The following is a 57,175-nucleotide window of genomic DNA, read 5'->3' as shown; positions in this document are numbered from 1 at the left end:
CACATAAAACAACTTACACTTATAACAGCCTATTTTAAGTTGATAACAACTCAAGTTTGAATGCATTCTAAAGCTCTACATTTTACTCTCCACATTTTAAGTTTCGATGTCACCATTTACATCTTTCTTTATCTTGTATATCCCTTAACAAACTATTTTAGTTATAGTTATTTTTACTACTTTTGTCTTTTAACCCTTATGCTAGCTTTATAAGTGATTATTCTACTACCTTTACTACATATTTACTTTTACCAGTTAGATTTATACTTTCATATGTTTTCTTGTCACTAATTAATGCCCTTCGTATCAGCCTAAGTAGTCCTTTTAACACTTCTTAGAAGGCTAGTCTAGTGGTGATGAACTCTGTTAGCTTTTGCTTATCTGGAAAATTCTTTATTCCTCCTTCAATTCTGAATGACAACTTTGCTGGTTAGAGTATTCTTGGTTGACAGCAAATATTTTAAAACTTTTTATTTTGAAATAATTATAGACTCACAGATCTTTGCAAAGACAGTACAGAGAGATCCTGTGTACCCATTCATGTAGTTTCCTTAAATGGCTATATCTTAAGAAACTATAGTACAATATCAAGACCAGGAAACTGGTATTGGTACAATGTGTTTATAGTTCTATACATATGTTTTATCACATTTGTAGATTTGTGTAACTACCACCACAAGTTACTTGCACTTTTTATACTTGATGTCCCTCTCTGTATCCCATGATATGAAGGACCTTGTGTGTTTGATTTTGAGAAGGAATAGAGGTAGGAGATCACTATGATATGGGGTCATTAAGGGCTTTCTCTGAGCTCAGGTAAATATACTTAATTACAGAATGCAGAAAACACAAGAAAAACTGGGGATGGAAGCAAGAAAAACTTCACTATCCATATGTGACCAAAATTCAACAATATAAATGAAAACCATTACTGTTTTGTAATGCAACTCTCCTCTTCTCTTTTCTTTCTAATCCTTGTCCTTGAAGTTGTATGAAGCAGATGACTTTCACTCCATGTTTCATTGAGAAAAACTTTACAAAGAAATGTGGGCAGAATGTGAGTTCAGATGCACAGGAGGCAGTAAGGGCTGAATACAAAGGTGACCGGGAAAGAAGGAAGATGAGGTACTGCAATCAATATTGGGGACTTCTAGGCTTAGGGAAGGGGCTGAGGAAGCCAGCAGGGAAGGCATTTTCTGCAGGGTCACTGAACCAGGAGCAAACCAGATCCTGAGAAAGCATTCTTTTGGTAGAATAAGAGCCAAGTTGGAAAACTTTTCACGCTACGAAGAAGCTAGGATAGAAGGTTCCTCCTTGAGGGTCGCCACCTTCACTTCAGCTCAGGAGCCCTGCAGAAGACAGAGGAGAGTGTTGCTTCCAGACCTAACCCTACAAGCAGCTTCTTTTCCCCTCTCTCAGGGCCTCATGATAAAGCTCTGCAGTCAGGAGAAAAAATTCTTTTCTCACCCTGAGCCAACGCTACTTTAGAGAGCAGGGCATTTATTAAGTGGAGAGAAGAAGCTTTACTGCAAACTGCCTGATCAGAATTCAATGTCATTCCCATTATTTCTTCTCTTGTCTTGTCATCTCTACCATCTGTTCCAGGAGACCCAAACCTATCTCTAAAAGATTAAAGAACATTACCTGTTGGCTGAAGTCCACCATGCCCTGAGAAAGAGAAGAGAACATATAACTTAAAAGATATGGAGGCAAGTCTGCCCCCAAATACAATGTCCCCAGCCGCTGGCTCACTACCTGAGATTTCGCTAACACCACAACACACATGATATGATACCAGGGTGGAGAGGAGAGCAGAAACTGAGTGTATGACCCATGAAGTTTCTGCCACACAAATCCAGTGTAACTTCATCAGCCTTAATGGCTCTTCCTGCATTTGCCCCTGGATCTCAACCCAAGATCTCCATGCATATTGACCCTTTTCTTACTTGTACAGCCATAACCTCTTATGTTTCAACATAGTAACCATGGTCGATTGAGTTCTGGGTTTCCAGGAAATTTGAGGTTGATCAGTTACAGAAGGTCTTTATACAGGGTCACTGGTACACAGAGAACTAACTTGAGCAAAGCCATGATTCTTCCCCAAAAGGCCTGTGGGGAGTTTCAGCTGCCGGCAGAGTCCTCACCTTTCTGGTTCCTGCGGTGGATGAACAGCCCCACCCCAAGGAAGAGCAGCCCCAGCACGAAGCCCCCGACTCCACTCAGCATCTTGCTCTGCGCAGACTCAGACGGGGCCCCTGAGAAAAGAAGCTAGTTTTAGTGATTTTTACCCCAAATCCGACTTCTCTAATTGAGACTCTGGGATTGAGAGCTTTGAGAATGGGAGAAGGCTGCCCTGGGAGAACTGCAATAATTGGCCATTTCTGGAAAAGAGATTCAAAAATCACTCTGGGTAACTGCAAAGTTCAAGCATTAAACTCATTTAAATATCACAAGCTCAACATCTGAAGGAAAAGGAGCCTGGACTGCATGAGGCAGACAAGCTTGTCGAGGGTGACAGAGTTTATAAAAGATGAGCCAAGATTGGACTTCCCTTGTGTCAGGAAGGTCCCTACATTGTAGAGGATGTGCCTCTTCTCAGATCACAATGAAGAGCTCAGAGCAACAGTGCCAGGAGCACAAGCCCAGCCTGAGGCAGGGGACTGGTACCCAGGGCCAAGGGGGAACCATGAACTATGATATCACAGGAAGGCTCAAAACAGGGAGAATCTCTTTTTTACAAGCCAGGCATAATTGCTTCCCCAGGGGGTATAGGTATTTGTAGAAACTATCAGAAGATATCTATAAACTATCAGAGAATTCTATCACAGGATATCATAGTGCTACCCCCAATATCTTATGCTGAAGGAAAGGAGAACACGGAGTGAATGAAAATATGGTGTAGGGAGAGGACAAACCTGACACTCAGGGATAAGGAAAGTCCCCTCTTTGGTGGGCAAGGAATTTATGGGGTCAGAAAGCTTCTCACTCCATTCCACTGTGACAGGGCTTGTCCGGCTTGGGTGCTCCACTTGGCAGGTGTAGACCTCTCCACTCTGAGGAACTGTCTCAAGCATCACCAGGGTCTGGAAGGTCCAATCTCCATTACGGATCAGACCTGTGGAGATGACTCCAGCCTCCTCTTCCTGGCCATTCCGGAGCCACCTGACTTCGATGTGGCCTGGATAGAAACCATTCACAGAGCAGACCAGGAGGTTGTGGTGCTGCCGGGGCTGGGTCTTTGCAGGATACACAGTCACTGTAGGTTCAACTAGGAGAGAGAAGGTGCAGGGAATAAGTGAGGAAGACAGAGTAAGTCTCCTTGGTTGGCTGCCTTTCTGCCTCTGTCCAAACCCAAGCCTCCCTCAAAGCTGCCATGTGGCTGAACAGGAGCCAGAGTTGTGAGTCCTGAATTTAACGCTTATGGGCCCATTGGATTCAAGAGGTGTTGAGGAAAATTGTGGATTTTTTTTCATATCTTGAAATAGTTATTCATTGTTGAAGTATTTACAAAGCTTTGTAAGACCATAGGGTGTATTAATTAAAAGCATGATTTCTGGAGCTCGGCTGCCTGGGTTCAAATCTAGGCTCTTCTTCTCCTTACTGGTTGATCATAGGAAAGTTTTTAAATTCCTCTATGCCTCAGTTGTCTCACCCATAAAGTGGGGGTAATAATGCTAACTTATCTCTTGGGGTTATAGGAGGAACAATGGACCTAAAATATATAAAACCATGGCTGGCAGCCTTCAATTTTGTTAGCTATTTACTCTTGTTGTTTATGGTAAATAAAATATGATTCACAGTAGTAGGATAAATTGGGGAACAGTGGTACGATAGATGGAGATAGGGGATGAAATCCTAAGAGGGTACCTCGATGCACTCACAGCTTAGAGCACTACAGAAATGGTTCTATCCTGGGACCAAGCAGCAACAGACAGAGGTGATCTCTAAATCTATGAGTTGAATCCTAAGAAAAACATGAGTTCTGAAGGAGAGGGGAAGAGCAAGGAAAGCCATTCACTTAAAAAGTTATTTTTACACTCAGTTGATCAATCTCTCTTCTTTGCAAAAAAGCCATATCTATTATTAGAATTGTTATAATTTATAATTATCTCTCTTTCTAAACTGACATTTGAGGTCAGGGTAGGATCTGGGACCCATTAATACTGTGCTTAGCATCTGAGACAACCTCTGACACTACCAGGCCCTCAACAAATAAGATTATTTTCAAGAAAGGGGAAACTGGGGGGTGCAACATTTTTACAGTACTACAAAACAGAAAATTTAAGATTGATGGTATATCATTAGCAAAAATTTTTCAGCATACTTCATTAAGCAAAAATGTTTAAATTCTTAACATAAAAAATAATAATCAAAATATAATATAAACGACAAACTGGAGAAGATGTTGACTCAAATATCAGCAAAGTGTTAATAATCCTACTGCATGGAGAACCCACAAAATCACTGAGAAAACACTAGGACCCTGATATGACAGATAATAGATAATGCTTGGAGCAACAATTACAACTGGCCAATAAATGTGTGAAAACATATAATAACCTTATAAATAAAAGAAATATAAATTTAAAAAAAGATATAAATTTCCAACTGAGTGGCAATATTGGAAAAACCTAACAAAGTGGAATGTGAAGTAAATTGTGCTACAATTATACAAAGGAACAACCTGTAACTACTTAAATACTATTAGCATTATAAAAATAGTCACATCAGTATGTTAATTAAAATTATTATTCAAAAAACTATTTTCACCATCATTTCAACTACGCAAATATATATACACTAAAAAAAAGTAGCAGGAAATTGAGACCTAAAAGAAGCCTCAGAAAGGTCAGAGGTGCCCGGGAGTTTCCTCCTCCCACCCGGTCCGTCCATATTGGTCTCGCCCACAGATTTCACTGTCGTTGAAATGCTTATGCACAGCAACACTTACTTTAGGAGTTTCAGGATGAGGAAGAGTGTGTGCCAAGATCAGTCTGTGAGCAACCCTTCACATTCTCCCAAACCTTTTACAGTCCTGCTCTCTCCTCCCCTGACCTTCACCCCAACCACAGACACCACCTTCAATTTCCCTCCCTCCCTGCCTGCCCTCTCACCCCAACCAACATTTCCCCCCTCTCCAGCCCCCTGCGCTGCCGCTGCCCGCCCCCACAGCCACCCTCCTGCACCCACCACCTCACACCTGCCCCCTCTCTCCCACCTCTCAGACCCCAGGCCCACTCCCCCCACCACACACACACATTCTCTCTGTCCCACCTCAGCTCACAGTACACCCCTCACACACACACGCTGTCCCCCCACAATCACACACTGACAAACCACACACCCTCTCCACAACCGGCTCTCACACGGTCCCTTGTAACTTGTACTCGCTCACAGTCCTACACACTCACCGGGACTGAGTCTCTCCGTCTCTGTCTCTGTCTCGGTTTCTCTCTCTCTGTCTCTCTCTTTCTCTCTCTCTCTCTCTCACACACACATACACTCCCCCGCGCTCACCTCGCCGCGGCACCAGGAAGCTCTCGCTGACGCCGTAGTTGTGCCTGCACACCGTGTCCACCTCCGCCCGCTTCTGCTCCAGGATGTCCTGCTGCCCGTTCCAGTACTCGGCGCTCCGCCGCCCCAGCTCGGTCAGCGCCCGGTACTCGCCCAGGTCGCTGTCGAAGCGCACGTACTCCTTCCCGTTATAGAAGAGTCTGTGCAAGTATAGCACCCGCTGAGTCCCGTTGGAGAAATGACACTCGAAGGTACTATACTCCAGGAAATGTGCAGTGGGGACAGGAAGGATCCGGTCACCCGGGCGGGTTCCCGAGAAGAGATGGATGGCGACGCCCACCAGTGAGGAGCGTCCAGGCACGCGAGGGGGCACTAAGGCACCCCTGACTGGCTCCACAGGCACCACGCACGAACTACCAGCACTGCACAGGGTCATCTTTCATCTGCCCGCGGAGGAGGGAGACCTGGCCGGACGGGGAAAATCTCTCTGGTCCGGAGCCATTCAGGATCCACTGGGCTTCCGTGCTTGGCTGCAGACCTCTAAACAGCAGCTGGAGCTGGACAAGGATTTGTCTCCACCACCACCGGACGCCTCCACCTGAAAGACGCTCACCGCTCCCTCCTCTCATCCCACAGCTCTTCAGCTGTTCCTTAAACTCTTCCCACCTCATTCGCTCTGTAAATACTTTATTAGTGCTGTCCCCTGGAAATCCAAAGAAGGGAAAAACAGACATCTTCCCTCCACTCGTGAAGCTTAAAATTTAGTGAAAATGATGGACAAAACTCAACCGCGCAAGAATTTTTATGGAGTGAGAAATGTCAAAACAAAGGTGTGGAGTTTTAGGACAGAGAATAACAGGATGATCTCAATTACCTCAGGGCGCCAGAGAAGTGGTCTCTGAGAGTAACATTTAAGATGTGACAGGAAAAGTTAAGGTGATGTGAGCTAGAGAAGAGTGGGTGTGTGTATATGTTTGGGGAAAAGGGAGGCACATTTCAGGTAAAGGTAACACCACGTGGAGAAGCTTGAAAGAATTGATGAATTTCCTCAAGAAACCAGAAGAAACCAGTTCACTGAAGCAGAGACAGTGAGAGGAAGGAAGGTAAAAGGCTAGACTGGAGAAATCAAGTGGAGCGGAGGACTTACAAGCCTTGTAGGTGATGTTAGGATTTTGAATTTATACCAACTGTAGTGGGAAACTCCTGAAGAGTTTTAAAGAGATTAAAACCATAATCTCAATACAGACCTACACTCCTTTTTCTGCTTTTCTAAATCCAGATAGCTCAGGAAACCAGATTTTTAAAAAAATTTGGTGTCAGAACTCATTTGGAGTCTCTGACCTGATGAGGTATGGGGTCAAATGTGTCTCTCAGCTCTTATTGGTTGTACGTGCTTCTGTAGCTTCAATGTGCTGACATGCACATATGTATAAATATCCACATACATATCATATAAATGCACACATTTTTGAGGTTTTTGTCTTTACATTTAATTGAACTGTGAAAATGTCAAAAAAGAGTTAAAGAATAACCCTGGGGTTAAAAGTGAGATGAACGAATGGAAGCTTCTGATAGCATCAGTAGTATGGAAAGCAGAATTACTTCAGAAATTTGAGGCACTTTACTGAAAAATATTTGCAGCGGTCACCACTATTTGTGATTTAAAAAGGCAAGTTGTTGAAAGTTAACAGAGATGTCATAACCAAGAAATCTTGAACATTTTCATGAAATTTTGAAAAACATTGCAAAAGGCGAAAAATAAAAACGAAGATCTTGAGCTTGCCTTGATTGAATGGATTCAACAAGAAGTGATGGATGTGTGCAACTGTCTAGTTTTTTTGGTAATGAAAGAAGCTAAAAGAAACCATGAAGAACTGAATTGGAGGGTGTGTGCTTAAAGCGTGAGTGTAGAACTTTTAGAAGAAGCACAGCATAAAGTAGAGTTTCCAACCTCGGCACTGTAACATTTTGGACCAGATGATTCTTTGTGGTTGGGGGTGGTGAGGGCTGTTTTGTAAATAATAAGCTGTCTACCAGCATTCCTGGCCTCTACCCACAAGTTGTCACCAGAAACTCCCAGTGTGACAACCAAAAAGGGCTCCAGATATTGCCAAATGTTCTGGGGTGAGAAGGAGCAGGGAGGAGGGTGGTGAGCTGTCTCTGGCCGGAACCACTGGTGTAAACCACCTGAAAAAACTGTGGTGAAGAAGCCACTGCTAATAATGGGGCAGCTGAGAATTAAACTGACAAATTTGCGAATATTACCTCTGTTGAAAATCTAGGTCCTACGTTAAAGTTATGCTTTTTAGGAATCTGGTCCCAATGCAGAGCTGTTTTTCCAACAAAATAAATTTTTTCATGACCACAGTTTACTAATTTCTTTGCGTTGCCAATCAGTCACTCTGATACTGCAATTTATAGTAAGAAATATGTATTTGGTCTTTGTCCCCTTTTCTGGCACAGAGCTACTAAAACTTAGGGAATTTATAAGTGATGAGAGCGATAAAGGTGTCTTTTGTTATGTTAATGAGATAACTTATGGATTCCACCTTGGGATGGGGCCTGGGTGCCAGGAGATTCAACCATGCGATTGGAGGGTTGGAAATTTCAGTATCACCTTCTTGACCTCCAGGGAGGGGAGAGGATTGGAGGTTGAGTTCAATCACCAATGGCCAATGATTCGATCAATCATGTCTATGTATTGAAACCCTCATGAAAGCCCAAAAAGACGGGTTTCAGAAGGGTTCTTGGTTCATGAACATGTGAAGATTTGTGGGAGAATGCTGCACTTAGAGAGCATGGAAGCTCTGTACCCCTTCCCCATACCTTGTCTTGTACATCTCTTCCATCTAGCTGTTCCTGAGTTATATCCTTTTATAATAAACCAGTAATCTAGTAAGTAAAATGTTTTTCTGAGGTCTGTGAACTGCTCTAGCAAATTAATCAAACCCAAGGAGGGGGTCACGGGAACCTCCATTCTATAGCCCTTTGGTCAGAAGCACAGGTGACAACTTGAACTTACCATTGGCATCTGAAGTGGGAGGGGGCTGTCGTGTAGGACTGAGTCCTTAACCTGTGGGATCTGATGCTATCTCCATGTAGCTAGTGTCAGAATTGAGTTGAATTGTAGGACACCCAGCTGGCGTGGGATAATTGCTTGGTGGTGTGGAAAAACTCCCTACACATTGGAATTGGTACCAGAACACTTTAGCCACCAAGTTATACAATTTATCCTTCACATCATCTTCTTTCATAGTTTCTCTGTAGCTGGTCCACTACTTATCTATGGTACTATAGTATAGCCACAACCTATTATGTCTGTTCAATGTCCCAACTAATTCATTTTCTAACTTTCAGTCTCCTACTCCCAATAATACCAGTAGGCATCAAATTACCAGCCTTGGCCAGATGTAGAAATCTCATTTCTGTAGTCAATCTCCTCAGAAGAGGAAAAGCTGCGAAAGAGATGACATTGTCATATAGACAGTTTGCAAAAAATTAGCAGGTCCCCAGACTTTGAGTAGAGATCTTAACAAAGCTCCTTTTGCCCCGTAGAAATGATGGAAGATAGGAGTGCACTCTGGATCATACCAGATTTGTCTCACTATTCAGAAATTCTCTAAGTACCTTCTTGACTCATGAGAAAGTCAAAAAATAAAAATGTGTGAAGTTTTTGCTCACTGTAGCTTTTATGGTTAGCACTGTTAATTCATGCTCATGTGCCCAACTTAAGGTTACTAGATTTAGCACATAAAACTACAGGATGCCCAGTTAAATTTGGATTTCAGATAAATTATTATTGTTGTTTATCTGAAACTCAGATTTATCTGTTAATCCTGAATTTTGTTTGGCAACCCTAGCCCAACTGGCTAACAAAATCTCAGAAGGAGTGTGTTTAATGCTTCTTTGTATTCTTCAACACATGATCATGATGGCCTGCGGATAGTATGAATCCATGTGGGACTTTAAAAATAATAAATTCAAAATGAATCTAAATTTCTCCTACATATTGGAAGTAGCAGGCCTTACATCACTCTCCTACCCAAAGACACAAACTGGCACACACGTCGTCAGAAATTTTATCAATTTTACCCAATTGAGCCATTATTCACTAATGGTGATTAGAAGCCCAAGCTCTAGGATCAGGAAGCCTGAATTTGAAGTCAAACTCTTCCAATGGGTCAATTTTCAACAGCCTTTTTCTTTATCTCTAAAATGAATTTAATAATTGCACATTCCTCACAGGATTATTATTAATTGTGAAATTAAATAGTGACTCTTCCTAGTGCTGATGACATAATAAGTACTTAATAAATACATTACCATTTGAATTTTTATAAATCCTATGAATGCAACCTCATAAGGTCTTTCTATTCCTTAACTTCCTAAAGCAAATAATACCTTCATCATGATTTGGCAATTGTCTTCTATTAATTTTATCACTAACTACCATTTTGAGCACATAAGTGCAGAAACATTGGTTTACGTGTAACAATGGAGTATACATGAACCTAATAAAAAAGGAATATGTTGACGTGGAAGAGAGGGACTTTGTATATACTCAGATTTAGACTATATAATCTGTGTTCTAGTACTAACTATGTGACATTGTGTTACTGAAACTCTTTGAATTTTACATTCCATATATATATTTTCATTGCTACAGATATGATAAGATAGCAATGAAAATTACATACCGAAATTTATAAGCCTGGTACATAGTAACTGCAAAATGTTATGATGCTCCATGCTGATAGTGACCAGACTTGTTTTGTTCATCACTCCATCCTTATCACCTAGGGTAATAACTGGTGTTTTCTAGGTTACTAATAAATATTGGATATATGAATTAATGGCTTTTTGCACATCCATCACATCTGCCTACAAAGCACCATGGTGCTGCCTTGCTAATGACTGAACATCTCTGGTTCTCAAGTTCTCCAAGCTTGTCTTCAGGCTCCTTTATTGTTATATTTTAGGTCCTGCTGACTCCTTGATCCCAGCACAGTCTTTCTCTGGGGTTGGCTACCCAGAAGAGTCATCTCCTTCACTTCTTCAGCTCCCATTTTCTCTTCTAACTGTCAAATCTAGTTTCTATTTTGTATACTGCGCTGACTGTAAATGTCAGGTCCACCAGACCCAGTGTTCATTTCTCTATCATGTTCTCTCTTCAACCGTCTCTTAGTGGTACTCACCATAACCGACCAAGCCACCTCCTGGAAAAGAATCTACTTGCCTTCATTTCCATGCATCACATTCTCTTGATTTTCATCGATATCACTCTACCTCCATCTCATTCCCCTTTGCTGACTTATTGGCCCTTGGCTCTCTGGGCATGGCCCTTGCCATCTTCTTATCTTCTACATACCACATTCTCTCTATGTAGCCTCCTCTGTTTTCCTGGAATTTAACACAGTACGTGTGTCAGTGACACCAACATGTATACCTCTAGCTCTAGGTCCCCTGAACTCCAGTCTCATATATTCAACTGACACCTTAGACCTCCACATAAAAGTCAATGATTATTTCAAACTTAAGCAAAGCCTTTACTCCTAACCACCCACTTCAAATTATTTCCACACACAGTCTTCCCTATCATAATAAACAGTACCACCATCCGCCTAGTTACTGTGAAAGACGAAATCCTTAGTAATAAGCTCAATTTTTCTATCCCCCAACCCCTAACTTTAATTCATTAACAAGTCATACAAGACTCCATACCAAATCTGTTCACTTTATCTTGACCACTGTCTTTGTCACTACCACACTAAAGGAAGCCATAGCATGTCTGCCGTGGAGAATTCTGCCCTGCTCCTAAATGGTCTCCCTGGCTCTACTTTCGAATCTCTACAATGCAATCTCCATATGGTAGCTAGGATTATGTTTAAGAAATAAATATAAATTGACTTTCTTTGTAACCCTTCAGTAGCTTCACATTTCTCTTTAAATAAAATTCAAATTTCTTACCCTGGTCATCAGGGCCTATTATGATCTGGCCCCTGACTTCTCAAACCTCATCGTCTGCCACTTCCCAACTTGCTCACTCTGCTTCAGCTACTCTAGCCTTCTCTCTGTCCCTCAAACACAGCAAACATCTTCCCACACTTCAGCCTTTCCCCTGTTCCCTCTCCCGGAACACTTGTCCCTTAGATCCTTCACGTGACTGGCTTCTTCTCACCATTCATGTCTCATCTAAATATCACTTTCTCAGGGAGAGCTCCCCAGCCACTTGAACTGAAGTCAGGTGAATCCATTCTGTCTGTTCCATAACTCTGATGTGTTTTTATTCAGAGCACTTATTTCTTTCTGAATTTTTTTCTTTGTTAAATGCTTATGGGGGTGCCTTTCTTCCCTGTCAGTAGGTAAGTTCCATGGTAATAGAGGACTTTTCTATCTTGTTCAAGTAGAATTCTCTGAGCCTAGAACATAGCCTGGTATATAATTGTTCCTCAGAAAAATATCTGTGGCTAAATGAATAAACCTGGGCTTCTGGAAATTGATCATTGTGGGGATCCTGGAAAGCAAGAATGGGCTCAAGTTCCAACACTCTTTTATTCTGATGACACATTATATCCCTCTCCTTCCTGTGAGAAGTTCAGACAAATTTCCTATTTTCCATCTACCAGTTGGAGGAACATTCAAAGGTAAGGAACAGGTGATTTTAAAAAAGAGGAAAATTTTCGTTAAGTATCATCTTTTTCAGTGGGTCTGTTACAGTGCTGAGGGTCTGTGTAAACTTTGGGAATTTTCAATAATGGTGATGACATAGCTGGGGAAATAATAGGGAAGCACTGTAAGTAGAGGTAGACAAACATGGTTAATTAAGGCAAACAGAAGGCATGATAAATGAACCTATGACATTTGGGGCTAAGACTCCAGGAGGGCAATGAGTTCTCTTGACTTGTTTACTGACTTTCAGCCCTATGGGATATAAATAAGTTTTGTACTCTCTCTGTAATCCTGTTCAGTTGTATGCTTTGAACTATATGAAATTGCTGATATTTGACTATTTTTGGCCTATGAAAATAGAATTTCATACAATTTATTCTGTACTAGTTGAATCCTTTCTTGTGGACTCAGGCCAGAGAAAGGGGAAATGTAGGAGAAACTGATAGCATAGAAAAGTTCAAAATAGATTTATAATGAACACTAACCCATGCCAGTTTTCCAGAAAATGACTCGAATTCTTTAAGGCATCAAAGAACACCCCACAGATGCTCCTTACTATAGAGTAATTCTAAGTTCTAAGAATCCTTGCTTCAGCTCCAGGGTTCTTTCCATGGGAGAAATAGAGAGCACTAATCCCAACTTCTGTCAGAGACCCTCCCGGACAGGGATACAGGCCTTATAAACATTGGGGTTCAGGGAGAAAGAAAAGAAGGTAATGGGGGAAGCTCTTGATGCATCCTCACCTGTTAGGGAGAGGCACCAACATCAGAGATCCTGTTGAGGACATGACACAGGATCTTCCAGGAGAGATCTTTCTGATTCTTTTTGACTCCTCATAAAATTTTCAGAGAAACTTTCCCTTTTTCTGGCATAACTCAACATAAAAAAGAGGGTTACTGGATGAGAGTTATTTTCAAATTGTTACTTCTAATTCTTCTCAGGATCCTGAGGGAATGGGATGCAAGGCTGGAGAGATTTCATTGGAGGAAAGATGAGAAGAAATAGCCTATTCATAGAGGCTCCTCATGCAGCTCTCATAGAGAGGACAAGCATCCAGGCCCCTTCTGTTGTGGAAAGATTGGGGAGCCATATGATAAAGATGGGTGGTCACTGAAGAAAATGACACAATTTTCTCAGGGGAATGGCCTGGACACAGTGACAAAGTTAACTCCCTTCCTCCCCCTATCCCAGAACAGCTCACTACCCAAGGTGTGCACTTACGTTGGGTGTTCCTGGCCCAACCAAGGGGAGGGTTTAGTACCATCAGCATCACTGTCAGAGCTGCCATCCAGGAGCCTCCAGGGAACCACAGACACAGCATGCTGGAGAACAGGAGAGACAGGGTGCAAGAGGCAAGTCTCATTCAATGAGGACTAAGACTCTCTTCCACTCACATCCCCAAATAGTGCCAACCAGGGACCTCATTTTTTTGTTCCTGGATTGGATAATCTCAGTGTTGAGAACCAATCAGCATCAGAAATGAACAGCATCATTGGTTGCTGGTCAGAGACTCAGTTTGAGGGTCGTCTTCTGAAACTTAGATTTCCTTTGTTAGAAGCATTGTTTTAATTTGCTACTTTAAAGGTTTGATCCAGTTGGATCTGAAAAATTTTAATTGGGCCCCTATTGTGTGCCAGCTCTGTGCTGGTCAGTGATGTGTACATAAATTGAGTGCCTTTTTGGGGCATTCATCGCTCTCACTTGAAGACAGAACTATTTTGATGAATAAATGTTTGTGTGTCTAGGAGTTGAAGGGGTGGAGGGAAGATGACTGCAAGTTGGGAGACCTTTGATCTAGTCCATATTGCACCATAACTTCGTGTTGTAGATTTTGGAAAATTACTTAATCTGTCACAGTTGAAATGAAAGCACTGTGATCTTTCCGGTATTTCAATACTGAAAAATGCTGTGATTCTTTTGGCGGCTCAAGGAGCAGCACACCCCTGGTAATTGATCACATGACAGAATTATAGCTGTTAATTGGAGAGTATAATCTGTACCTTCTTACAGTTAGGGATGCCTCTGATAAACTAAAGAAAATTGAAAGTTAGTCAATAATTTAATCTGAGTGAAAAGGTTTTCAAAGTTTGTCTCCTGATGCTGTCACTGAGTTTAGTGGCACCTCCAGAATACACATAGAGAAAGAGGATAGAGGAGGCCATCTACGTGGAAAGTACTTTTGTGCAGCACCTGAAAGGATCTTTGTATAGCACTTAACCTAACAATGAGATAAGGCCAACTGTCCAAATCAAAGTATGCTGGGGGCTGAGAGATCCACAAAGGACTCAAAGTCAGCCTTTGGCAGAGCTCTGCTTTAGGATAGTTAATATTTTATATGAAAAAGTGTTAAGTTTCTTACTCCTGGCCCTGTTACGATTTCCTCATTTTCTTGGCAGTGTCCCTTTATTATTCACCTTCTCTTGTTTTATCCTAAGGAAAGATATAAGAAACTTTGCTAATGAATACATTATAGAATGTTCAGGAAATAGAACACTATGGAAAAACTGTGACTTACATCCTTTGATGTAATCATATAATTTATGATTAGAAATTTTTTGATGTAAACATGAAATTCTACTTATAGATATATATATATATATAAATATATATGTATATAAACATATAAATGTTTGGAGATATATATAAACATATAATTCTACTTATAGATATTTATTACATATTATTTTAATATCAATGTATATCTCAGATTCAGAATGGACTTTAAAGGACAACTCTCTATCCAAAGTTTTGCATTAATTCACACTCCACCATAGTTTTGATATGTAGTTATTCTTTATGTGACTTAATATTTCTAGTGACAGAGTACTTACCATACTGCAATAAAAATGACTAAAACTTGTTGAGCAATTTTTTAAAAATTATTTTATTGAGGTCATATTGGTTTATAACATTGTCTAATTTCAGGTGTACCTTCTTAAATATTGGCTTCTGTATAGACTGCATTGTGCTCACCACGAATAGTCTAGTTTTTATCTGTCACCCTACATATGTGCCCCTTTGCCTCTTTCACCCTCCCCACCCTGACCCCCTTCCCCTCTGGTAACCATGAATCTGTTCTCTTTATCCATATGTTCGTTGATCTTCCACATATGAGTGAAATCATACAGTGTTTGCCTTTGTCTGTCTGGTTTATTTTGCTTAATATCATACCCTCAAGTTCCAACCATATTGTTTCAAATGGGATAATATTCTTTTTTATGGCTGAGCAGTATTCCATTGTATATACATACCACATCTTCTTTATCTGCTCCTCTGTTGGTGGACACTTGGGTTACTTCCACATCTTGGCTATTGTGAATAATGCTTCAGTGAACATAGGGCTGCATAGAACTCTTTGTATTGTTCATTTCATGTTCTTTGGATAAATACCAAATAGTGGGATAGCTGGATAGTATGGTATTTCTTTTTAAATTTTTTGAGAAATCTCCATACTGTTTTCCATAGTGCCTGCACCATTTTGCATTCTCACCAGCAGTGTATGAGGGTTCCCTTTTCTCCCCATCCTCTCCAACATTCATTATTTCTCGTCTTGTTAATTATAGCCATACTGACGGGTGTGAGGTGGTATCTCATTGTAGTTTTGATTTGTACTTCCTTAATAATTAGTGATGTTGAACATATTTTCATATGCCTGTTGGCCATCTGTATATCTTCTTTGGAAAAATGTCTGTTCATATCCTCTGCCCATTTTTTGATCGGGTTGTTCTTTTTGTTGTTGAGCTACATGAATTCTTTATATATTTTGGAAATTAACCTCTTGTTTGATACATGTTTGCAAATATCTTCCCCCAGTTTATGGGTTGTCTTTTTCTTTTGTTCCTGGCTGCCTTTGCCTTGCAGAAGCTTTTTGGTCTGATGTAGTTTCACTTGTTCATCTTTTCTTTTGTTTCCCTTCCTTGAATAGACATAGTATTTGAAAAGACACTGCTAAGACTGAAGTCAAAGACTGTACTGCCTCTATTTTCTTCTAGGAGTTTTATGGTTTCAGGTCTCACTTTCAAGTCTTTAATCCATTTTGAATTAATTTCTGTGTATGGTGTAAGATAATGTCTACTTCCATTCTTTTGCATGTGGCTGTCCAGTTTTCCAAACACCATTTATTGAAGAGAATTTCCTTTCTCCATTGTATGTTCTTGGCTCCTTTGTTGAAGATTAGCTGTCCATAGATGTGTGGTCTTATTTCTGGGCTTTCAATTCTGCTCCATTGATCTGTGTTGTCTGTTGTTTTTGTCTTTTGTTTTTGCCAATACTATGCTGTTTGGATTACTATAGCTTTGTAGTATATTTTGCAGCCAGGAATTGTGATGCCTCCAGCTTTGTTCTTTTTTCTCGGGATTGCTTTGGCTACTCAGTGTTTTTTATTGTTCCACATAAGTTTTAGGATTCTTTGTTCTATTTCTGTGTGAAGAATGTCATTGGGATTATGATTGGGATTGTATTGGATCTGTAGATTGCTTAGGTAATATAGACATTTTAACTATATTTGTTCTTCCAATCCATAAACATGGAGTATCTTTCCATTTCTTTATGTCTTCAGTTTCTTTCAATAATGTCCTATAGTTTTCAGTGTATAGGTTTCTCACCTCCTTGGTTGAATTTATTCCTAGATATTTTATTCTCTTTGTTGTGATTGTAAATGGGATTGTATTCGTGACTTCTCTGCCTGCAAATTCGTTATTAGTGTATAGAAATGCAACCGACTTTTGTAGGTTGATTTTGTACCTTGCAATTTTTCTGTAGTTATTGATTAGTTCTAATAGTTTTCTGGTTGATTCTTTGGGGTTTTATGAGAGTTTGCACCCTTGTCCTATTCCTGTTCTTAGAGGGATGGCTTTCAATTTTTCACTGTCAAGTATGATGTTGGCTGTGGGTTTGTTATATATGGCCTCTATGATGTTGAGATACTTTCCATCTATACCTGTTTTATTGAGAGTTTTTAAAATCATGATTGGATGTTGGATCTTGTCAAATGCTTTCTGTGCAACTATTGAGATGATCATGTGATTTTTATTCCTCATTTTGTTAATGTGGTGTATCACATTGATTGATTTGTGGATGGTGAGCCAGCTCTGCATCCCTGGTATAAATCCCAATTGATCATGGTGTCTTATCCTTTTAATGTATTCTATTTGCAATATTTTCTTTAGGTTTTTTGCGTCTATATTCATCAGCAATGTTGGCCTGTAATTCTCCTTTTTTGTGTTGTTCTTCTCTGGTTTTGGTATCAGGGCAATGTTGAGCCTCGTGGAATGTGTTAGGAAGTGTTCTATCTTCTTCAATTTTTCCAAATAGTTTGAGTAGGATAGGTATTAACTCTTCTTTGAAGGTTTAGTAGAATTCTCCAGAGAAGTCATCTGGTCCTGGACTTTTGTTTTTTGGGAGGTTTTTCTTTAGTTGTGATTGGTCTATTCAGATTCTCTATTTCTTCTTGATTCAGTTTTCAGAGGTTGTATGAGTCTAAGAATTTATCCATTTCTTCTAGGATTTCCAATTTGTTGGCATATGGTTTTTCATGGTATTCTCTTATAATCCTTTGTATTTCTGTGGTGTTGGCTCTAATTTCTCCTCTTTCATTTTTAATTTTATTTATTTGAGTCTTCTTTCTTTCTTAGTGAGTCTGGCTAAGAGTCTATCAATTTTGTTTATCTTTTCAAAGAACCACTTCTTAGTTTCATTGATCCTTTCTATTGTTTTTTTTTTAGTCTCTATTTCATTTATTTCTACTCTAATTTTTATTACTTCCCTCCGTCTGCTGACTTTGGACTTTGTTTGTTCTTCTTTTTATAGTTGTGTTAAATGTAGTTTAAGATTACTTATGTGAGATTTTTCTTCTTTGATGAGGAGGGCTTGTATTGTTATAAATTTGCCTCTTAGAACTTCTTTTGCTGCAACCCCTTAAAGTTGGTATATTGTGTTTTCATGCTCATTTGTCTCCAGGTATTTTTTTAATTTCTCCTTTGATTTCTTCATTGATCCAATGGTTGTACAGGTGCATGTTGTTTAGTCTCCACATATTTGTGACTTTCCCAGGTTTTTTTTATAGTTTATTTCTTGTTTCGTAGCATTGTGGTCAGAAAAGATGCTTGATATGATTTCAATCTTTGTAAATAAATTGAGGCTTGCCTTGTTTCCAAACATATGGTTTATCTTTGAGAATGTTCCATGTGCACTTGAGAATAATGTGTATTCTGCTGTTTTTGAATGGAATGTTCTATATATTATCTATTAAGTCCATTTGGTCTAGTGTTTAATTTAAGATCACCATTTCCCTGTTGACTTTCTGTCTGGATGATCCATTCATTGATGTAAATGGGGTGTTGAAATCCTCTACCATGATTGTGTTGCTGTTAATTTCTCCCTTTTGGTCTGTTAATAGTTATTTTATATACTTTGAGCTCTAGGCTTAGGTGCATATATGTTCATAAGTGTTATGCCCTCTTGGTGGAATGTCCCTTTTATCGTTGTATACTGCCCCTCTATGTTTCTCCTTGTCTTTTTTATTTTGAAGTCTGCTTTGTCTGATATAAGTATGGAAAAACCTGCTTTTATTTTGCTTCCCATTTGCTTGGAGTATTGTCTTTCATCCCTTCACTCTGAGCCTATGTTTGTCTTTAGAGCTGAAATATGTTTCCTGGAGGAAGCATATTGTTTTGTCCTTTTTAAAAAACCCATTCAGCTACTCTATGTCTTTTGATTGGAGGATTCAATCCATTTACATTTAGAATGATTATTGATATATGAGGGCTTAATACTGCCATTTTACCTCTTGTTTTCTAGTGGTTCTATATTTCCATTATTTATTTTCCCTTGTCTTTCTGACTGCCATTTCAGTTTTGTGGTTTTCTGTGATGGTTTTCTCAGTTTTGTCTTAATTTATGATTTGTGGCTCTGCTCTGATTTTTTTTTTTTGGTGAGGAAGATTGGCTGTAAGAAAACATTTGTTGTCAATCTTCCTCTTTTTGTTTGAGGAAGATTGGCCCTGAGCTAACATCTGTGCCAATATTCTTCCATTTTGTATGTGGGATGCCACCACAGCATGGCTTGATGTGCAATGTGTAGGTCTGCATCAGGGATCTAAACCTGTGAACTCTGGGCCACCAAAGTGGAGCATGTGATCTTAACCACTACATCACTGGGCCAGAACCTCTGCCCTTATTTTTTGTTTAGTTGTTAACATGAAGTTTGTGTAAAAGACCTCATAGATGAGATAGTCCATTTTCCTATAGCCTCTTACCTCCATTAGCCTAAGCGGGTTACATCCCTTTCCTCTTCTCCTTCTGAGTTTTTGTTGTCACTTATTGTTCTCTTCTGCGTTGGGAGTTTGTGGCTAAATTGAAGTGTTTATGGTTATTTTTGATTCTTTCTGTCCCTTTGTCTATTATGTTATAATTAAGTATTTACTAATCTGTTCTAACACAGAGCTGCAACTTCCTGATTCCATCTGTATATTTCTCTCCTTGCTCAAGGTTTTGTAAACCTTTGCTTTTTAGTTTCAGATGGGAGGACTCTGCTCAACATCTCTTGTAAGGCAGGCCTTGTGGCAATGAGGTCACTCAGCTCTTGTTCATCTGGGATAGCTTTTATTTCTCCATCATATCTGAAGCACGGATTTGCTGGATAGAGTATTCTTGGCTGAAAGTTTTTGTCTTTCATTGTTTTGAGTATATCATTCCATTCTCTCTAGCCTGTAAGGTTTCTGCTGAGAAATCTGCTGAAAGCCTGATAGGAGTTCCTTTGTAGATTATTTTCTTCTGCCTTGCTGCCCTTAGTATTTTTTCTTTGTCATTTACTTTTGCCAGTTTTACTATTATATGCCTTGGAGAAGGTCTTTTTACATTGATGTAATTAGGAGTTCTATTGGTTTCATGTATTTGTGAGACCAGTACTTTATCCAGGTTTGGGATGTTCTCAGCTATTATCTCTTTGAACAAGCTCTCTGCTCTTTTCTGCCTCTGGAATACTTATAATCCTTATGTTGCATTTCCTAATTGAGTCAGATATTTCTCAAAGAATTCCTCCATTTCTTAAAAACCTTAGTTCTCTCTCTTCCACCTGAAACATTTCTATATTCTTTTCCTCTAAATCATTAATTCTGTCCTCCATAATGTCAGCTCTGTTTTTTAAGAATTCTAGATATTATTTTTTCTCTCATTGTGTTCTTCATATTCAGAATTTCTGTTTGTTTTTTTTATAGTTTCAGTCTATGGTGAAGTATTCCCTCTGCTCATTAATTTTATTCCTGAGCTCATTGAATTGTCTTTCTGAGTTTTCTTGTAACTAATTGAGTTTCTTAATGACAGCTATTTTGAATTCCCTGTCATTTAGATTGTAAATTTCTGTGGCTTCAGAGTGTTTCTGAAGACACGTCATTTTCTATCTGTTCTGAATTATTCCATGGTGTTTGATAAACTAATCCTTTGGCAGTGCATTTGTGGTAGTATCAGCTCCCAGATTCCACCTGCTACAGCTGGGGGAAAGCAGGAGCTGTGTTTCTGATCCCACCCCATCTGCTGGAAGTTGTGCAGGTACACTGGGCACTCTGGTAGGCTTTTGCATGTACTCCAGATTGCAACTGCCTCCGCTTACAGTCACACCAGCTGCTGTGCTTGGTGGGTGGGGCTTCTTCACAGGGTCTGAGCTGGGGCCACTCATTAGGGCCACAGTGTCATGATGGGCACTCACACCAGCTTTGAAAGCATGTGCATGCTCACTCAGGATTGATGCCCCCCTCTTCTTACAGTCATGCTGATGCTTGTTTCCCCTGGTGGAGTTATGGTGGCATGGTGGGCACTACCATTGGTCGGGAAAGCATTTGCATGTGAATGCAGGCCTTCTGCTGCTGCTTCTCACAGTCTTCTTGAGGCACTTTCCCACTGGCAGTGCTGTGGTTCCATGGTGGGTATTCTTGCCAGCTGGGACAGCATTTGCTTGCAGTCTGGACTGTCCCGCCTCCACTTAGAGTACAACCAACTACTGTGTGAAGACCTTTATCTGGCTTGCTTCTGCTGGGAAGGGATAGGTGAGTGCTCACCTATCTCCATAGCCTCCCAGGGACCCAGTCCCTCCGCCTTCAGATATATAGCTGCATGGGTCTCTCAGGCTGCCTGTTGTGCTGTGTGGATATCCTCCAGTGGTCAATGAATGTCCATTTAGTTGTAATTCAGAGGGGGAGAGACAAAGGGAACAGCTCACTCTGCCGTGTTGCTGAAGTCACCAACAGCTTATATTTATAATAGTCTGTTTTAAGTTGATACCAACTTAAGTCTGAATGCATTCTAAAACTCAACATTTTACTCTACTCCCATGTTTTATGTTTTTGATGTTACAATTTACAGTTTTTTAATCTTGTGTGTCCCTTAACAAATTATTGTAGTTATAGTTATTTTTACTACTTTTGTTTTTTAACCTTCATTCTAGCTTTATAAGTGATTATTCCACTGCTTTCGCTACATATTTACTTTTACCAGTGAGAGTTATACTTTCATGTTTTCCTGTTCCTAATTAGTGCCCTTCATTTCAGGCTAAAGAAGTCCCTTTAAAATTTCTTATATGGCTGCTCTAATAGTGATGACCTGCTTTAGCTTTTGCTTGTCTGGAAAATTCTTTATCTCTCCATCAATTTTGAACTACAGCTTTTCTAGTCAGAGTATTCTTGGTTGGCAGCGAATATTTAAAATCTTTTTATTTTGAAATAATTATAGATTCACAGATCTTTGTAAGACAGTCCAGGGGATCCTGTGTATCCCTTCACCTAGATTCCTCAAATGGTTATATGTTAAGCTATAGTACACTATCAAAACCAGGAAACTGATATTGATACAACGCGAGTGTATAGTTTTATGCCTATCTTTTATCACATTTGTAGATTTGTGCAACCACCACAACAATCAAGCACAGAACCGTTCCATTACTACGGAGCTTTCCCTCATGATTCCCTTTATAGTCACAGCTACTTTCCATCAGTCACCATCACCCTAACACCTGACAACCACTAATTTGTTCTCCATCTCTATAATTTTGTCATTTTAAGAATGTTAGATAAATGGAATCATATAGTATATGACTATTTGAAATTAACATTTTAAACTCAGCATAATGTCCTTGAGATCTGTCCAAGTTGTTGGGTGTATGAGCAGTTTGTTCTTTTCTTTATTGCTGAGTAATATTCCATGGTATGGATATACTACAGGTTGTTCAACTATTCACCTGTTTAAGGGCATCTTGGTTCTTTCCACTTCAGGACTATTACAAATTAAGCTGCCGTGAACATTTGTGTAAGGTTACTATGTGAACATGAGTTTTCATTTGTTTAGCAATAATGCCCAGAAATGTGATTACTTAGTCATGAGGTAAGTGTATGTTTAGTTTTTCAAGAAACTGCCATACTATTTTCCAGAAGGATTGTACTATTTCAGAGTGTGTGAGAGGTTCAGTTTCCCTGCATTCTTACCAGCATTTTGCATTGTCAGTATTTCATATTTTATCTGTTTTAATAAGTATGTAGTGATATGTCATCATGTTCTTAGTTTGTGTTCCCTTAATGGGTAGTGATGCTACACATCATTCAGTGTGCTTATTTGCCATCTGGATATCCTCTTTGACAAAATACTCCTTCGTATCTTTGATAATTTTATAATTAAAATTTTTAAATTTTTTTATTGTGGAGTTTTGAGAGTCCTTTATATATTCTAGATATATGCCTTTGGTGATATTTGGAGTGTGCAAACATTTTCTCTTTGTCTATAGGTGGTTCTTTTTTTCTATTTTTTAAGTCTTTTTTTCAGAAAAAAGTTTTTAATTTTTATAAAGCTCAATTTATTGTTTTTCTTTTCTGGATTGTGTTTTTGGTGTCATGTCTAAGAACTCTTCATCACACCCTAGGACCCAAGCATTTTCACCTAAATTTTCTTCTAAATGTTTTACAGTTTGCATTTAAATTTATGATCTATTTTGAATGAATTTTTGTATAAAATGTGAGAATTGGTCCAGCTTTCTTTTTCTCCTTTTCCTTTTTTTTGGCCTATGGATATTCACTTGCTTCAGCACCATTGTTTGAAAAAACTATTCATCTTCAATTGAGTTTCTTTGAACCTTTGTCTAAAGTGAGTTGTTGTAGGTCTGTTTCTGGATTCTCTAGCACTGTTCCATCAATATATGTGTCTATCCTACCACAATACCCATAGTCTTGACTACTGTAGGTATATAAAAGTTTTAAATTTGGTTAGAGTAATCCCTCAACTTTTTCTTTATCAAATTTGTTTTACCTATTCTAAATCCTTTGTTTTTTAAAATAAATTTTAGAATAACTTTGTTTAAAATTAGTAAAAATTTTGCTGGAATTTGTTTTGAAATTGCATTAAACTGTGATATCAATCCAGGGGAGAATTGACCACCTTTACTGTCTTGAGGTTTCAGCGGATGAATGTGGTAAGTCTCTCCGTTTATTTAGATCTTTGATTTCTTTCATCAGCACCTCAGCATACAAGTCCTGTACATGTTCTATTAGAGTTTTACTTAAGTGTTTCCTTTTTTTTTTGAGTCATTATAAATGTTACTGTATTTTAAATTTAAAAAAATATATCTTCATTGCTTCATTGCTTTTTTATGCTTCATTGCAATACAGATTGATTATTTTGGTTGATCTTGAATTCTGCAAACTTGATGAACTCTTTAGTTCTCAGAGGCTCTTTTGGGAGGAAAGGCATTCCTTGGTATTTTTTTTTGTTGTTTTTTTCTTTGGAAGATTAGCCCTGAGCTAACTACTGCTAATCCTCTTTTTGCTGAGGAAGACTGGCCCTGAGCTAACATTCATGCCCATCTTCTTCTACTTTATATGTGGGATGCCTACCACAGCATGGCTTTTGCCAAGCGGTGCCATGTCTGCACCTGGGATTTGAACCGGTGAACCCGGGCCTCCTAGAACAGATCGTGCGCACTTAACCACTGTGCCACCGGGTCCTTGGTATTTTTAATATAGACCATCATATCAACTGAGGACAAAAATAGTTTTATTTCTTCCTTTCTGATCTGCATGCATTCTGACCACCTCCTCTTCACCCTGTTGATGAAGGGGGGGGGGGTCTCCCACCCTAAATAATATGAAATGGCTGAACACACCACACTCTACGTGGACAGATGAGATTGACAGCAGTTTATCACATATACTCACAGCCTGAGGGACAAGGACACTGCATTCCCCGTAGGGCCACATCAAGGTTGCATTTAGGAACAGAATGAACCAGTAGGGGCTGTGAGAGGCAGGCTTTGTAGTAACAAGAGAATAGAGTCCTTCTGGTTCCCAAAGGAGGGTACTATTGGTTTTTTTGAGTAGTTTCATGGGCTGGCAGGGAACTGAAGCCCTTAGGCTGAGGATCAGGTGGAGTGCACCTGTTCAGGCTTACAGGAGAAGTAGCCAGGTGGGGATGCTTTCCTGCTGGGTGGGGGAACATATCTGGTAAAAGCAGGAGAACTAACAGTTAAGCCTTTTGGGCCTTTTGAGCCTAAAAGATGTCATGGCAGTACTTGAAATTTAGAGATCTCACAATATAACATGCCATTTATTTCCTTTTCTTATTTTATTGTGTTGGCTAGGACTTCTTTTACTAGGTTAACTGAAAGAAGGAGAAAATGCATATGACCATCTTGATAGAATCAAAAAATATCATTTGACAGAATTCAACATCTGATCTTAATTATTAGAAAATCTAGTATTGAAAAAAACCCTAGTATTAAAAAAGAATTTTTTCAATCTAAGAAAGGATAGCTACCCTATTGCACACATCAGACTCAATGGTGAAATATTTAAAAATTTCCCCTTGATTTCTGGAGTACTGGAGGTGTAAGACAATGAAAAATGGCAATAAATAAATAAATAAATAAATAAAAGGAATAAGGTGGTAAAAGAGGTAAAATTTCCATTATTTACTTTTAACATGATCATGTACATTTTATTACATAAAACATTTGAGTGTTCTTCAAGTTAAAACTATTAAATAAAATATATTTGGAAAAGTCTACCTTTCAATTGTGTTCCTTACTACTCATTCCCTCTCTTGCCCTATAGGCAACTATTTCTAAAATCCTCCCATTGTTTCTATTTACAAATGCATGCAGAATAGAATAGAATGGGTACAGCTAGATATCCCTAACCTTCTCCTCTGTTTTATTAGACAAAATGTTGTATACTACACATACTCTCCTGTACCTTGCTCCAAATGTATTTTAGATATTATTCCATAGCAGGGTACAGAGATCCTCTCATTTTTTCTTCTACCTGCAGAATATTTCATTGTTTGGATGCACATCAGTGTATTTATATATCACCCCTTTTCCCCCCAGCATTATCTCTGATTTCTGCTGCAGTAAGATCCATACAGGATTCTCCTGTGGCAGACAGTTTGTTACCCAATCTGGAGAGTCTCAAAAATATATCTTTTCCACTAGAGTTGTGGCTTTGTCCTGATGGCCTTCTGGGACCACTAATGGGGAAGAGTACATTCCAAGGCAAAGAGTCAGCATCCGTCAATTTTTGTTCAAGCGACAGAAAAAAGATTGAGGTTTTGAATCCTACCCTTAACAAGTGAAAGAGGAATACAAGAAGTACCTAGGTTTAGATATTCTCTTTAAAAAATCAGAGAAAAAGAGACCAAAGAATATGATTATAAAAATCTTGAAGGCATCATATTCCAACAAATTACCTGAATTTCTCCTATTTGTAATCCCCTCTCTGTATTCCATGGTGTGAAGGACCTTCTGTGTTTGTCTTTGAGGATGAATAAATGTAGGTGATCACCAGCATATGGGGTCATTAAGGGCATTCTACTAGCTCAAGTAAATATGCCTAATTATAGAATGGAGAATAGGCAGAAAAACTGGGGAAGTAAGCCACAAAACCTTCCTGATCCACATGAGGCCAAAATTCAGGAATATAAATGAAAACCATTACTGTATTGTGATACAATCTTCCCTTTCTGCTGTTTTTCTACTTCTGGTCCTTGAAGCTGTATGAAGCAGATGATTTTCACTCCATGTTTATTTGAGAAAAACCTCATGAAGAAATGTGAGCAGAAGGTAAGTTCAGATGCAATGGAGACCATAAGCGTTGAATACAATGGAGACTGGGAGAGAATGAAGATGAGGTACTGCAATTAATATTGGGGACTTCCAGGCCTAGATCGGGGACTGAGGAAGCCGTCAGGGAGGGCATTTTCTGCAGGGTCACTGAACCAGGAGCAAACGAGATCCTGAGAAAGCACTCTCTTGGTGGAGTAAGAGTCAAGTAGGAAATGCTTTCATGCTGTGAAGCAGTTGGGACAGACGGTTGTTCCTTGAGGGTCACCATCTTCACTTCAGCTCAGGAGTCCTGCAGAAGACAGAGGAGAGTGTTGTTTCCAGCCTTAACTCTACAAGCAGATTCCTTTCCCATCTCTGAGGGCTTCCTGTTAAAGCTCTGTAGTAAGAAGAAGCAAAAAATTCTGTCACCCTGAGCCAAGGCTACTTCAGAGCACAGGCCATTTTATTAAGAGGAGAGAAGATTTACTGCAAACTGCCTGGTCAGAATTCGAAGTCTTTCCCATTATTTCTTCTCCTGTCTTGTTATCTCTACCATCTGTTCTAGGAGAACCAAACCTCTCTCTAAAAGAGAATCAAAGGGCATTACCTGTTGGCTGCAGTCAATCGTGTCCTGGGAAAGAGAAGGGAAGACATAACTTAAGATATGGAGGCAAGTCTGTCCGCAAATATAATGTCCCCAGCCCCAACCTCCCCCCACCTGAGAGTTCTCTAACACCATGACCCCTATCACATGATGCCAGAGCAGAGAGGAGAGGAGAAAATGAGAGCCTGTGACCCATGAAGTTTCTGTCACACAAATCCAGTGTAATTTTGTCAGCCTTAGTGGCTCTTCCTGCATTTATTCCAGGGTCTTGAAAGATCTCCATGCATGTTGACCCTTCTATTACTTCTTTGGGCCATAACCATTCATGTTTTAACACAGTAAACATGGATGGTTGATTTCTGGATTTCCAGGAAATTTGTGGTCGACTAGGTAAACAAAGGCTTTGTACAGGGCCACTGGTATATAGAGAACTAATTGAGCAAAGCCATGATTCTTCCCCCAAAGGTCTGTGTGGGTCTCAGCTGCCAGCAGGGTCCTCACCTTTCTGGTTCCTGCAGTGGCTGAACAGCCCTGCCCCAAGGATGAGCAGCCCCAGCACGAAGCCCCCGACTCCGCTCAGCATCTTGCTCTGTGCAGACTCAGACTGGGCCCCTGAGAAAAGAAGCTAGTTTTAGTGATTTTTACCCCAAATCCAATTTCTCCAATTGAGACTCTGGGACTGAGAGCTTTGAGAATGGGGGAAGAAGGCTGCCCTGGAAGAACTACAATAATTGGCCATTTCTGGAAAAGTGACTTAAAAATCACTCTGAGTAGCTGCAAGTTTCAGGCATTGAACTCATTTAAATATCACAGCCCTGACGTAAGCCCACTAGTTCATCTGATGGAAGAGGAGCCTGGGACTCCTTGGGGTTGAGTAGCTTGTCTAGGGTGACAGAGCTAATCAAAAGCAGAGCTGAGATTGGACTCCCCTGGGGTCAGGAAGGTCCCTATCTTGTAGATGTTGTGCCTTTTCTCAAACCACAATGAATAACTCAGAGCAATGGTGCCAGGAGTGCAAGCCCAGCCTGAGGCAGAGGACTGGTGCCCAGGGCCAGGGGAACCATGACCTGTAATATCTTGGGAAGGCTCAAAACATGGACAACTCTTTTCTGTCTGCCAGGCAGAATTGCCTCTCCAGATGGTATAGATATTTGTAGAAATTATCAGAGGATTTCTACCACAGGATATCATGGGCCTACCCCCTGTGACCTGTTTTGAAGGAGAGGAGAACATGGAGGAAATGAAAATAATATGGAGTGGGGAGAGGAGAAACATGACATTCAGGGAAAAGCAAAGTGCCCTTATGGTGGGCGAGGAATTTATGAGGTCAGGGAGCTTCTCACTCCATTCCACTGTGATAGGACTCGTCAGACTTGGGTGATCCACTTGGCAGGTGTAGACCTCTCCACTCTGAGGAACTGTCTCAAGCATCACCAGGGTCTGGAAGGTCCAGTCTCCATTACGGATCAGGCCTGTGGAGATGACTCCAGCCTCCTCTTCCTGGCCATTCCAGAGCCACCTGACTTCGATGTGGCCTGGATAGAAACCATTCACAGAGCAGATGAGGAGGTTGTGGTGCTGCAGGGGCTGGGTCTTTACAGGATACACAGTGACTGTGGGCTCAACTAGGAGAGAAAAGGTGGAGGGAGTAAGTGAGGAGGACAGAGTAAGTCTCCTTGGTTGGCTGCCTTTCTGCCTCTGTCCAAACCCAAGCCTCCCTCAAAGCTGCCATGTGGAACCAGAGTCATGAGTCTTGAATTTAATCCTTACAGCATGGGCCCATTGGATTTGCGAGCTGTTGAGGAAAATTGCGGGATTTTTTTCATATCTCGAAACAATTATTCATTGTTTAACTGAAGTATTTACAAACCTTTGCAGGATATAGATTGATTAAAAGCATACGTATTAATTAAAAGCATGATTTCTGGAACTAGGCTGCCTGGGTTCAAATCCAGGCTCTTCTTCTTAGTGGTTGATCTTGGGAGAATTTTTAAATTCCTCTGTGCCTCAGCTCTCTCACCTGTAAAGAGGTGAGATAATACTAAAAACATAATACTAACTTACGGTTATATGAGGATCAAAGAACTTGAAATAAGTAAAACAATGGCTGGAACTCAACCTGGAATATATGTTAGCTATTTATTCTCTTTGTTTACTATGAAAGAAAATATGATTCAAAGTAGTAAGGATAAATTGGGGAACAGTGGTGGGATAGATGGAGATAGGGAATGAAATCGTGAAAGGCATCTCAATGCGCTCACACCTTAAAACAGTGTCAGAAATGGTTCTACCCTGGGACCAAGCAGGAACAGACAGAGGTGATTCTCTGAATCTATGAGTTGAATTCCAAGAAAAGCATGAGTCTTGAAGGAGAGGAAGAAGAGCAAGGAAAGTCATTCACTTAAAAATTTCTTATATTTACATTCAGCTGATCCATCTCTCTCCTTTGCAAAATAAGTGCACATCTATTATTGGAATTGTCATAATTTTACAATTCTTTCTCCTTCGAAACTGACATTTGAGGTGAGAGTAGATCTGGGACTCATGAATACATGTGCTTAATGTCTGAGACAATCTTTGACACTACCAGTCCCTCAACAAATACAATTATCTTCAAGAAAGGAGAAACCTGGGGGGCAACTCTTATGATACCACAAAATGGTAAATTTAAGATTGATGGTATACCATTAGCAACAATTTTGCAGTATGTTTCATTAGGTAAAATGTTTAAATTCTTAACATGGAAAATGATAAACATAACCAAATATAAACCACAAAATGGAGAAAATGCTGAATCAAATATCAGCAAAGTGATAATAATCTTACTGCATAGAGAACCCATAAAATCACTGAGAAGAACACTAGGACCCCAGAGATGACAGGAATGGATAATGCTTAGAGCAGTAATTACAACTATCAAATAAATATGTGAAAAAATAGAAGGATCTTAGAAATGAAAGAACATAAATTAAAAATAAAAAAAAGATGAATTTCCAAGTGAGTGGCAGTATTGAAAAAAAACTAACAAAGGGGGATGTGAGGTAAACTGTGTTACAACCTTGCAAATGAATAAGATGTAACTGTTTCAATACTATTAGCATTATAAAGTAGTCACATCAGTATGTTAATTTTAAGTAACAAAATTATTGACAAAAATAATAAGAATAATAAGTTTTCACATATTGAGATTTATGGGGAAGCCATTCTGGTTTAAACCTGATTCGGCCTTAAACTTGTTTTTCCCAGAGCAGCCTGACTTACGGCCCGCAAAACATGCATTGTACATCTGCTTCACACATTTTCCCAAAGCAAAGAGTGCACTCTTTAAAATGAGGTATGAATGTCTCCCTTCCTCTGATGCCAATACCAGTACTTGTTTGAGGATAAGATTTCTTCCAGAAAACCAAGGTCAAGTTGATCTGCTGTGTACATGCTAAACTGCAGCAAACAACTCCTTGTGACTTTGAAAAAAAATTGTATTCCTGTCTGCTTGATGTGTGTTCTTTGTTCTGAAGTGGTACGTAACCTGCTGTAAACCACACTTCTCCAGAGTGCTTTCTTCCCTGGTGGATACGGTGCTTCTGGGCTAGTCCTCAGCTCAAATAAATCTCATCTTTCTTGTCTTTCTAATCTAGAGCTCGGTTATTGATTCTTTGCATTGGTATTATTTAAAAAGCTAGTTTCACAATTGTTTCAACTATGTAGCAATATATACACTAAGAAAACAAAAAAAGTAGCAGGAAATTGAGACCGAAAGGAAGCCTCAGAAAGGTCAGAGGTGCCTGGGAGGTTCCTCCCTACTCCCTCCCTCCATATTAGTCTCTCTGGCAACTGTCTTTCTCCATGCAGTGCTTATGGACATCAACACAGGCACACCTGTTCCAGGGGTTTCAGGATTAGGAAGGGTGTGTGCCAAGAGCAGTCTGGGACTAGCCTTCTCACGTTCTCCCAAACCTGTCACATTCCTCATCTCTTCTCCCCTGAATCCTCACCCCAACCACAGACAGCACCTTAAATCTCCCTCTCAGCATGTAACCACCCACCCCAATCAATGATTCCCTCCTCTCCAGCCCCCTGTGCTGCCTCTCTCCCTCTTCCCATTCTCTTCTCCCCTACAGCAGCCCCCAAGGCCACGTGAAGCTCTCCTTCCTGCATCCCCCACCCCACACCTACCCCGACTCTGCCCACCACAGGCCCGCCCCCAACCCACATTCTCTCTGTCCCACCTCAGCTCACAGTACAACCCTCACACACACATTCTCTCCCTCCACAATCACACACTGACAAAAACCACACACTGTCTCCACAACAGGCTCTCACAGGAACCCTTGTAACTTGTGCTCACTCACAATCCTACACACTCACCTGGACTGAGTCTCTCTCTGTCTCTGACTCTGTGTCTGTTTGTCCGTCTCTCTCACACACACAACTGCCCCCGCCCCCCGGCAGCCCATCCACCCTGCTCAACTCGTCGCTGCACCATGAAGCTATCGAAAATCCCATAGTTGTGTTTGCAGAACGTGTCCACCTCGGCCCGCTTCCGCTCCAGGTCATCCTTCTGCCGGTTCCAGTGCTCAGCATCCAGCCGCCCCAGCTCTGTCATTGCCCGGAACTCCCCGACGTCGCTGTCGAAGCGCACGTTCTCCTCCCCGTTATAGAAGTATCTGTCCAGGAGTCGCACTCGCTCCATCCCGTTGGAGAAATGACACTCGGACTTAGCCTGCACCATGAAATGTGCTGTGGGGCAGAAACGATCTGGTCACTGGGGCGGGCTTCTGAGAAGAGACTGATGGCGGTGCCCACCACCCATACGGGGCGCCCAGGCGCGAGTGGGGGCACTAGGACACCCCTCACTGGCTCCACTGGACCCCCAGCTACCAGCACCCCAGGGGTTCATCTTTCATCTGCAGGGGGAGGCCTGGCCTGGCGGAGGAGACCCCTCAAGTCCAGAGATATTCAGGATCCACTGGGCTTCCGGGCCTGGCTTCAGACCTCCTAGCAGGAGCTGGAAGCTGGAGGAGGATTTCTCCCCATGACCACCTCCTCCTAGTTGCGTCCACCTGAAGGACACTCACCGCCCCCTCCTCTCATCCCACAGCTCTTTAACCATTCCTTAAACATGTCCCACCTCCTTGTTCATTCTGTAATCACTTGGTTAGTAAAGACCTTGTGCTGTCCCCTGGGAATCCCAAGAAGGGAAAAACAGACATCTCACCACCACTCTTGGAGCTTAAACTTTAGTGAAAGCGACGAACAAAAAACAACCACGCAAGAATTTTTACAGGAGTGAGAAATGTGAGAAGAATAGTGTGGAGTTCCAGAACAGAGAATAACAGGATGATCTCAATTACCTCAGGATGCCAGAGAAGTGGTTTCTGAGAGTGACATTTAAGATGTGACAGGAAAAGTTAAGGTGATGTGGAATAGGGAAGAGAGTGTGTGTGTATATGTTTGGGGCAAACGGGAGGCACACTTCAGGTAAAGGTAACACCATGTGGAGAAGCTTGAAAGAATTGTCTCTGGCTAAGAATCACTGGTGTAAGCCATCTGAGAACACCATGGTGAAGAAGCTGCTGTTGATTATGGAGCAGCTGAGAATTACATTGACAAATTTGCCAATATTATATCTGTTGAAAATCTTGGTCCTACATGAAATTTATGTTTTTTTAGGAATCTGGTCCCAATGTAGAGCTACTTTTCCAGCAAAATAAATTTGTTCAGGACCAAAGTTTACTGATTTCTTTGCCTTGCCAAACAGTCACTGTGATACTGTGATTTATAATAAGAAATATATATTTAGTCTTCATCCCGTTTTCTGACACAGAGCTCCTAAACTCTGTATGTCTTTTGTTATGTTAATGAGGTAAATTTAGGGATCCCAATTTGGGGATGCTGGTTGCCTGGAGAATGAACCAAGTGATTGGAGGATCAGAATTTTCAGTCCCACCCCCTTGGCCTTCAGGGAGGGGAGAGGTGCTGGGAATTGAGTTCAGTTACCAATGGCCAATGATTTAATCAGTCATGCCTAAGTGATGAAATCTCCATAAAACTTTAAAAAGATGAGGTTCAGAGAGCTTCTGGGTTCATGAAAATGTGGATATTTAGGGGAGAACGGTGCACTCAGAGAGCATGGAAGCTCTGCGTCCCTTCCCCATACCTTGTCCTATGCATCTCTTCCATCTTCTTGTTCCTGAGTTATACCCACTTATAATAAATTGGTAATCTATTAAGTAAAATGTTTCTCTGAGGTCTGTGAGCCACTCTAGAAAATTAACCAAACCAAAGGAAGTGGTCATGGGAACCTCCAATCTATAGCCCTTCGGTCAGAAGCACAGGTGACAAGCTGAACTTGCCATTGGGGTCTGAAGTGAAAGGCGGCTGTCCTGTAGGACTGAGCCCTTAACCTGTGGGATCTGACCTTATCTCTGGGTAGGTAGTGTCAGAATTTAGTTGAATTGTAGGACATCCAGCTGGTGTAGGAGGACCGCTTCACGGTGTAGAAAAACCCCTTACACGTTGGAATAGGTACCAGGACACTTCAGCCACCAAGTTATATATTTATCCTTCACATCATCTTCCTTCTTAATTTCTCTGCAACTGATCCACTACTTGTCTATCGAATTAACTGCAGTCACAGCCATTTTCTCCCTGTTCAATGTCCCAACTAATTCATTTTCTAACTTTCAGTCTCCTACTCCCAATAATACCAGTAGGCATTAAATTACCAGTCTGGTCATATGTAGAACTCTCATTTCTGTAGTCAAGTCCCACCAGAAGGTGAGACACTGACAAAGAGATGACATTCTCATATAGACAGTTCACAAAAATGAGCCAGTTCCCAGACTCTGAGTAGAGACCTTCACAAAGCTCCTTTTACCCCATAGAAATGATGACAGAGGGGAGCGCACTATCGATCAGACCAGGTCTATGTCACTATCCAGAAATTCTGTAAGTACCTTCTTGACACATGAGAAAGTTATAAAATGAAAATGTGTGAAGTTTTTGCTCACTGTAGCTTGTATAGTTAGCACTGTTGGTTCATGTTCATGTGCCCAACTTAAGGTTACTAGATTTAGAAAATAAAATACAGCATGCCAAGTTAAATTTGGATTTTTGTTGTTTATCTGAAATTCAGATTTAACTGGTCATTTTGAATTTTATTTGGCAAGCCTAGCCAACCTTTCCAACAAAATCTCAGAAGAAGAAGTGTATTCAATATTTCTTTGTATTCTTTGACACATGCCTATGATGGCCTGCACATAGTGTGAACCCATATGGAACTTTTCAAATAATAAAGTGAAAATGAATGTAAATTTCTCCTACACATTGGAACGAGCAGGCCATGCATCTCTCTCCTACCCTAAGACACACACTGGTACATATGTATATCAGAAATTTTACCAATTTTACCCAACTGAGCCACTATTCACTAATGGTGGTTAGAAGCCCAAGCTCTAATTCAGAAAATATGAATTTGAACATGAACTCTTCCACTTGGGTCAGTTTTTAAACATTCATGAATCTTTTTTCTTTATCTCTAAAATGGATTTAATAATAACATGTTCATCACAAGATTATTGTTAATTGTGAAATTAAATAGTGACTCTTCCTAATGCTGATCACATAATAAGTACTCACTAAAAATATAACAATTTTAAGTTTTATAACTTTTATGAATGCAGGCTCACAAGGTCTTTCTATTCCTTAACTTCCTAAAGCAAATAATATCTTCATCATGATTTGGCAATTGTTTTCTATTAATGTTATCACTAATTTCCATTTTGAACCCCTAAGGGCAGAACACATTGATTTATGTATAATAATGGAGTTTACATGAACCTAATACATAAGGAGCATACAGACATGGAAGAGTGGGACTTTGTATACACTCAGATTTAGACTATTTAATCTATGTCTGGCTAACTATGTGACACTGTGTTACTTAAACTCTTTGAATCTTAGATTCCATAGATATAATGCTTTTAATAGATATAATGCTTTTAATAGATATAATGCTTTTTATTGTTACAGATATGATAAGATAGTTATGGGAATTACATACTGAAATCTATATGCCTGGTACATAGTAACTGCAAAATGTTATGATGCTCCATGCTGATCGAGACCAGATTTTTTTGTTCTTCACCCCATTCTCATCACCTAGGGTAATAACTGATGTAGTCTAGGTTACTAATAAATATTGGTTGCATGAATTAACAGGTTTTTGCATACCAGTCACCTCTGCATACAAGGGCACTCTAGTGCTTCCTTGTGGATGACTGACATCTCTGGTTCTCAAGTTTTCCAAGCTTCTTTTCAGGTTCTTTTATTCTTATACTTCAGGTCCAGCTGACTGCCTGATCACTGAGCACAGTCTTTCCTCGAGGTCAGCTACTCAGAAGAGTTACCTGTAATCCATTCTTCACTTTTTCAGCTCCCATTCTCTCTTCCAACAGTCCAATCCAGTTTCTGTCTTGCGTACTCCACTGACTGCAAATGACAGTTCCACCAAACCCGGTGCTCACTTCTCTGTCATATTCTCACTTCACCCACCTCTTAGTGGTACTCACTGCCACTGGCTACTCCCTCTTTACTGAAAAGAATCTACTGTCCTTCACTTCTGTGTATCACATTCTCATGGTCTTCCTCAATATCACTGGTAGCCCCATTTCATTCTCCTTTGCTGACTCATTGGCTCTAGGTTTTCTGGGTGTGACTCTTACCCTCTTTTGTCTTCTACAAACTCTCTCTCTCCCTATGTAACCTCTCTACTTTCCTGGAATTTAACAGAGTACGTGTGTTGGTGACATCATCAGCTCTGGCCTCCTTCTGAGCTTCAGTCTCATATATTCAACTGACCTCTTGACAGCCCTACATAAAAGTCAAAAATTATTTCAAATTTAACTTGAGCAAAACCTTTATTCCTAACAACCCACTTCAAATTATTTCCCCTCACATCTGCCCTCTCTCAAACAGCACAATCATCCACCTAGTTATTATAAAAGAAAAAATCCTTAGGGATAAGCTTGATTTTCTATCCTCCCACTCTACCATTTAATTCATTAAAAGTCACACAAAAATCTATCCCAAATCTGTTCACTTTGTCTTGACCACCATCTTTGTGACTCCCACACTAAAGGAAGCCACAAGCATGTCTGCCCTGGAGAATTGTACCCTGCTCCTATTTGGTCTCCCTGACTCTATTTGCGAATATCTACAATCCCATCTCCACGTGGTAGCTAGAATTATTTTTGAAAAATAAATATAAATTACTCTTTGTAACCCTTCAGTAGTTTCACCTTTCTCTTTAAATAAAATTCAGATTTTTTACCCTGGCTGTCAGGGCGTAATATGATTCTGCTCTTGACTTTTTCTCCAATCTCATCTTCTGCCACTTCCCAACTTGCTCGCTCTGCTTCAGCCACTCTTGCTTTCTTTCTGTCCCTTAAACACAGCAAACATCTTCCCACACTTCAACCTTTCCCCTGTGCCCTCTACTTGGATGGAACACTGGTCACTTAGACCTTTCACATGACTGAGTTATTCTCACCATTCATGTCTCAACTAGATGTCACTTTCTCAGTGGGAGCTCCCTAGCCACTTGAACTGAAGTCAGGTGAATCCGTTCTCTCTGTTCCATGACTCTGATGTATTTTTTCGAAGCACTTACTGCTCTCTGAGATTTTTTTCTTTGTTAAATGTTTACGGGGTTATTACCTTTCTCTCCTGTCATTAGGTAAGTTTCATGGTAGTAGGGTCTTTTCTATCTTACTCAAATAGCTTTATGTGAGCCTAGAACAAAACCCAGTATATAATAGTTGCTCAGAACAACATTTGTGTCTAAATGAATAAGCCCAAGGTTCTGAGAATTGGTCATTGTGAGGACCCTGGAAAGCAAGATTGGGCTCAAGTTCCAACACTCTTTTATTCTGATGACACATTATATTCCTTCTGATTCCTGTGAGAAGTTCAGACAAACTTCCTCTTCCTCCTACTAGTTGGAAGAAACATTCACAGGTGAGAAAAATGTAGTTTTAAGAAAGAGGGAAAATTTCATTGCTTCAGTTCATCCAATGGATCTGTCATAGTGCTGAGGGTCTGTGCAAACTTTGGGGATTTTCAGTCATGGTGATGACATGGCTGGGGAAGGAATAGGGAAGAACTGGAAGTAGAGGTAACCAGACACGGCTAATTAAGAAAAACAGAGGGCATGATGAATGAACCTATGACATTTGGGGCTAAGACTCCGGGAGGACAATGAGTTCCCTTGACTAGCTTCTCGACTTTCAGCCCTATGGGATATAAACAAGTTTCATGATTTCTGTGTAATCCTGTTCAGGGTGTATGCTTGGAACTATATAAAATTGCTAATATTTGACTATTTTTGGTTTATGAAAATAGAATTTCATATAATTTATTCCTTCTTTTGGGCTCACACTAGAGAAATGGGAAATGTAGGAGAAACTGATATATAGAAAGGTTCAAAACAGATTCATAATGAACACTATCCTATGCCAGGTTTTCAGAAGATGTCTTAAGTTCTTTAAGCATCAAAGAACACCCCAATGATGCTCCTAACTGTAGAGTCATTCCAAGGTCTGAGGACCCCTGCTTCAGATCCAGGGTGCTTTCCATGGTAGAGATAGAGAGCACTAATCCCAACTTCTGTCAGAGACCCTCCAGGACAGGGATACAGGCCTTGGGGTTCAGGGAGAAAGGAAAGGAGGTAATGGGGGAGGCTCTTGGTACATCCTCACATATTATGGAGAGGTACCAATATCACAGATTCTGTTGAGGGCATAACACAGGATCTTCTAGGAGAGATGTTTCTTATTCTTTTTTGACTCCTTATAAAATTTTCAGTTATGCCTTTATCTGACATAAATCTACATAATAAAGGGAAACGTTGGATGGGAATTATTTTGAAATAGTTATTTGTAAATCTTCTCAAGATCCTAAGGGAATGGAATGTAAGGCTGGAGAAGTTTTATTAAAGGAGAGATGAGAAAAAATGTCCTATATATATGGGGGCTCTTTATGCAGCTCTCATTGATAGGACAAGCATCCAGGTCCCTTTTGTTGTGGAAAGAATTGGGGATCTGTATAATAAAGATAGGTGGTCATTGAAGAAAATGACAGTTTTTAAAGGGTTGTTGTCTGGACACAGTGACAGAGCTAACTCCCTTCCTCCCTCCTCCCCACAGTAGCTCACCACCCAAGGTGTGCACTTACGTTGGGTGTTCCTGGCCCAAGTGAGAGGAGGGCTCAGTACCATAAGTATCAGTGTCCAGGAGCCTTCAGGGAACCACAGACATGCCATGCTGGAGATCAGGAGATGACAGAGTGCAGGGGAGCAAACAAATCTCAGTGAGGACTAGGACCCTTCCCCACTCACATCCCAAACAATACCAACCAGGGACCTCATTTCTTTGTTCCTGGATTGAGTAATCTCAGTGTTGAGAACCAATCAGCATCAGGGATGAACAGCATCATCAGTTGCTGGTCAGAGATTCAGTTTGAGGGTCGTCTTCTAAAACTTAGATTTCCTTCATTAGAAGGATTGTTTTAATTTGGTACTTAAAAGGTTTGATCCTGTTGTCTGAAACATTTCAGTTGGGCTCCTATTGTGAGCCAGTTCTATGCTAGTCAGTGATGTGTATATAAGTTTGAGCCTTTTGGGAGCACTCATCTCTTTTGCTTGAAGGCAGAGCTGTTTTGAAAAATGTAGGCTCATGCGTCTAGGAGTTGAGGGGGCGGAGGGGGGATGATTGCAAGTTAGGAGACCTTTAATCTGTCTTTATTGCACCAAAATTTAGTGTTGTAGTTTTGGGAAAATTACTTAACCTCTCATCCTTGAAATGAAGGTGCTGCGATCTTTCAGGTATTTCAAGACTGGAAAATGCTGTGAATCTGCCGACAGCTCAGGGAGCAGCATCATCTGGTAACTGGGATTGACTGGGATGTGACAGAATTCTATCTCTTGATGGAGAGTATAATCTGTACCTCCTTACAGATAAGGATGTCTCTGAGAAACTAAAAAAATTTGAAGGTTAGTCAATAATTTAACCTGAGTGAAACTGTTTTTCAGGTTTTTCTCCTTGCTGTCACTGAGTTTAGTGGCACATCCAGAATACACATAGAGAGGGAGGCTTTTAGTTTGATGTAGTCCCACTTGTTTATTTTTGCTTTTGTTGTCTTTGCTTTTGGTGTCAAATCCAAAAATTCATCGCCAAGGCTGATGTCAAGAGGCTTGTGGCCTATGTTTTCCTCTGGGAATTTTATGGCTTCAGGTCTTACATTCAAGTCTTTAATCCATTTTGAGTTAATTTTTGTGTATCATGTAAGGTAGTGGTCCAGGTTTATTTTTTTTGCATGTGGCCATCCAGTTTTCCCATCACCATTTGTGAAGGGACTCTCCTTTCCTTACTGTATATTCTTGGCTTCTTTGTTGTAAATTAATTAAGCAGATATGCTTGGATTTATTTCTGAGCTCTTTATTCTGTTCCATTGATCTATGTCTCTGTCTTTATGCCGATACAGTTGGCCCTCTGTATTTGCGGGTTCTTCATCTGTGGGTTTAACCAACCACAGACCAAAATATCTACTGTGGTTTTCTCTGTACCGAACACGTGCAGACTATTTTTTCTTGTTGTTATTCCATAAACAATACAGTATAGCATCTATTCACATAGCATTTACGTTGTATTAGGTATATTAAGTAATATATAGATGATTTAAAGTATACATCAGGATGTGTGTAGGTTATATGCAAATACTACACCATTTTATATAAGCAACTTCAGGCATCTATGGATTTTGGTACGTGCAAGGGGTCTGGAACCAATCTCCTGTGGATACTGAGGGACAGTGTACTATCTTGTATTTTTAATATTGTTTTGTTATATAGTTTGAAATAAGGGATCATGATGCCTCCAGCTTTGTTCTTCTTTCTCAGGATTGCTTTGGCTATTTGGGGTCTTTCGTGGTTCCATACAAATTTTAGGATTATTCATTCTATTTCTGTGAAAAATGTCATTGGAATTTTGACAGGAATTGCATTGAAGCTGTAGATTGCTTTGAGTAGTATGGACATTTTAATAGCATTAGTTCTTCCAATCTATGAACATGAAATATTTTTCCATTTATTTGTCTTCTTCAATTTCTTTCATCAATGTCCTATAGTTTTCCAAGTACAAGTCTTTCACCTTCTTGGTTAAATTTATTCCTGCATATTTTTTTTTTGAAGCAATTGTAAATGGGATTGTTTTCTTAATTTAACTTTCTTTTATTGTCTCCTTTATCTTTGAATATCCTTTGTTATTTCTGGCAAAACTTCTTTTTATGAAGACTATTTTGTGTGATATTAATATGGCCATAGTATCTTTATTGTGATTTGAGTTTTCATATTACACATTCTTTCTTTCAGTTATTTTTTATCCTTACTTTCTGACATCTGACATGTATCCACCATTTTGAATACATTCTTACTTTCTATGATCATCTTGCATTTTTCTTTCCTCAGTTCTAGAATTAGTTATCTCTCCAGGGAGATAACTTTTAGAGAGAGGTTCCTTTTAGAGAGAATGGTATTTAGAAAGCAAGATCTGTGTGCTAGGTGTACTCATTGCTATTGGGATGTCAAAATTCTTTATGACAGTTTCTTTATGACAGTTATTTTGAATTCTCTGTCAGTTCAATTTTAATCTTTGTGACTTCAGGCTTGGTTTCTGGAGAGTTGTCATTCTCCTTCTGTTCTGCTGAGTTACTGTGGTTCTTCATGGTGTTTGATGAATTGATCCTCTGTTGGTGCACTTGTGGTAGTAACCACATTTCCTATTTGGGTATGACTTTGGTTACTTTGGTTCTCAGCTACTTCTGGTTGTATTTGAGAGCCTGTATTTTCCACTTTCCATTGCCTCTGCCAGAGGCATCATCAGTGCCCTCCTTGTGCCACTTGTACCTCTGAGGTTGTTGGTGCCTTGCTGCTTACATTTTTGCTGCAGTCTCGGGTGATGCCACTGGGGTCACGAGGCTGGGAGCACTTCTGCTGCTTCCAAGGTTGCCTGGGTCTTGTGTTCCTCCACTGGCTTAACCTGGGCTCTCCATGGGCTCAGACGCTGCTGCCCCATGAACCACCTATGCTGTTGCTGCTAGGTTGTCTGGGCATGTTGGTTGCACTGCTGTCAGAGGTGCTGTGTTCACAGGTGTTGTTGTCACTGCCAGGGGCCTGGGGACCTGGGGACTTGTATGCAGCCTCTGCTGCTGGTGGAGCCAGTATTGGAGTGCTGCCACTGGGTTTTTGATCACTGATTCTGCTGTGGTTCCTGAAGTCTTTCATCACAGATTCCACCTGCCACTGCTAGGCAGGGAGCTGGAGCTAAGTAGGGAGAAGTTTTTGTTGGTGCTTACTGTGCAGCCTCTGATCTGGTGATAGCAGGTGTGTTTTGTGAACTCATATTAGGGTGCCCTGCCCCAGCTGGGAAAATCTGAGTTTTGTATATTTTCTCTACTGTTGGAAACACCTGGCCACTTTCAGGTAATGGGGAGAGGGCATGTATGCTGGATATGCTAGGAGATGTTCAAGGAGCAAACTATGCCTATTTTCTCTACCCTAACCATAACTGCTCACAGGAATGCAGGCTGTAACCACTGGGAGATGGGCAGAGAGACAGCTGTACGTGTCATCTCTGCCTCCACTGTGACTACTTGCATGTGAGCAGGATGGATCTGCTGGGAGATGGGCAGGGAGCAAGCCACAGCTGTTTTATCTCTGCCCCCACCTCAACCACTCTCAGTCACATAGGCTGGATCTGCTGGGAGACAGGCAGGAAGCAAGCTGTGTCCACCTTCTCTGCCTCCACCATAACCACTAGCAGGCATGTGGTCCACTGTGAGGATCTTGGCCCTGGATTGCAGCTGTTGGAGGAGGGAGAGGGGACCACTCCTCTAGTTCCTCTAGTTCCACTACTTCCTGGCGGTCCAGTCCACCCACCTTCAGATGTATAGATGCATGGATCTCTTAGGCATCTTGTTGTGCTGTGTAGGGGATCTTCTGTTGGTCAATGAATGTCTGATTGGTTGTAACTTAGAAGGGAGAGACAAAAAGGAACAACCCATTCTGCATGATGCTGATGTCACTCCAAGAATTCTTGTATACTACTGGTGGGAGTGCATATTGGTACAAACATTAAAAAAAAATTCTCTTTGGCAGAATCTACTAAAGCTGAACATGTGCATACCCTAGGATCTAGTGATTCCACTAGTAGGTACATACCCAATAGAACTGTGTTTATATGCTCACCATAAAGTATACAAAGGAATGATTATAATGGAACTACTCATGATAAATACAAACTGGAGACTACAAAATATACATCAAGAGTAAAATATATAAATAAATTTAGTAATATGTATACGATATTTATGTTATAAGAACAAATGCACTAGTCTTGCAGCAACAACATGGATGAATCTCACAAACATATTTTTAGGTGGAAGATGCCAGATACAAATGATTGCATAGTGTATGACTTCATTTATATAATATTCAAAACAAGTGATATTAATCCATGCTGCTAAAAGTCAGAATATAGTTTTACCCCTGGGGAGGGGGTCACTAGAAGCCAGCATGAGGGGACTTCTGAGTTTGAGGTAAGTATTCCATTTCTTGATGTGAATGTTAGTTCAATTATTGTGTTCACTTTGTTAGCAATCATCCAACTGTACTATTATGATGTATGCTCTAAGACAGACAAGAAAATCATGGGTAAACTCCCGTTAGTGTAACTAGAAGACAGAAAATGCTATGAATTTTGAATGAATGCATAAACAGGGAAATACTCAAATCTAGCAAAGCCAAATTTGGAGGCCACCTCAGAATGGCCAGAATGACCAGAAAAGAAAAGAATGGAGTGGGGACTAGGGGTAATGGGCATAGAGAAAATCACTCTGCCAAAAAAGTATTTTGTTCTGGGTGGGGAGATTTGGAAAGGAAGTCTGGGACATAGGATACAAGTGCACTGTTGCTGCGGAATCCAAATAAAGGAGCTTGAACGTGGAGAGAATCAGAGGGCATAGTCTTGGGTAACCTGTTGTTATGGGGAGTGAAGTGGTGACTTAAATCTTGGAGGCTCCCTGAGAATCATGGTAGTAAAGGTAAAAAGGAAGGAAGTGGCAGAATTAAATTACTTTCACAAACAAAAGAAAATCACAAAATCAGATCTATCAACCTCTTCTCTTCCCCAAAGATTCTTGTTACTAAGGAAACTGCACTTCACTCTCTAACAGTGGAAAATGATCTTGAATTAAGAAACCTTTTTACCTTGTAGAAACCTACAAACATTCTTACCTCAACCCCCATACAATTGTTTTTGCTGGTCCAGAAAGTTGACATTCCAGAATGAACACAAAACTGCGGATGTGATCCACTAAAGCTACTGTCAGATGATGCCTATTTTCTCCAAAACAAGAACAAGAACGTCACCACCACCAGGGAAGCAGAAGAGAATTGTGACACTATGCCCCCAACTGAATCAGGTTTTTGTGAATTGAAAAAAATTTCAAATTAGAAACAAATTAGACTGAGGAATTAAATGTAAAGAAAACAGGAAGTCAAGAAATGAGAGTTAACTGAACTCAGGAAAGAAAATAATAATTAAAAAGAGAAAAAATCATATTATAAGTGAAGACTAAGTTGCAAATGGATAACAAATTCAAATTAAAACACAAGAGGCATGGCAAAATGGCATTAAAAGAGTCAAGAGAATGACAATGAAATAAAATAGGTAAACAGGTATCAGTGATTATATTGGTTTTCCACTGCTGCATAACAGAATACCACAAACAGCAGGTTAAAATAACACACAGTTATTTTTCCATAGTTTCTGTGGGTCAGGAGTCCAGTCACAACTTAAGTGGCTTCTCTGCTTGGGTCTCAAAGGCTGCAACCAAGTTGTATCACTCTGTTTTCCTAACTGGAGGCCTGACTGGGGAAGAATCCACTTCCAAGCTCATTCAGGTTGTTGGCAGAATTCATCTACTCATGATGGGAGCACTGAGGTCTCTGTCTCCTGCTGGCTGCTGGCCAGGGGCCACACTCATCTCCTAGAAGTCACTTGCATTTCCTTGCCACATTACCCTCTCTCAGGCCCTCTGAGAATATGGAGTGTACTTCAAAGCTAGCAGAGAAGAGTCTTTCTCTCCAGCATGCAAAAATGAAATCTCATACAATAAAATATAATGACAATTGACATTCCATCATCTTCCTAGTCAAGGGAATGTCATCGTAGCACATTTGCCATATAACATAACTAATTGAGGACCCACCATCTGTCACCTTTGCCATATTATACTGGTTAGAAGCAAGTCACAGTTCACATTAATTCTCATTGGAGGAGATTATAGAAGAGCATGACTCATTGGGGGTCACCTTAGAGTGTGTCCATCCTCTGATTTCCAGTGATTCACATCCCTCCCATATGCAAAATGCATCCATTACAGTCCAAAGTCCCTGAAATTTTCACTCCATTACAACATCAGCTCAAAGCCCCAAATTTCATCGTTTAAATCAGGTTCAGGTGAAGATAAGGCTTCTGGTTGTAATTCATCAAGCACAACTCCTGGAGTACAATTCCTCTCCATCTGTGGACCTGGAAACAGGAGACAAGTTTTCTGCCTCCAATACACCCAACTTATAATTGTGGTGCAGGTATAGGATAACTGCTATGAGTATTCTTGTTCAAAAAAAGGAAAAATAGAAGGTAAAAAGGAGGTGCTGGTGCATGGCAGTTCTGAATTCCAGCTGGTAAAACTCCAGCCTGAGGTCCTTGATTAGATTTCAAGGACTTAGAATAACCCGCTCTCTCACTTTCATAGTTCTGGATTGGGAAAGGCCAGCATTCCTCCTTAAAGGGCGGCAACCTTGCCAGCTCTTATTTCTCTGACTAATCTTTGGTGGCTCTCGGCTCTCTCTACAGATTCTTGGTTCTGTCCTCGGGGTTATCCTTGTTTTTCACGGATGGTTTATCAGACTGCTTCCTGCCAGTGGAATTTGGAGTTCTGATAGCCTCCTTTTATTTTGTACTTTCTCCTGCTCAGTCCAGGAAGCAGTAGTTCTTAAAAACTGTGTGTCGTCTGTGGATTTTTTTGGGATTCACTCCCTTAGACAAAAGCCATATCTCTGCTTTTTTTTGAGACAATCACTTCTCTGTGTTGGTCCCTGCTGAGATGTTTGAGGGACCACACCTAAGAGGATGGGTGAGGCACACCTTCAGCCTCTTGAGAGGACCCTTTGTGTGACTGAATTCTCCATCTATTTGATCTTTCGGAAGTGTGTCTGCCACAGTGATGCAGTGATTGATATCGGTAAGTAAATGAAAAGCAATAGGATATATTGAAGTATATGAGGAAGCCATTTGGTGTAAAAAGAATTCTGTCTGAACTTGTGTTTCCAAAAGGGCCTGACATAGCCTGTTGAGCATGCATTATACATCTGATTTAAACATATACTATGTCCCAAAGACAAGAATAATGTCCTTAAAGATAAGAATGTATCTTCCCCCATATCAGCATTTCTTTAATGATAAGCATCTCTTCCTGGAAACTAAGGATTAATTGCTGACCTGCTGTGCTCACTTGTGACTGCTGACCTGCTGATCACCACTCTACTGTACCAGCTGAGCATCTTGTGACAATTGTAAAAAGGATATTCCCATCATATGTGATGTATGCTCTTTGTTCCAAGACGGTCTATAACCACTCTGTATACCCCACTTCTTTGGTGCCCTTCCTTTCTTGGGGAAGGAAGGCCCTGAGCTAGTCCTCAGATCTAGCTCATAATAAACTGACTCCAGTTTTGATTTATGGATTGATTATACATTATTTCCATTGACAGTATAGAAGGCAGGCAAAAGAAGGCAAAATACGTATATTGGAATCCTTAAAGAAGAGAAGGAAGAATAAGATAATGTTAAAATGGTTTCATTTTAAAGTACTTTCATTCTTGAAGGTAATGAGGGGCACTCTTTAAGGCAGGTGAAGAAGTATTAGTAAGAATTATCAGTTAAACTGTTCAGGTAATGATCTTATAGTCATAAAAATACACGTGGATGGAAGAGAGAGAAGAAAGAAAAGCTGAGCCTTTGTTCCAGCTATCTTGAATCACATAAAATTGAGAAAATATGCTGAGGAAGTTCTATATAGCAACCTCCAATTACTGCATAGTAGGTGTAGAAGAGAGTTTAATGAAAGAAATAATAGAAGATTTTTTTCTGACCTAAGGGAAGGGTTTAGTTTTTGGATGGATTTGATTCATGAAATTTAAAGGCATCAAGCAGGAATAATGAAAATATACAAATAATCATATACATAGTGATGAAGTTTTTTGTCTATAAGATTAGAAACCTAAGAAAAACAAACAATGCCAATAAAAAATTTCTCTCAAAGCTTCAAGAAAGGAAAAAAACAAGCTAACCAACAAATAGCTTATACATAGAAGGACACGACAGGAAACAGTTTTCTTATCAGAAATATCAGAAGCTAAAAACAGTGGGAAACCAAAGAGGTTAACTTAAATGCAAGAAGCTGGGTGTTGCAGGAAAGGCAGTGTAAGAGAGGAGATTTTGGCTAGGAAGATGGAAGAGAGACAAGGCAGAGAGAAGAAAACCTGAGCAGAAGCCAAGAGGAGTAGATACCAGAGAAAGGAATTGCTAAAGAGTGTGTTATTTTAAAACCTGCCCTGGGTGACAAAATTTTCATTGCCATACCCTTAGAGACCCAAATTACATTTCAAAAATGTTGGAGTTATGCTTTGTTTTTCTTTTGATTATAACTCATCGATTCTACTGAAAGTTCAAGATCTCTCTTACTGTCCCAAGATATTGACAGCTATAAGGGTATTAATTGGGTTGCAAACACCAGCAGGGAGAGACACTGCACTTTAGAAATTCAAGGCAAGCTGAGACTTTCCCTTCTTCCTCTTGCTTTCACAGATATGGACTGGGAGAGGCCAGCGTTCCTTCCTAGAGGGTGGCAACCCAGCCAGCTCTTATTTTCCTGACTATTCCTTTCATGTTTCCAAAATACGATGCAATCTGAGACGTGGTTTTGGATGGTTCAGAAGCAAAGAAGCATGAAGTGGAGCAGGACTTAAAGAGTGCTGTTGCCTGAAGACCAAGGAACTCAGTCTTTTACATGTTCTAACAGGTAAGAGATTGCTACTATAAAATTGCATGCTTAAAAAAAGCTCATCACTGCCAACACTCTAGTGCAAGCCACTATCTGTATTCACCAGCTTTCATCATCCTCTGCCATTATCTAATGCATTCTTTTTTTTTTTTTTTGAGGAAGATTAGCCCTGAGCTAACTACTGCCAGTCCTCCTCTTTTTGCTGAGGAAGCCTGGCCCTGAGCTAACATCTGTGCCCATCTTCCTCTACTTTATAGGCGGGACACCTACCACAGCATGGCGTGCCAAACGGTGCCGTGTCCACACCTGGGATCCGAACCGGCGAACCCCGGGCTGCTGAGAAGTGGAGCGTGTGAACTTAACCGCTGCGCCACCAGGCCAGCCCTTCTAATGCATTCTTGATACTTCAGAACGAGTGATATTTTATTTTATAATTTATATTTAAGAATTATCAGAAGGATACATGTAGATAGTTTAAAAATTGAACACTAGAGATGTATTTTAATAAAACCTTCATGCCTTCCCTTTACTCCAATGGAACATACACACATACATATATAACCAAGAAAATACCCATAAATTCCTATTTTATTGGGTGATTTTAACATGAATGGACTCTAAATTATGTTCAATGCCTTTTTTGGGTGGGAAATCTAAGAATCAATGAATTTATAAGGATTAAAATCAAATCATACAAAGTTTTTCCACTGACCAAAATGAAGTTGTCAGAAATCAAGGCAAAAACACATTAACCAATATTTGTAAACAAACCAAAAAACCACACTTCTTCTCAATAAAATGTAGGTCAGCAGAAAAACCAGGAGAAACTTTAGAAAGTATTTTGAGATAAATTAAATAAAACACAATACATCACAAAATATGCAGTGCATCTAAAACAATGTTTCAATGGACAATTACGGCGTTAAATTCATATACCAGAAAAAGGGAAAGATCTCAAATCAATGGACTAAGATTCTAAGCAACTGGAAAATTGAATAGATATTTAAGCCCAAATTAAGCCAAAAAAAGTAAATAATAAAGATCATAGTAGAAATCAATGGTATGCAAATCAGAAAAATGATAGGGAAAATCAATGAAACAAAAATATAATTCTTTGGGAAGGTCACCAGCTGGTAAATCTCTAACGAGGCTGATCAGGAAAGAAAACATAGTTTACAAACATCAAGAATGAGAGAAGGGCCATCTCTACAGATTGTGCAGAAATTAATATTGTAATAAAAAGAACATATGAAAAATTTTATCCTTATAAATTGGACTACTTAGATAAAATGGGAAAATTCTTTGAAAAATATAAAGTACAAACTACCAAAGTTCTCTCAAGAAAGTGGAATAACCCAAAACAGCCCTATATCTAATAAAGAAATTGAATTTGTAGCCAAAAACCTTTACATAAAGTAAACTCTAGGCCCATGTGTTTTCAACTGGCAAACTCTTCCAAGAATTTAAGAAAGACATAACATCATTACATAAACTGTTCCAGCAAATAGAAGAGGAATAAATACATCTCAACTCACTGTACAATACCATTATTATCCTTTACCAAAATCAAAGACACTACAAGAAAACTATAGACCAATATCCCTCATGAACAGTTACAAAAAATTCTTAACAAATTTTAGCATATCAAATCTGACAATATAGAAAAAAAGAATGCAGCATAACCAGATGGAGTGCATACAAGAAATGCAAGTCTGCTTTAGCATTCAAAAATCAGTCAATGTAGTTCACCATATTATCAGACAAAAACAACAAAAAATTAGCCACTGAATTAATGTAAAAAATATATTTGACAAAATCCAACACCTATTCATGATAGAAATTTTCAGCAATCTAGGTAAGGAAACTTTCCCAATCTAACAAAAGGCATCTAAGAAAAGCCTACTGCTAAGAACAAGTTTACTGGTGAAAGTACGAATGCTTTCCCTCTAAGATTGAGACGAAGGCAAAAACTTCTGCTTTCACCATTTCTGTTCAATATAATACTGAATGTTCTATCCAGTGCAAAGAGCAAGAAAAAGAAATCATGGGCATGTCAATTGGAAAAGGCAAAAAAACCCTGTCTTTATTATAGATAACACGATTGACTCTATAAAATGGGGATTAGCTAACTTTTTCTGTAAAGGGCCAGATAGTAAACATTTTATCTTTGTGGTCTAAGAGACAAAATCAAGGATATTATATAGATATATTAATAACTTTCCAAAATGTAACCATTTAAAAATGTAAAAATCATTCTTAGTCCACAGATTGTACACAAACAGTGGTTGGTTGAATTTGGCCTACTAGTCATAGTTTGTCAGTACCTATAACAGAACATCTTGTAGATGCTACAAAAAATCCAGTATAAGGAAAAAATGAGTCTAGCAAGGTTGCAGGATACAAGTTCAATAAAGATGATCAATTTTATTTCTATACACTAGCAATGAACAACTAAAAACTGAAATTTAGGACGTCAGCAACATGGCGGAGTGAGCTGTTCCCTTTGTCTCTCCCCATTTTGAACTACAACTAAATGGACATTCACTGACCAATGGAGGAAGCCCACACAGCACAACAGGATACCTGAGAGACACATGCAGCTATACATCTGAGGGTGGATGGACTGGCTCCTCCACCAGGAAGTGGAAGAGCTAGGTAAGCAGGCCCTGTTCTCCCCTGTAGCCTGCTGCATGCACATGAATGATTTCCAAATTGGTGCAAACACCTAGGAAGTGGGAACACACACTGGGGTGATGTAGGAGGAAGCAGTGATAACTGTTAGCCAGTGCTCATGGTTGCTCTCCTGGCAGGAGGAGGAATCCACCATGACCCTGTGATGTCAAGGAGCAGCCATAGCATGGGTTCCAACGAGGAAACCCCATCCTCCATGCACATAGGCCCCACAGACAGTGGACCCAACTGTAAACAGAGTCCATAACAGATCTAAGTGCAGGAACAAATGCTACCCAGGCACATGGGAGTGCTCACAGTCCTGCTGAGCGCCCAAAGAGGGAACATGCCCTGGGTGGCTTCGGGAATAGGTACAGTAGCTTTGAGTCCCCTTGGGTTCACTTTCCTAGTGGGGTGAGGGAGCCTGCTGAGCCCCTGTGCCATCAAGGAGCAGCCCTAGCTCATGCCCCAGTGAGGAAACCCCACCCACCAAGCACAGAGGCCCTGTGGACCACAGACCAGACTGTAAACAGAGTCCACAGCAGACCTAAGTGCTGGAGCAAATGCTACCCAGGCATTCACCAGCACTCAGTCCTGCTGAGCCCCCAAAGAGGGAACATGTCATGGGTGGCTGGGGGAAGAGGCGGCTGCAGCTTTTAGCCCACTGATGATCACTTTCTGGTGGGGAGAGGGAGCTCAGAGTGCCCCTGAGGTGCCAAAGAGTGGCCCTAGCTCAGTGAGGAAGACCTCCCCACCAAGGAAAGCCCACACTAGTGCCTCAACAGCTCTCCAGGCTGGGGCAAGCACCTGTAATACCCTACAGCTCCCATCAGACCGGTGGGGCCAGAAATTCTGCTCCTCCCTAGAGGTAACCGGGGGAATCTACATCCTAAGAATGACACAAATGCCCTGACAAAAGATTAGCTCATCAAGCACCATAAGAAACTGCAGCAACAACTCAGACCAGAAGGAAAATGTCAACTTTCCAGAAACCAACACTGAAGACACAGAAATATACAATCTAAATGACAGAGAATTCAAAATAGCTGTCATAAGGAAACTCAATGACTTACAAGAAAACATGGACAGACAATTCAAGGAGCTCAGCAATAAAATGAATCTCTTCACCAATGAGACTGAAACTATAAAAAAAATCAAGCAGAAATTCTGATATGAAAAACACAATTAATGAAATAAAAATAATCTAGAATCATTAAGAAATAGAAATGATCATATAGAGGAAAGAATTAGCCTTCCTGAAGATAAAAATGTAGAAATTCTATAGGTGGAGGAGGAGACAGAATTAAGGCTTAAAAAAAATGAAGGAATTCTTTGAGAAATATCCTGTTCAATTAGGAAAAGCAACATAATGATTATAGGTATTCCAGAAGGAGAGGATAAGGAGAAAGGAGAAAGGAGCAGAGAGCTTGTTCAAAGAAATAATTGCTGAGAACTTCCCAAACCTGGGGATGGTTTCAGATTTACAGATAAATGGAGCCGATCATATGCCCAACTTCATCAATGCTAGAAGACCTTCTCCAAGGCATATAATAGTAAAAATGGCAAAAGTTTGTGATAAAGAAAGAATATTAGAAGCAGCAAGGTAGAAGAAAATAACCTACAAAGGAAACCCTATCAGGTTTTCAGTGGATTTCTCTGCTGAAACTCTATAGGTTAGGAGAGAATGGAATGATATATTCAAATTAATGAAGGACAAAAACTTTCAGCCAAAAATACCCTATCCAGTGAAACTTTTCTTCAGGTACAATAGAGAAATAAAAGCTTTCCAAGATAAACAAAAGGTGAGGGAGTTCATCGCCACTAGACCTCCCCTACAAGAAATAATTAAAGATGCCCTCAAACTAGCAATGAAAAGGAAAGCTCTACAAAGCTCTGCACAAGGAGATAAGTAGACAGACATGATCAGAAACCTTCAGCTCCCTACCAGAACAAGGAGGCAAAGACTCAATTACAACTTAAAAGAGGAAGGGAAAGAAAGCATCAAAATAATTATAAACACTTCAACTTAGCCACAAACTCACAAAGTTAAAAACAAAACAATTTTTAATAGCAATCACTCAGAAGGGGAGAGGAAAGGGAAGAAACCTGTTTAGGTTAGTGGAGGTAAGAGGCTATAACAAAATGGACTATCTCATCTCCAATATCTCTCATACAATTCCCATGGTAACCACTAAACAAAAAATCAAAGCAGAGCCACAACTCACAAAAAGAGAGAAAACTGAGAAATCCCCCTCAGAAAACCAACAAAACAAAATGGCAGTCAGAAATACAAAGGAAGAGAAACAGTGGAAACATAGAACAACCAAAAAACAAGAGATAAAATGGCAGCATTAAGCCCTCAAATAACAATAGCCACTCTAAATATCAACGGATTGAATTCTCCAATCAAAAGACATAGAGTAGCTGGATGGATTAAAAAACAAGAGGCAACAATATGCTGCCTCCAGGAAATGCACCTCAGCTCCAAAGACAAACAGAGGCTTAGAGTGAAGGATGGTAGACAATACTCCAAGCTAATTACCAACAAAAGAAAGCAGGTGTTGCCATACTTTTATCAGACAAAGCAGACTTCAAGTTAAAAAAGACAATGAGAGACAAAGAGGCGCAGTATATAATGACAAAAGGGACATTCCACCAAGGGGAAATAATGCTTATTAATATATTTGCACCTAACACAGGGGCACAAAAGTGTGTAAAGTAATTATTAAGAGACCTAAAGGGAGAAATTAACAGCAACACAATAACAGTAGGGGACCTCAACACCCCACTCACTTCAATGGATAGATCAGCCAGACAAAAAGTCAACAAGGAAATAGTAGATTTAAATGAAACACTTGACAAGATGGACTTACTAGATATATGTAGAGCATTCCATCCAAAGACAGAAGGATATACATTCTTCTCAAGTACCCATGCAACATTCTCAAAGATAGACCATATGTTGGGTAACAAGGCAACCCTCAATAAATTTAAGAAGATTGAAATTGTCCCAACATTTGTTTTGACCACAGGGCTATGAAGCTAGAAATCAACCACAAAAACGAAACTGGGAAACTCAGAAATATGTGGAGACTAAACAACATACTACTGAACAAACTCTGGATCATTGAAGAAATCAAAGGGGAAATTAAAAAATACCTGGAGACAAATGACAATGAAAATACAACATACCAACTCTTATGGGATGCAGCTAAAGTGATCATAAGAGGGAAATTCAGGGGCCAGCCCAGTGGTGCAGTAGTTAAGTGCATACGTTCTTCTTTGGCGGCCTGGGGTTTGCCAGTTCGGATCTTGGGTGTGGACATGGCGCTGCTTGGCAAGCTGTGCTGTGGTAGGTGTCCCACGTATAAAGTAGAGGAAGATGGGCACGGATGTGAGCTCAGGGCCAGTCTTCCTTAGAAAAAAGAGGAGGATTGGCAGATATTAGCTCAGGGCTAATCTTCCTCAGAAAAACAAAAGAGAAAAGAAAAAGAGGGAAATTCATAGTAATACAGGCCCACCTCAACAAGCAAGAAAAATCTCAAAATATGCAATCTTAAAATGCACTTAACAGAGCTAGAAAAACAACGGACAAAGCCCAAAGTCAGCAGAAGGAGAGAAATAATAAAAATCAGAGCAGAAATAGATGAAATAGAGACTGAAAAAACAGTAGAAAGGATTTAAGAAACTAAGAGCTGGTTCTCTGAGAAGATAAAAAATAATTGACAAACCCTTAGCCACACCCACCAAGAAAAAAAGAGAGAAGGCTCAAATAAATAAAGTTAGAAATGAAAGAGGAGAAATTACAACAGATACTGCAGAAATACAGAGAATTATAAGAGAATACTATGAAAAACTATATGCCCACAAATTCTATAACCTAGAAGAAATGGATGAATTCCTAGACTCATACACCCTCCCCAAATTTAATCAAGATGAAATAGAGAACGTGAATAGATCTATCACAAGTACAGAGATTGAAACAGTAATCAAAAACCTCCCCAAAAACAAAAGCCCAGGACGAGATGGCTTCTCTGGAGAATTCTACCAAACATTCAAAGAAGATTTAGTGCCTATCACTCTCAAACTATTCTGAAAAATTGAAGAAGATGGAACACTTCCTAACACGTTCTATGAGGCCAACATTACTCTGATACCAAAGCCAGACAAGGACAACATGAAGAAGGAAAATTACAGGCCAATATCACTGATGAAGCTAGATGCAAAAATCCTCAAGAAAATATTGGCAAATAGAACACAGTAATACGTTAAAAGAATTGTACACCACAATTAAGTGGGATTCATTCTGGGGACAAAGGGATGGTTCAACATCTGCAAATCAATTAGTGTGATACACCACATAAACAAAATGAGGAATAAGAATCACAGGATCATCTCAATAGATGATGCAGAGAAAGCATTTGACAAGACCCATTTATGATAAAAAACTCTCAATAAATTGGGTGTTGAAGGAAAGTACCTCAATATAATAAAGGTCATATATGACAAACCTACAGCCAACATCATACTTAATGGTGAAAAACTGAAAGTCATCCCTCTGAGAACAGGAACAAGGCAAGGGTGCCTATTCTCACTCCTCTTATTCAACATAGTACTGGAAGTATTGACCAGAGCAATTAGTCGAGTAAAAGAAATAAAAGGAATTCAAATTAGAAAGGAAGAAGTGAAACTTTTGCTATTTGCAGACGATATGATTTTACATATAGAAAACCATAAAGAATCTATCAGGAAACTACTAGAAATAATCAACAACTACAGCAAAGTTGCAGGGTACAAAATCAATAAAAAAAAATCGGTTTTATTCCTATACACTAACAATGAACTAGCAGAAAAAGAAATCAAGATTACAATCCCAGTTACAAATGCAACAAAAAGAATAAAATACCTAGGAATAAACTTAACCAAAGAGGTGAAAGACCTGTACACTGAAAACTATAAAATGGTGTTGAAAGAAATTGAAGAAGACACAAAGAAATGGAAAGATATTCCACGCTCTTGGATTGGAAGAATCAACGTAGTTAAAATGTCCCTACTTCCTAAAGCAATCTATAGATTCAACACAATCCCTATCGAAGTTCCAACAACATTTTTCACAGAAATAGAAAAAAGAATCCTAAAATTTATACAGAACAACAAAAGACCCCGAATAGCCAAAGGATTCCTGAGAAAAAAGAACAAAGCTGGAGGTATCACACTCCCTGATTTCAAAGTATATTATAAAGCTGTAGTAATCAAAACAGTATGATAGTAGTGGAAAAACAGACAAATCAATGGAACAGAATTGAGAGCCCAGAAATAAACCAACACATCTATGGATAGCTAATTTTTGACAAAACAGCCAAGAATATACAATAGAGAAAGGAAAGCCTCCTCAATAAATTGTGTTGGGAAAACTGGATAGTCACATGGAAAAGGATGAAAGTAGACCATTGTCTTACACCACACACACAAATTAACTCCAAATGAATCAAAGATTTGAGTGTAAGACCTGAAACCATAGAACTTTCAGAAGAAAACATAGGCAGTACACTCTTTGATTGGTCTTAGCAGCATATTTTCAAATACCATGTCTGAGCAGGCAAGAGAAATGAGAAAAAATAAACAAATGAGAGTATATCAAACTCAAAAGCCTCTGCATGACAAAAGAAACCATCAACACAATGAAAAGTCAGCCTACCACTTAGAAGATATCTGCAAATTATATATGCAATGAGGGGTTAATATCCAAAACATATAGAGAACTCATACAACTTAAATACAACAAAACAAACAACCCGACTAGGAAATTGGCAGAGAATCTGAAGAGACATTTTTCCAAGGAAGATATACAGGTGGCCAATAGACACATGAAAAAGTGTTCAACATCACCAATTATTAGGGAAACACAAATCAAAAACACAATAAGATATTACCTCACACCAGTCAGAATGGCTATAATTAACAAGACAAGAAATAACAAGCATTCGAGAGGATGTGGAGAAAAGGGAACCCTTGTACATTGCTGGTGGGAATGTAAACTGGTGCAGGCACTGTGGAAAACAGTATGGAGATTCCTCAAAAAATTAAAAATAGAACTAGCATATGATCCAGCTATTCCACTTCTGGGTATTTCTCCAAAGAACACAAAAACACTAATTGAAAAAGATATATGCACCCCTATGTTCTTTGCAGCACTATTAACAATAGCAAAGACTTGGAAACAACCTGAGTGCCCATCAACAGATGAATGGATAAAGATGTGGTATACACATACAATGGAATAATATCCAGCCATAAAAAGGATGAAATCTCGTCATTTGTGACAACATGGATGGACCTCGAAGGCATTCGGCTAAGCAAAATAAGTCAGATGGAGAAAGCCAAATACTGTACGATTTCACTCATGTGTGAAAGATAAGAACAACAACAACAAACAAACACACAGATATAGAGAAGAGATTGGTGGTTACCAGAGGGGGAAGGTGCTGGGGGAGACAAAAAAGCTAAAGGGGCACATTTGTACGGTGATGGACAACAACTATACTTTCGGTGGTGAACATAATGTAAAAAAAAGATTTGAAGAAACAAATTAATCAAAGAAGATATACAGATGGCAAATAAGCACATGAAAAAATGCTCAACATCATAAACCACTATATAAACATGAATTAAATTCACAATGAGATACCACTATATTCTCATTGGAATGGCTAAAATTAAAAAGACTGATTGTACCAAGTCTTGACCAGGATGTAAAACATCCAGAACTCTCTTACACTGCTGTTAGGAATGTAACTGATACCTAAGTCGCTTTGGAAAATCATTTGACAGCTTTTACAAAAGGTCAACAAAACATACTATATTTTTAAAGCATTCCATTCCTAGGTGTTTGCCCAAGAGAAAAGGAAATATGTATACACAAAGACTTGCACAGAATGTTCATAGAACATTTACTTGTAATAGCCAAAACCCAGAAACAGCCCCAAGTCCATCAACAGGTGAGTGGATAAAGAAATTGTGGCATTTATACATGTATATATACACACAATCAAATACTACTCAACAATAAAAAGGAAGAATTCATCAATACATGCAATGATGTGGTTGAATCTCAAAATAATAATTCTGGTCTTTTATATGCATTTGAAAAGAATGTGTATTCTGTGGTTTTTGGATGGAATGTTCTGTATATATCTACTAAGTCCATCTGGTCTAATGTGTCATTTAAGGCCAGTGTTTCCTTATTGATCTTCTGTTTGGATGATCTATCCATTGGTGTAAGTGGAGTGTTAAAGTCCCCTACTATTATTGTGTTACTGTCTATTTCTCCTTTTACGTCTGTTAATAATTGCTTTATATATTTAGGTGCTCCTATGTTGGGTGGATAGATATTTACAAGTGTTATATTTTCTTGTTGGATTGTTCCCTTTATCATTATGTAGTGCCCGTCTTTGTCTCTTG

General features: G+C 39.7%; 2 protein-coding genes and 1 long non-coding RNA gene across 5 annotated transcripts; 1 reads left to right on the top strand and 2 right to left on the bottom strand.

The window, feature by feature from the left end:
• Positions 1 to 456: 456 nt before the first annotated feature.
• LOC100052364 (MHC class II DR-beta chain) lies at positions 457 to 13,550 on the bottom strand. Of its 3 annotated transcripts, XM_070245402.1 has the most exons (6): positions 13,408 to 13,550; positions 5,518 to 5,790; positions 2,987 to 3,268; positions 2,145 to 2,255; positions 1,645 to 1,668; positions 457 to 1,349 (listed from the first exon to the last, which is right to left on the bottom strand). In XM_070245402.1, exons 1-6 carry the CDS (start codon positions 13,544 to 13,546, stop codon positions 1,336 to 1,338), a joined length of 843 nt encoding a protein of 280 aa, XP_070101503.1. In that variant the 5' UTR covers positions 13,547 to 13,550; the 3' UTR covers positions 457 to 1,335. The 3 variants fall into 3 exon arrangements, 2 of the variants coding, with proteins under 2 accessions (XP_070101503.1, XP_014589689.2); XR_001379170.3 differs by lacking the exon at positions 13,408 to 13,550 and having other exon boundaries at positions 2,916 to 3,268; positions 5,518 to 10,866; XM_014734203.3 differs by lacking the exon at positions 13,408 to 13,550 and having other exon boundaries at positions 5,518 to 10,866.
• Positions 13,551 to 27,323: 13,773 nt separating this feature from the next.
• Positions 27,324 to 38,238, bottom strand: LOC100060697 (H-2 class II histocompatibility antigen, E-S beta chain-like). The gene is made up of 4 exons (XM_023624688.2): positions 38,093 to 38,238; positions 31,319 to 31,597; positions 28,204 to 28,485; positions 27,324 to 27,472 (listed from the first exon to the last, which is right to left on the bottom strand). The coding sequence occupies exons 1-4, from the start codon at positions 38,178 to 38,180 to the stop codon at positions 27,339 to 27,341; spliced, it is 783 nt and encodes a 260-aa protein (XP_023480456.2). The 5' UTR covers positions 38,181 to 38,238; the 3' UTR covers positions 27,324 to 27,338.
• Positions 38,239 to 38,458: 220 nt separating this feature from the next.
• Positions 38,459 to 48,783, top strand: LOC102150801 (uncharacterized). The gene is made up of 3 exons (XR_011429674.1): positions 38,459 to 45,223; positions 46,849 to 47,062; positions 47,302 to 48,783. It is a non-coding gene; the product is annotated as an uncharacterized lncRNA (long non-coding RNA).
• Positions 48,784 to 57,175: the final 8,392 nt, after the last annotated feature.

Source organism: Equus caballus, chromosome 20 (assembly GCF_041296265.1).
Source record: "Equus caballus isolate H_3958 breed thoroughbred chromosome 20, TB-T2T, whole genome shotgun sequence".
Taxonomy (NCBI): Eukaryota; Metazoa; Chordata; class Mammalia; order Perissodactyla; family Equidae; genus Equus; species Equus caballus.
This window is presented reverse-complemented; position numbering and strand designations above follow the sequence as displayed.

What these genes read in the sequence shown, in the direction of transcription:
- LOC100052364 (XM_014734203.3), bottom strand. Translation starts at nt 5,950, where the DNA reads ATGACCCTGTGCAGTGCTGGTAGTTCGTGCGTGGTGCCTGTGGAGCCA. An exon ending in CTTCCTGGTGCCGCGGCGAG is followed by an intron (nt 3,269 to 5,517) that starts GTGAGCGCGGGG and finishes TCTCTCTCCTAG; the next exon opens with TTGAACCTACAGTGACTGTG. An exon ending in CCACCGCAGGAACCAGAAAG is followed by an intron (nt 1,669 to 2,144) that starts GTGAGGACTCTG and finishes TCTCTTTCTCAG; the next exon opens with GGCATGGTGGACTTCAGCCA.
- LOC100060697 (XM_023624688.2), bottom strand. Translation starts at nt 38,180, where the DNA reads ATGGCATGTCTGTGGTTCCCTGAAGGCTCCTGGACACTGATACTTATG. An exon ending in GCAGCGACGAGTTGAGCAGG is followed by an intron (nt 28,486 to 31,318) that starts GTGGATGGGCTG and finishes TTTCTCTCCTAG; the next exon opens with TTGAGCCCACAGTCACTGTG. An exon ending in TCCTATCACAGTGGAATGGA is followed by an intron (nt 27,473 to 28,203) that starts GTGAGAAGCTCC and finishes TTCTTTTCTCAG; the next exon opens with GGGCCCAGTCTGAGTCTGCA.